The sequence below is a fragment of the Pelophylax lessonae genome (genome assembly GCF_965119305.1).
Source record: "Pelophylax lessonae genome assembly, chromosome: 9".
In the NCBI taxonomy this organism is placed as follows: Eukaryota; Metazoa; Chordata; class Amphibia; order Anura; family Ranidae; genus Pelophylax; species Pelophylax lessonae.
This window is the reverse complement of record NC_138776.1, coordinates 123,924,051-123,990,845: the sequence shown is the minus strand read 5'-3', so window position 1 is coordinate 123,990,845 and position 66,795 is coordinate 123,924,051. Positions and strand designations below refer to the sequence as shown.

The following is a 66,795-nucleotide window of genomic DNA, read 5'->3' as shown; positions in this document are numbered from 1 at the left end:
CCTCCTGAACAAGATGACTACTGAGGAAGTCTGCTTGCAGGTTGTTTTTCCCCCTGATGTGGACTGCTACCAGGGAGACTACCCTTTCCTGGGCCCAGCTTAGGATTGTGGAAGTTAGATCTAGGAGAGGTCTGGATCTGGTTCCTCCTTGTCTGTTCAGATATACTACGGTTGTAGTATTGTCTGAGAGGATGAGGACTTCTCTGTTGAGGATGTTCTCTCTGAAGGCTTTTAAAGGCTTCTCCTACAGCTTTCAACTCCCTGAAATTGGAGGAGGCTTGAGTTGTCGCCAACTCCCAGATCCCCTCTGCCTGAGCTCCTTCCATGTGAGCACCCCAGCCCTTGGTACTGGCGTCTGTGGTAATCTCTACAGGGTTCCATTGTCCCCAGGGCCTGCCCTTCCCCAGGTTGGTCTGATCTTTCCACCATATCAGGGATTCCTGTGGGGTGAGGACGACATGTTCGTCTAAGGACTCTGTTCTTCTGTCCCAAGACGACAGATGGAAAAACAGAAGTTCCCTTGCGTGCAGCTGTGCCCAAACCAAAGCTGGTATACTGGCTAACATAAAACCCAATACTCTCAGAACTTCTCTTCTGGAGCAGGATGGGGAGTCCACTAGCGCCTGGACTGCGGTGACTATTTTTTCCCCTTTTCTCTTGGGGTAGAAATAGTTTGAGCCTTTGAGTCTACTAGGAAACCTAGACAATTCCGCAGCTGGGATGGTACCAAGGCTGACTTCTTCAGATTGATGAGCCATCCTAGACTCTCCAAGAAGATCACCCGATGGGTATCTAGGTTTACCTGGATCTCTGATTTCCTAAAAATCAGTAGGTTGTCCAAGTAGGGGCAATCCCTAACATGTGTAGGTGCGCTACCGCCTCCGCAAGAACTTTCGTAAAGATCCTTGGGCTGGCGGCTAGACCAAAGAGTAGTGCCCTGAGCTGCCAATGAGTCGTTTTCCCATCGTTCTCTATGGCAAACCTTAGGAACTTTTGATGTTCTGGGTGGAGGGGAACATGCAGATAAGCATCTTCGAGATCCAAGGTGGTCATGAAGACGTCCTTTAACAAGTTCTTCCCTACTGAATAGATTGTTTCCATTGAAAATTTTTTGTACGTCAAGAACCTGTTGAGTTTCTTTAAGTTTATTATTAGGCGGAATTTGCCTGATGTTTTTGGGACCACAAACACATGGGAATAAAACCCTTGGAGATGTTGATCCTCTGGGACTGGGATTATTACTAATTGCTCTGCAAATTCTTGAATTCCCTGTAGTAAAGCTTCTTTGACTTGAGGTTTCTTGGGGACCTGGGTTAAGGTAATTGTGGTGGGTGGTATTTTGAAGTAGATTGAAGGCGATAGCCTTCCTGAATGAGGGTGTAGATATAAGGGGAGAAATTTCTTTCCACTGAGTGAGACTCAGTCTGCCTCCCACCTTGACGCTGGCGTCACTTGTTGTCTCTTGAGCCTGCGGTGGAGGGAAAGAGCAAACTGTTCCTTTGTTTTCCCTTCCTGAACCCCCATCTTTTGTTGGGTTCCCTTTTCCATCTATTTTGACTTTGTTCCTAGGGGCCTCGAAAAAATTTCCTGGGAACTTCCTTCCTCTTTACCGGAAATTTCTTCCCCCTTTCCGAGGACCTGGCTAGGACCTCGTCTAATCCAGATCCAAATAATAAGGAACCCTCAAAAGGCAAGGCACAAAGCTTTGTCTTTGAGGTAAGGTCCCCCTCCCATTCTTTCAGCCAAATGGCTCTTCTGGCTGAGTTTAAGAGGGCACCTGTCTTGGCAGAGGCTACAACAGACTCTACAGCTGCATCCGCCAGGTAGGCTACTGCTTTCCCAATTAGGGACAGTGATTCCTGTAAATCTTGGGTCTTTTCCTGTGGTAAGTTCTTGTTCAACCTGTCCAACCAACAGCAGGTATTTCTTGCTACACAGGAGGCAGCCAAGGCTGGAGCCATGGCTTTCCTATTCATGACATCCTTAATACTGCCTGTATCAGCAAAGGAGAGGTCAGATTTCTTGGTCACTTGAGCCAAGGGTGCATCTAGTTTCGGACTTTTAATCAGCTGTTCAATATCCTCCTCTTTAAAGGGGAATCTGCATTTCCATGACACTGGTTTTTTAAACTTAGTCTCTGGACGCTGCCATTGCTGAAGAACCAAACCTTTAAGGGATTGGTGGATGGGAAAAACCCTAGAAGGAGTCTTACCTAGACCCTTATAGAGTCTGTCCTGGGCTGATGTCCCTTTTGGCAAGTCGGGTATTTCTTCAGAGGCATACACTGCTTGAAGGAGCCCTTGCATGTTATCTAGCCCAAACAGATTCCTAGATGGTTCCGTTTCCTCTGCTTCTTCTGAGTCCCTGTCTCCCGAGTTGGATTGGGAGACTGAGCGGTCTATATCCTCTTCCTCCTGTCTATTGTAACCCTGAAGGTAGACTCTGAGGAAAGGACTGGCTAGCTTGTCCTGGTCTAACCGAAAGGCTCTCCTGTGAAGAGGTACCTTCCCCTGCCGGAGAGATTGTGGATCCCGAGTTCCCTAGGGAGGATTTGACAGTCTGGATTGTCGTCAACATTTCTTCTTGGACTGTTTTTAGGAAGTCCTTCATTAGGGCTGATGATTCCCTCCCTGCCAGCTTATAAATGCATTTGTAGCAAAAAGGTTTCGTGTGGGAGCTAGGTAATCTGTCTGCACAATTACCATACTTTTTTGAGGCAACAGATCCTAACCCTACAGGTGAAGCAGTAGAGGTTTCCTGAGCACCGCTCTGGGACTCTGGAAGACAGGATACATCAATTAATATCACTCTTCCAATTTTGAAAAGGTATGAGGCCCATAGAAAGGACACTTAAACAGTCCTACTATGGACAGGGAGAGGGAACATCAAGCATTTCAAGGAAAGAAAAACATCAGCAGACTTTTCTTTGGAAAAATTAGATGCACTGCAGCACTTACCCGGGTCCAACCTGGGTTTGGCTGTCGTTGCTTGGCCCAGTGTTTCTTCCTTTCCGGGTGGGTGAGTAGAAGGCTTCATCTCCCTGGCAGCTGTCCGAGCTCCTGCGGTTTGGGAGTCTGCACTACCGCGTGATAGCGGTTCCGGCGTCTCCTCCACCTTCCTCTTCCGCATTGTGACAGGAACTGACGTCACCGGATGTTGCCGGGCTCCTTCCGCTCCGACCGCGAGGCGCTCGCGTCTGACGTCACTTCCAGCGGGAAACTTGAATCCGAATCCTGTGGAGGAGAGCTGCTGGCGCCGGGACATGGTAAAAACCTAGAGGGTTCATCCGGGTGACCGACGGCTTTACCGATGGAAGAGGCGACCTGTGAGAAACCAGGGAGGGGTGGCAGGTAGAGCTCTACTCTCAATGGCTTTGCTGAACCTGGCTCACAGGGGGACCATAGGACTATCAAAAAGTCTGCAGGTCAGTGAAAAATAAATGTTTCGTAGGAAGAAACACAATCTAAACTGAGGATGGAGGGAAGGGTGGGGCCTTTTAACTATGTTTAATTGATTGTGTTTTCCGGTAGGAGGAGCCTATCATCTCTCATGCTTGGGCCGTCCTGGAAGGCGATTAGAGAAAAGCAACATTTCTAGAAAAAAAAAAAAAAAAAAAAATTTATAATATATATATATATATAAATAAATGTTTTTTTCTCACATTCTGCTATACATTTAAAAAAAAATGGCAATAAGCCTATTTTGATTGGTTTGCACACAAGTTATCGCGTGTACAAACTAGGGGAAAGATTTATGTAATTTTCTTCATTTTAATTTCTTTAAAAGTAATGGCGGCGATTTGCAATTTTTAGCAGGACTGGGACTATTGCGGCAGACAGATCAGACCCTCAACTGACATTTGACACTTTTGGGGGACCTGTGACATTATTGGGGGACCTGTGACATTACTAAAGTAATCAGTGCTAAAAATATGCATATGTTACCGTAATAATGACATTGGCAGGGAAGGGGTTAACCTACATATTTACAGAGAATAGCGCACACATGCAAAAGAAATGACTATCAAATATAAAGGCAATCAAATAAAATTTGGGATTTAGTCCCACCATATGGCCATATCGTGCTCAAGCCCACCACTACGTCAAAAAACCCCATTGTCAGTGGGTCCTACACTATCCAGAAAAAGGATGAATCCAGCCTCTCTAGACCAATGGAGATACTTACTCCTTACTGGGAGAGATGTGCAACTGCACTATAAAAAGGGACTCCTCCTATATCTACTTGCTAGTGGACACTGATAGAGTACAGGTGTGGAAGGGGTTAACCTATGTGTGATCAAAGGGTTAAGTGTGAGCTTAGGGGGAGTGTTTACTAACTGTATGGGGGAGGGGCTTATATAGAATAAGAATAGAATATTATATAGAAGGATCACAGGTGCCCTGTAATAATTCCAGAGCTGACTGTCTTTCTCTCTCAGCAGGGAGCAATCGCGGGTGCCCGGTGGCAATCGCGGCAGCCGGCCCCATGCATCGGCATCCCCGCTGCCTAGTGGGGTTGGGAGTGCGCCGCCAGCACCTGCCAGGCTCACACAGGAGAGGCAACCTACCACAGTAAATCTAGGATGGGCGGTCTTAATGTGGTTAAGTGACTTTGAATGTGGCATGGTTGTTGGTGCCAGACAGCTGGTCTGATTATTTCAAAAACTGCTCATCTACTGGCATTTTCACACACAACCAACTTTATGGTTTACAGAAAATGGGCAGAAAGAGAAATATCCAGTGAGCGGCCGTTGTGTGAACAAAAATGCCTTTTGATGTCAGAGGTCACAGGAGAATGTGTGGATTAGTTTGAGATTATAGAAAAGAGATTATAGAAAAGCACCAGTAACTCAAATAACCTCTCATCACAACCAAGGTATGCAGAATACCATCTCTGAATGCACAACACATCGAACCTTGAAGCAGATGGGCTACAGCAGCAGAAGAGCTCACCGGATACCATCCCTGTCAGCAAAGAACAGGAAACTGAGGCTACAATTCACACAGGTTCACCAAAATTGGACAGCGGAAGATTGGAAAAACGTTACCTGGTCTGATGAGTCTCGATTTCAGCTGTGATATTCAGATGTCATCAACGGTTCAGGCGAGTGGTGGTGGTGTAATGGTATGGGGGATATTTTCTTGGCACGTTTTGAGCCCCTAATACCAGTTGAGTATTGTTTAAACACCATGACCTACCCGAGTATTGTTGCGTACCATGTCCATCCCTTTATGACTACAGTGTACCCATCTTCTGATGGCTCCTTCCAGCAGGATAATGCACCATGTCACAAAGCTCAGATCATCTCACCACTGGTCTCTTGAACAGGACAATGAGGTTGATTTACCAAAGGCAAATATACTGTGCACTGCAAGTACAGTTGCTCTAGATCTGAGGGGAAGCTCTGCTGATTTCTTTTATCCAATCATGTGCAAGCAAAAATGCATTTTTTTTTCCCCTTGCATGTTCCCCTCAGATCTAGAGCAAGTGCACAGACTATTTACCTTTAGTAAATCAACCACCTATTGCATTCACTGTACTTCAATGGCCTCTGCAGTCACCAGATCTCAATCCAATAGAGCACCTTTGGGATGTGGCGAAACAGGAGATTCGCATTATGGATCAGCAGCCGATAAATCTGCACGATATACAATTTGTGCTTGATCAGCTGCAGGGGAGACATTGGGAGTCAAATAAACCCGGGGGGGGGGGGGTAGATTTACTAAAGGCAAATAGACTGTGCACTTGCATTCATTTTCCTTAGTAAATATAAAGGTGGTAAAACTTCACTTTGTAAAAAGGACACCCAATCAGGTGCAAGGAGAGGAGGAAAGAAAAAAAAAAAAAAACACAACAAACAGTGTATTGCTTGCACATGATTGGATGATGGAAATCAGCAGAGCTTTACCACATTAAAAGAAGTATGGGGTTTCCCCCCCCCCCACATTAAAAGAAGTATGGGGTTTCCCCCCCCCCCCACATTAAAAGAAGTATGGGGTTTCCCCCCCCCCCCCCCCCCCCATATATATACACTTCCTAGGTGGATGAAGAATCGGTCCGATGCTGCATCTGTCATCCGGCGCCTCTGCACTGAGAGCCGAGCGTTCGGCAGTGTTCCGACAGCCCCCGAGCAGAGAGCTGCTGACTGCGAGTGTCAGTCACAACTCACTGCTATCTCCTCGCTCATTGGAGCGCTGGGGTGGGGAGGGGCTGGCTCAGGCTTTCAGGGGCTCGCTGAGAGGCTGAGCCGGGTGTCAGTACTGGCACCTGGTGGATCCTGACTCCGTGGTAAGGAGGACGCAGTGCCTGGACCGACATCTGACGTCAGAGAGCAGACTTCAGACCAGACCAATCTGCAGAATGAACTGCACTCCTGTGACCCATCGTTGTACAGCCAAACAAGCTTTGGCTATACAATCTTTTTTAAGCTCTGGGGAAAATTAATGCAACTGCACTTGCAAAGCGCCCAGCCCGTTTGCCTTTCTGATGTATCTCTTACCTGCACATGTCATGCCACCCATTGGGATAGTAATAAGGCTCCATCCACACTTGAACGACTTGTCATGCAATTTTGATGTCCAAAGTTGTATGACAAGTTGCACATGTTTTCCCAATGATAACCATTCATATATGCACGACTTCAGTTGCAGAAACTTCCAATTCGTTCATGCACTACTTTTGAGAACCATAGACTTCAATGTTAATACTCAGAAGCTGCATGGAATTTGCACCTACATGTTATGCAAAGCAACTTGTGTGCAACAGTTGTCCATTTTCACTGGTCAAAGCTAAAATCGTATCCAAGTTGTGCCCATCCAAAAATCGCACTCCAAAGTCAGTACAAGTTTGGAGTCGTACAAGTGTGAATGAAGCCTAAAGTAAAAAAGTTGAAAATAAAAGGGTTTAACAAAATAAATAAAATTTAAAAAGCACCCCAATACACTCCCCAATGTAAACCTGTAGTATAAGGCGCACACACGTAAATTGTGCCAGACATGTGATTGTTAGAGTGAGAGCAATAATTCCATGGCCCACTCTAAACCAAATAACCTGTGCAGGCTTTTAAAGCATTGCCTAGGGAGAATTTTGGCTCCAGTAGTTTGCGATTTCATGGGCAAATGCAATTTTTTTTTGATGCAACCACATCTTTTATACATTACCAAAAAAAAAAAAATGGGTATTTGTACTAAAATTCATTTTAATGTATTTTTTTCCCTGAAAATGTATTTGATAACAGGTGTAAATATTGAGCAAAAATGCAGCTGCCATCATTTTATTCCACAGGGCCTGTGCTTGCAGAAAATATATAATGGATTGTGGATTTAAAGTCATTTGTAATGAAAAGTGCAGATTTATCAGGTGTGCTGAAAATTTAAATTGCTCCAGAAGAAAGTGGTGAAATCTAGGGATCGACCGATTTATCGGTTTGGCTGATAATCGGCAGCTGATATTCACTTTTTAAAAAGTATTGGTATCGGCCACCAACTTGGCCGATATTTCTGCCTCCGGAGGGGAAGAAGGGGGGATGAGGATTAGAGTGTCGCCTGATAACACAAAAAGCAGGGTTCTTCTGCCTGCCCGGCACGGGCGCTGTCATACGAAGTCCCGCCTCCTACCTATGATAGACAGCACACTGGTGACATCATAGGAGCTGGTCCAGGGGGCGGGACTTTGTATGACAGTGCCCGCACTGGGTAAACAGAAGAACTGTAACGTCACAGAGCTGGTCAAAGCTCTGCAAGGTTCCCGATTTTAGGGTTGGGATCCATCCAGATGCCCAGACCAGAAGCTGGCCCAGCCTCTCAACGCCCCGCTGAGAGTCCCAGCCAGCCACTCTTGCTCAATCCACAGCCCAGCACTCTAGTGAGAGCTGGAGGGGTAGAGTAGAGACCAGCGATTGACAGTCACTGCTGAGTGGAGATCTGAGTGATCAGCAGTCATGTGGTCGCTCAGTTTTCACTCAGAGCCGGTGGGAAACAGATGCAGGATCAATGCAGCAGCCATTTAGGAGAGTTTTTTTTTTTTTTTTAAACATCCCACACTTCTTTTAATGCAGGAAATGCATTAAGGTAAAAAGCTGTTTGGGTTTAGAACCTGGCATGTTGTTTCCCGGCAGCATTTTACAGCAGATCAATATAAGCCACCCATTAAAAAGCAAGTCCACCCTAAAACTAAAATCCCTGCATCTATAGACCTCCATGATCTAACACTAACCTATCCAACCCTGTAAAGAATTCATCAGTATACATACCGTTTTTGAAGCCTAACCGACCTCCAGCAACAGAAGTTCTGCAAAGGACAACGGCGGTGAAATGAATGGGAAGTGATGTCACCCACAGGCTTACTATGGGGCTTTGTCTGATGTGTCCTCTGCACCCGCCTCCACAGCGAAGCCTTGGCTGACAGCTTAGCATGGGATCGAGTCGGATCGGCTTTAAAAAAGGTATGTATATGGATTTCTTCTTTACAGGGCTAGAGAGGTAAGGGGTTGATCGCAGATGTAGGGATGTTGGTGTTAGGGTGGACGTCTACTTTTACTTTAAGCCAAAACCACTTGGATTCATGCATACACAAACATACAATTAAAGACTTTATCATTGGAGTACATTTTGTATATAATTTAATGCTGATGCATTTGTTTTACATTCCAGTGTCAGTATACCACAGATTGAAGAACAGGAAACCAGAGAGGTATTTACTGAATGTATACACAGTGGCAATTCATACAGTGGATATGAAGTCTCGGATTCCAAGTCAGACACAAAATTACAAAACCCTTCACCACTGCAGGCTTATACAAGTAAGGCAGACAACAGAGACACAGATGGTGGTCCTTGTATATAATAATCCTCTGCCTTCTTGCTGGGATTCATAATATCACCATTGGTATATAAAGACTAAACTCGCCACTTAGGATTCCCTCTTCTTAATGATTAAAGGGCCCACGTTATCACCAGTCTCCTCATTGTGTTTGGTGTGGGCACCATCACAGTATGGGAACTAGAAGAAAAAAAATAAAATAAAAGATTAGCACAATTCTTAGCCATAAACAAATTCTGCTAGTTAAAAAAAAAAAAAAAAAAAAAAAAAAAAAACACACACTAATTGTCTATGGGCAGCTCTAGTGTGAGCCCTCCAGACCCATAATAAGTCACTGAAAACAAAACACCCAGCAATGGAATCTCCCCCAGTCGCAAATCCATAAAGATTCTGACTGCACATTGAGGCACAACCACTAAAGCCTGCCATACATGGATTGAAATTCGGACGGTTCAGCAAACTCTGCCCGAATTTAAATCCATATATGGGCATGCTGGTTGATCGAATGGTGTGCAAACGGCATGTTGGAAAATTCTCACCCAATCAGCGCTGCTGGCAGTGCATATTAATGTATTCTGACGGTGGGGATAAATGGAGAACTGTATGAGTCTAAAACGCCGTACGCATCTAAATGCGAGCAAGTGCTTTAGGCGCATATTTCATGTAGGATCTTCTGCTAGCTCAGCCATAGCCTGCAGTGCTGATCGAGTTGAAATTCCCAGACAGGGCAGTTGTACAAAAGTCGACATTTGGACAATCACCCGGCCCATACACGGATCCTGATTTGGCCTGTCCCTGCTGAACTGGATACATTTCAATCCATGTACAGACAGCTTAAAATATAACTAAAAAGGCAACATTTTTTTCTTGGAAAGAGTGGAAAGGGATTAGAGCACCTGTCAGTTTTTTTACTGTCTGTACCCCCAATATGGAGATTCGCCCTCTCCATTTGTCCTTATTTACCATTATAATTGAAAGGGAAATTAAGTCTCCAGAAAAGTAATTGGAGGGAACCTTCCAATGGGGACAATAGTTCCGATGGCCTGGAGGCCCCAAGGGATTTCCTTAATTTTCAGGGATTTCCTCTCACTTCCTGTTTGGCTATGAGACAGGAAGTGAAATCTCCACTATGGGGTACAGATGGCAAAAAATAAACCAACAGGGGTTATAACCCTCCCTCGCTCTATCCAAAAAAAAAAAAAAATGGCCGCAGCTGGCCCAAAATGCGCACTGCGCCGCCACCGCTCGGGGAAAGCCTGTACACGTTCAGCTATTCCTGGGCAAGTGAAGACGTATTGGCGCCATTTTTAAATGTAAGGCGTCTCACCAAAAGGTAAGGGAGACTCCTCTGCAGCCCTAGTGCTGCGGGTATGGTACAGAGGATTCTCCTGTACCATGCCCGCAGCCCCTGCCTCTCCTGCACCATGCCCGCAGCCCCTGCACCATGCCCAGAGCTCCTACCATCTCCTGCACCATGCCCACAGCCCCTGCCATCTCCTGCACCATGCCCACACTTTTAACCCGAATTTGTATATAAATATATATATATATATATATATATATATATATATATATATATATATATATATATATATATATATATATATATATATATATATATATATATATATATACACACACACACACACACACACACACACCTACCTATGCGCTTTCAGATCTGTCTTATCTATATATAATACAGTCTTCAAATGTGCTTTAAAATGCATGGATTTCCCCTTTTAGGAACAAGAAAAACTGAATTTTTGTAAAATCTTACCTGTAAAATTCCTTTCTCCGAGTCCTCCGACAGTCGCCGCCTCTTCATATTCGTCACTATGGGGTTATTGACCTTTGCTCTGTAGGAGTAGCTAGGCAACAGAATATGTCAATATCAAAGCTTTTAGCATATCCCACCCCCAGGGGGTGGTCCCCTCAGTCAATACCCTCCTGCTTCCTGTATCCATACCTCAGTTTCAGTAGTATAGCAGAGTACATAAACCCCAAAAGAGGGGCGGGGGCGGCGACTGTCGGAGGACTCAGAGAAAGGAATTTTACAGGTAAGATTTTACAAAAATTCCGTTTTCTCTTACGTCCTCCGACAGTCGCCGCCTCTTCATATTCGTCACTATGGGGACGTCCCAAAGCAGTGTAGACATGAGGGGTGGGAAACGCAGCCGCGCCTAAGGCAACGCAGTACCCACAGCAGGAAAAAAAGGAACCTTACCAAAGGAAGGAAACCAGCTGGGTAGCATGAAAAAAAAAAAACTTGCTCAACAGGAGCAACATCCCAGGAAAAAACAAATAACCTAGGGATAAAAACATCCCAAACAGCCAAGGGCCCAAAAACAAGGGACCCTAAGGCACTGCCGCATTAAGAACCTTGTGGCCAAAGGAAGCATCTGCCGATGCCTGAACATCCACTTTGTAGAACTTTGAGAAGAAGGTGTGAACGGACGACCAAGTCGCCGCCTTACACACCTGGGCCACAGAAGCCCCGATGATGACAGGCCCAAGACGTACTTCAGAGATCTGGTAGAGTGCGCCTTCACAGGCATAGGGGGAACTCTCCCCTTCAGAGCATAGGCCTGTTCAATGGTCTGTCTGATCCATTTGGCGATGGTAGAAGCCGACGCCGCCATGCCCTTCCGAGGCCCCTCTGGAAGAACAAATAGAGAATCCGTCTTGCGAAAGGATTTAGTCGATGACAGGTAAACCCTGATCGCCCGAACAACATCCAAGGAGTGTAAAGCCACCTCCTTTGGATGTTTAGGCTTCGCGCAAAGCGAAGGCAAGACAATGTCCTCATTGATGTGAAATTCCGAGACCCTCTTCGGAAGAAAAGAAGGGTTAGGTCGCAAGACCACCTTATCCAAGTGAATCACCAAATACGGAGAACGGCAGGACAAAGCTGCCAGCTCCGACACTCTGCGAGCCAAAGTGATCGCCACCAAAAAGGCGACCTTCTTGGACAACGAGATCTCCCTGATCTTTTCAAAAAGGAGCATGTTGCAACACGGACAGACCCAGGTTCAAGTCCCATGGAGGCAAAGGCTCCCTCCCAGGAGGGACCAGATGTCGCACCCCTTGAACAAAGGTGCTAACCAAAGAATTTAGACGCCACAGGGCATTGAAAAAGAACGGCCAGCGCAGAAATCTGACCCTTAACCGTGGCCAACGCCAAACGCTGGTCCACACCCGTTTGAAGGAAAGACAACACCCTAGACACCGAGTATGAGCGAGGGGAAAACCCCCTGGACTCACACCAGGCAAAATAGGCCTTCCAAGTACGGTAGTAAACCTTCCCCGAAGAGGTCTTTCTAGCGTTGAGCAAAGTGTGAATGACCTCAGGGGAGAGACCCCTATCCTTCAGGACCTCGGTTTCAACAGCCAGGCCGTCAAAGCCAGCGACTGTAAAGCAGGATGGAATATCGGTCCTTGAGACAGGAGATCTTCTCGAAGAGGCAGACGCCACGGAGCGTCTACCGCCAGATTCACGAGGTCTGCGTACCAAGACCGGCGAGGCCAGTCTGGCGCCACCAGAATCACCGCGTGCGGTTCCGAGGTCAACCTGCGAAGGAACCTGGACAGCAGCTGAATCGGTGGAAATGCATACGTCAATACTGATGCCACGGAGCCACTAACGTGTCTGCCCGAGGATCGCGCGTCCTTGCCACGAACCTTTCCACCTTGTTGTTCAGACGAGACGCGAACAGGTCCACATCCGGAAGACCCCACTTCGCGCACAACATCTGGAAGACATCCGGGTGGAGGGACCATTCCCCCTGGTCCAGGGTCTGGCGACTCAGATAATCCGCCTGCCAATTCTCCACCCCCGGAATGTGAACCGCTGTTATCGCCGGGACGTGCGTCTTGGCCCAGGACAGAATGTCGGCCACCTCCCGAGCCGCTCGGGCACTCCTGGTGCCCCCTTGGTGGTTGATGTAGGCCACCGCTGTGGCATTGTCCGTCTGCACCCGAACCGGACGGCCCTGCAGCCTGTCCGTCCAACGCCGAAGGCAGAGATTTATCGCTCGCAATTCCAGAACGTTGATCGGAAGGGAGGATTCCCCCTCCGACCAAGTACCCTGGGCGGACAGAATGCCCAGAACACCCCCCCCAGCCCGACAGGCTGGCATCCGTGGTGATCACAGTCCACGATAAGGGGCGAAAAGACTTGCCCCCCCGACACCGCCGGGGACTGTAGCCACCACAGAAGATCCCTTCTGGTGCGATGGCTCAATGAAATCTGGAGATCCAGAGATCGCGGTCGCCCGTCCCACCTGGACAGGATATCCGCTTGGAGACCCCGCGTGTGAAACTGGGCGAAGGGAATCGCCTCGAAAGCCGAGACCATCAATCCCAGACACCTCATGCACGTCCGGAGGGACGAACACGGAACGTCCCTGAGGGACCTGACTTCTTCCTGAAGTGTCCTGAGCTTGTCGTCCGGTAGGAAGACTCTCGCCTGAACCGAGTCCAGGATCATTCCCAGGTAGGGAAGACGGACCGACGGGCACAGCGTCGATTTTGGAAAGTTTATCGTCCAACCAAACTCCTGTAGAGTCTGCATCGTGACGGACAGGTCTTTCACCAGGCCCTGACTGGTCGCAGACCGAACCAGAATGTCGTCCAGATACCCCAGGACCGAGATGCCCTGGGCTCTCAATAAAGCCAGAACCGGTGCAAGCACCTTGGTGAACACCCGCGGAGCTGAAGCGAGACCAAAGGGCAACGCCACGAACTGGTAGTGATCCTCCGCAATGGCAAATCGAAGGTACCTCTGGTGACCCTCGAAAATGGGGATGTGAAGATACGCATCCTTCAAATCGATGGAGGCCATGAATTCCCCCGGAACCAGGGCAGCCACCACTGATCGCAGGGACTCCATGCGGAATTTGCGAACCCGCACAAAGCGGTTCAGAGCTTTTAAGTCCAGAATTGGACGTACCTTGCCCTCCTTTCTGGGCACAGTGAACAGATTGGAATAGAACCCCCGAAATCTGTCCCGATGAGGCACCGGAACCACCACCCCCTGCGCCCGCAGGTCCCGCACCGCCAGGTGCAGATCCCGCAAACGCTCCGGAGACAGTTGAAGATTTGGAGGGAAAAAATCTGCTCGCCGGCCGAGAGAGAAACTCGATCTTGTAACCGGACCGAACGATCTCCTGAACCCACCTGTCCCGAACGCGGGCCAGCCAGGGTTGAAGAAAACCGAGCAAACGTCCGCCCACCCCAGAAATGGGTGAGGGCGCCCCTTCAGGCCGCATTGTTATGGGCAGCAGACCCGGACTGGCCGGACTTCTGCTTACCTGTCCACGGCTTCTTCTGGGAGCCTTGGCCTTTGAAGGGCTTGCCCTTATAGTGCGACCGAAAGGCACGAAAGGACCCCTGAGAGGGTCTAAACGAAGCATGCTTCTTACCATGAGCAACCTTAGCCTTGTGAGACTGGGGCAAGAGCGTGCGCTTACCCCCAGTGATCCCCTTTATCAGCGTATCCAAGGATTCGCCAAAAAGGCGAGATCCCGTATAGGGTAGATTAGCTAAAGTTTTGCGAGAAGATTGGTCCACAGACCAACATTTCAGCCAGATCAGGCGGCGTGTCAACACCTCCACGCTGTGCACACGTGCAGCCAAAGGGACTATATCTAAGTCCGCATCACACAAATACATGACACCCTGATGAATTTGATCCACCATAGCCAGTGTTGTCGGCGGGGCAGAGTCAGCCACCAGGATGCGCCTGAGCACCTGCGTCCAATCCGCGACAGCCTGAGCTGCCATAAGGGAAGCAAAAATAGCTTTCAGCATGGAACCGGTAACCGTGTAAGTATGGCGGGCAAGAGACTCCAGCCTCCTGTCGGTGGGATCCCGGAACACCGGGGTATCCTCCGCCGGAATCGCAGTAGACTTATTCAAAACTGCCACCGCGTGATCCACCGGAGGCGGTACACACCAACGATCATCAGTAGCGGGCGTGAAGGGATAACGCAGCTTGAACCTACTTGGCACAGCAAAAGGCTTCTTTAAATTGCGCCATTGTTCACCAACAGCGCGCTGAAAATCCGCAGTGCAAGGAAAAACCTGCGATGATTTGCGTCTTCGCTGCGTCCCATAAGAGGCCAGGAAGGCAGGAGGACATGATTCATCCTGCAAATGCAGTGTTTGTTTGAAAGAAGCAACCAACTCATCCATGATTGCAAGCTCTTCAGACGAGCCAGGGGGGGAATTATCAACCCCTTCAACCTCAGCCTCCCCTTCAGACCCTACAAGGTCCAGGGACGAACGGGACCCCGATAAGGGGACCCCAGCCATAGCAGCCCCATCACCATCTGAATCAGAGGAAATTGAAACTCTGGGCCGTTTTGTGGATTGAGCAGCCACAAGCATCTGCACCTGAGCAGCTAGGTTAGCCACAATGGTAGCTAAATCACCCCCCTCGGGGGAAGCAGCAGCCCCTGGCCCCCCACCTCACCGCAGCATCCCTGCAGCGAATAGGGATGGGTCGTTCACACATGCCAGGAAAAAACCTGACTGAACGCTCGATGGCAGGCTGGGAAGCCACTGGCCCTGAGCCCCGGAAAACCAGGGAGGCCAGCCCGAGACCCAGCTCCGCACGATCATCTTCATCAGAAGAATCTAACTAGTGCTGAAAAAATAAACAGCTAAATAAAAGGAAGAGAAAAAACTTCAAATAAAATCAAAAGAGAAAAGAAGCTGAGACTGAAGAGCCCCAGCACAGAATCAGCCAGCCTACTCCTGAGCTAGACAATTGAAACTGAGGTATGGATACAGGAAGCAGGAGGGTATTGACTGAGGGGACCACCCCCTGGGGGTGGGATATGCTAAAAGCTTTGATATTGACATATTCTGTTGCCTAGCTACTCCTACGGAGCAAAGGTCAATAACCCCATAGTGACGAATATGAAGAGGCGGCGACTGTCGGAGGAACGTAAGAGAAATAATGGCGTTATGCTGTTGGGCCGGTATAATAATTCTTTGGGGCTGGTATGAAATTTCCAGGGCTGAATTTTATTCCCAGTCCGGCCCTGATGGCATTTACTATAATGGTTACTTTCAGCTCTCACTGGTAGTCCTTGTTGAAAATAACTTAATGGAAAACCATTGTATAGCATAGTAAATTGAGCAAGATATGTACTAACTGAAAATATAGTACTCTGAAAAGCGATCCACAAAGCCAGACAATACTGCCTGCCTTTAATTCCTTTCAAATGGAATTAGCCCACGTTGTGTGTGCTCATTTGAATGGGTCACATTCAGTGGCGGTATTGCCATCAAAACACGACAGGGGAAAAGTGGGGGGAATCATTTTTTGGAACGTAGTGTAGGGGGGGGGGGGGGGGGGAGAGGGAGGTTAAAACACTGTATAGCCACCAATTTTTACTGCTCCCCTCACCTGCAAGTGTAAACAAAGCCTTTAATTGGCAGAGAATACAAGTTACTAGCATCTACCCTAAAAACAATAAATACGTTTGGATGGTTTAAACCTTTATATATACACACACTGTTAATACAGATTTGTTTTTTCCTGGAAATACAGCATTTACATTTAGAGAGAATATTTGTTCGATTATATTTTCCCACTAACCTTCTTTGATCTCCAGCATCGGCAATAAACTGCCTTGTCTCCCAGGTCTTCCATGTCGAAAGCATGAACTACTTTGGGATTGTCCTTCTGTATGGATTGGTTTACCATAGCTTTGCAGCACTTGTCTTTACAACAGAAGGATCTATACGCTAGATAGCCTACAGCAGCTGCACCAACAGCCACTGCAGCAGCGCCCACCCAATCTGTCAAAAAAATAAATAAAATCAGCACATATAAAAACATGCAAGTCAAATTTTCATCAAGCAGCCATTCTGAACCAGGGTTCCTCCAGAGGTGCTAGGGGTTCCCTGAGCATGAAGCATTTCTGCCTCTCAGATAAGTAACCACTGACACCAGTGATCTTTTTAGCCACCTGTAAAAGGAAGATTCCACCCAAAGACCACAAATGTAAGGTGCACCCCCCCAGTGACCATCACAGGAATGGAACGCAAGCTTTAGACACAGCAATTAGTAGGGGTTCATTGAGACTGGAAAGTTATTTCAAGGGATCCTCCATGTTAAAAAGGTTTAGAAAGGCTGGATTAAAGGGTTCCAAATCCAATACCATTTACTTGTATTTTTAACATTTAAATGAGAACAAAATCAATCCAGGGAGCACAACTGGAAATTTGTCTTTTCTGTTGTGGTCACGTGACGTTGTTTACTTGCTCTGCACTGCAAAATAGGTGGGCGGAGCAAGCAGCAAACTCCTGCCACAGACTCACCGCATTAACTTATTCATTTTTTCTGTGGCTGCTCAGCACCGATTGATGCTGTTGCATTCAAATTTTAATAAAACCCAATAAATAATATTAAAACATTTTATTATCAACAGCAGGGGTATGCAACCTTTGAGAGGTAGAGATTTACCTGCACAACATGAAGGATCAAAGATCACAAGGGTTTGGCTTGATTATTCATTTTTTTAAATTTTTTAATTAACTAGCAAAGCATAACTAAATGGTAAGGGAAATTTAGATTAATAAAAAAACAAAGCGTAACTGTAAAAATATAAAACCTAGTCTACCTTTAAAAGTGGACAGTGCCAGTCAATAGGGCAGTGGACAGTGACAGTTTAAAATGTTTATAATTTAATTTTTTTACAATTTTTTTTTTTTAGGAGCCCTGTGGGGGCTGCTAATCAGCCCCCTAGTGTGTCACTTTTGAGCTACAGAAAGGGACTAAGGACAGAGATTCCCCAGACCCTTTCTATGCAGCCTCAGCTGCACTGGACAGTGAATGAGTGAAAAGTGCTCCATGCAGAGTGACTCTTCTTTCACAAATAAGCATAGGTAACAGAAGAAAGAGGAACCTGGACGGGCGAGAGGGGCATTTAGTGCAACCAATCGGCTGTATTTTCCTCCCTGCAGCAGCAGAATGCCAGAGGGAGGGAGAGGATGAGAAAGGGGCATTCAGCTGCTGCAGGGTGGAAAATACAGCCAATGCCCCTTTCTCCTCCTCTTCCTCTCTCTGGCATTCTGCTGCTAATCAAGGGATGGGATTTACCGGTCTTCCGCTTACCATCGATGGATTTGCCGACCCCGATCTGCAGTAAAAGATCTATTCAGATGCAAATAAATGTTCATGCTATCATACTTGGGGCAGAGTTTTGTGCAGACTGGCAGCCCTTTTTGGGACAAAACTAGCAGTGGGGCTCCTTGTAGGAGCTGCTGCCAATCACAATCCGGTAGCCATATTACCAGCCTCTGCATTGTGGGGTGACTAATCATCCCTCCACTTCCACCCTGCAATCAGTGTCGGACACATTGGGGGGGGGGGGGGGGGGAGGGTGTCATACAAAGGGTTAAGAGTCGCCTCGCAAGATAACTAACAAAAAAAACTAGGGTGGCTTGTGGAGAAAAAATAAATAAAAAAGGAAGGGACAGCTTCCCAAAAAAGCAGATGGCGGAACATGCAAACTGAGTGGCAACGCAACAGCCAGAGGATTGGCTGCTATTGCATTGCCACTGAAGTGAGAAAAGGTCCATGGAAAAAGGCGGCATCAACCAGGTTTCTTTAACAAATGAAAATATGAACTCGTGAAAGGACACTACTTTTTTTAAAATAAAAAAGGTTTAATCTCACTTTAAAGTAATTTAAAGGCCAATTCCACATTTTACAGCAAGTATCATGTTACACCTATAGGAAGGGTGCAACATGGTGCCAATCCCATCCCCCGCCCCCCTTATCTGAACTGCAGACTTTATCTCCCTGCAAGCTTCTGTTTAAATTTGTTAATGGCGTGGCTCCGCTCACACACGCATGGCAGAGGGGCTCAACAGTCTCAATGGACAACCTCACCATACTCAACGAAAGGTCAATAAAACTCAGCACTTTGATTCTTTTATTCAATAAGAGAAACCAAGCGCCTGTTTTAACCCGATATTATACATTTAAAAACTCTTCCATAAAGGAATACTCATTCCAACAGAACCAGATCTTGTGCATTCTTTGCATTACCACTTTATCCCCCAGGCCAATGATGACCTTTCTGTCATAATAGTAAATAAATCAGAAATTTTTTTTTGCTAGAAAACTACTTAGAGCCCCCAAAAGTTTATTTTTTTTGAAAGCAGAGACCCCCAAGTCCCGGTTCACACTACCGTGACTTGTCAGGCGACTAGTCAGCCTGACAAGTCGCGGTCCTTTCAGTGCTATGGGAACCGTTCTAATAGGAGCGACTCAAGTCGCTCAGACTTAGAAAATAGTTCCTGTACTACTTCGGGGCGACATCGGAGCGACTTGCATTGACTTCCATTATGTGAAGTCCGTGCAAGCCGCACCGAAGTCACGGTGCACCCAACTTCACAGGTTGTCCCCGAAGTCAGATCGCCATAGTGTGAACCGACACTGAAAGGATGCTGCAGTTTTTTTAGGTCACAATATTTGCAAAACCATTATTAAAATTCAATTTTTTATTTTTTTTTTTTTACAGGGAAAAATACGCTTCAATGAATTTTAGTGCACACAAACAATAGAATACCCAATTATGAGGTTACACTGAGTAAATGGATATCAAACATGTGACTGTTTAACCACTTCAATACCAGGCACTTTCACTCCCTTCCTGCCCAGGCCGATTTTCAGCTTTCAGCACTGTCACACTTTGAATGTGAATTGTGCGGTCATGAAACGCTGTACCGAAATTACATTTTTATAAATTCTTTCCAGACAGATAGAGCTTTCTTTTGGTAAAAATGTAATCACCACAAATGGGAGGACCAAAAATTAAAAAAAAAAAAAAAAAGAAGGTTTCTTCATTTGTTCGAACATTTTGTAAAAGTAGTAATTTTCTTCTTCACTAATATGCGCTGATGAGGAGGCACGAATATGCAGCACTGATAATCAGGGCACCGAATACCTGTAAAATAAAAAATCTGCACTTGAGTGGTTGTCATGCGACTTAGTTTCCTGGAGATACGACTAAGCTGTTGTCGTTCCAGCTGTGCTGCCACTCTCAACAGGTCGGGGTAACTCAAATGAGACTCTAAAAAGAAAAACGTACAGAGGGCCCACCAGCCTAGCGCAATACCTTTGAAACAATTTATTTAAATAAAACCGTATACACATCATACCCACAAAGTGGATGTAAAACACATGCAAGGTATACAATGATGGGTCTACTGGAAATGTCCACTGAGCCTCATCCACAGAAGAAAAAAAAAAAAAAAAAAATCACAGACAGGAAGCAAAAAGGGGGAAAAAAATCACAGACAGGAAGCAAAAAGGGGAAAAAAAAAATCACAGACAGGAAGCAAAAAGGGGAAATATCACAGACAGGAAGCAAAAAGGGGAAATATCACAGACAGGAAGCAAAAAGGGGAAATATCACAGACAGGAAGCAAAAAGGGGAAATATCACAGACAGGAAGCAAAAAGGGGAAATATCACAGACAGGAAGCAAAAGGGGAAATATCACAGACATCAGACAGGAAGTATGCAGGCCCATCTATTAACTTCTTCCGGTCCGCGCTATAGCCGAAGTACGGCTACAGCGCGAACTCGAATTTCCGGGAGGCCGTCTTTATACGGCCTCCCAGAGACAGGCTCCTCGCACGCTCCCGCGAGCGCACATCGGGGAAAATCTGTGTCGGCCGTGTCCCTTGGACACAGCCAATCACAGATTGTGGTAAATGGCCAATCACAGCGGCCATTTACCACGTGATCGGCCCATGCAATGAGAGATGATCTCATATGTAAACATATGAGATCATCTCTCATCGCCAGCTCTCCTTCCTCACACAGACTGCGTGTGAGGAAGGAGCAGAGGCGATCAGCCGTTCGGGGACACAGAGGAATGTAATCAGGGCACTGATCACCAGTGCCCTGATTACACAAGGTAAATAAAATACACTACACTCAGTGCCCACAATCAGTGCCTGCTCATCTAGGCACTAATGAGCACTGACTGGCAGCACTATGGGCACTGATGGTGCTGCCCATCAGTGTCCAGCAGTGCCACCTCAGTGTCCAGCAGTGCCACATATTAGTACCTCCTCATCAGTGCAGCCTATCAGTGCCGCCTCATCAGCGCACATCAGTGAAGGAGAAAAAAATGTATTTATTTTCTAAATTTACTCGCAGAAAATAGGAAAAAAACTTTTTTTCTCAAAATTTTCTGTCTTTTTTTTTGTAAGAAATAAAAAACCCAGAGATGATTAACCACCACCAAAATAAAGCTCTATTTGTTTGAAAAAAAAAATGATAAAAATTTCATATGGGTACAGTGTAGCATGACCGCGCAATTGTCATTCAAAGCGTGACAGCGCTGAAAGCTGAAAATTGGCCTGGGCAGGAAGGGGGTGAAAGTGCCCGGTTGAAGATCATGAAGATCATGAAGATCATGGTTCGTATTAGGAATGCCAATCAATGAAAAAAAACTTTAGCGGACAAATAAGACCCAAGAGGAAATACATGGCCCTCATGGCCACTTTTACAAGTGACAGAACAGAACAGACCAGATGTAGAAAGAATGTGACTTTACACCCAGTTCTGTGAACAATGGCTTTCTATACAGGAGGGATGACACACCAGGCACAGCTCTACCCAGTGCTTCTATTTAACTTTGGAGGATTTCAGCTATTGTGAACCATGTAAATTGCAGATCCTTCAGCCAAACAGATGTATCGTTGTGAGATTTTCAGGGCGCATTCACACTTAAAAGGTAGTTGTAAAGGATCAATGTTTTTTTTACCAGAAAGGTGTATAAAAAGGGGATGAGAGTGTCAGCTCACCGAGGACTCTCCCTCCACATTGGCTGAGAGAGAAGTGGGAACCAATAAAATGTGTTTTGTTAAGGCAGCCCATTCATTATGAACAGACTGCCAATGCACCACAATGGATGGGGAAAAAAGGCCCACAGGACCCTTGGTTAACATTGCAGTTAGATCTACTGTACTGCGTTGCATTGACAATCTTCCGCACAGGGTGACTATACCCTCAGTCTATGTCAGCCAAAGTGTTTTCTTAGTAGGAGAAATGTTAGAACCCCTGTAAGGATTTACAGATTTCTGAAGCCCCATAGAGAGATTAATTCATAGAGCTCAGTGCTGCTGGGCCGGGCCGAGGTGGGTGGGGCCGAGGGAGAGCGCACAGGCCTGGACGAGGTGGGTGGGGCCGAGGGAGAGCGCACAGGCCTATCTGTGGACAAGAGATTGCCCATTTCCGCCATCATTGGGGTGCGCTTAACAGACTGTTCTACAGCAAGCACACAAGGATGGAGCCACTCCGCTTCCACAAGTCCAGAATATGTTTCACTCCATCAGGAGCTCCGTCATAGCTGATCTAGCTTCTCCTAAATCCACATCAGGTCATTTTTACTACAATGCTCAACATCAGCAATCCTATTTTCTATTGTGGCCAGTCACATCCCTGCACTTCACTTAACACTGAAAAAGGTACATGATTGGTCACATGTTTAGGAATGTCCCTGCCCTGGCTGAAGGAGCACAGGGGGACAGCAGCATTTTCAGCCTAGGGGAGGGGAGTGTTAGGGTATTCTAATTTCTTAGTACATTTAAGGCTCCATTCACACCTGGGCGTTTTTGAGTGTTTTTCAGCTCCAAAAACGCTAAAAAAAAAAAAAAACGTTCCAAAACGCCCAACAAGTAAAACCCCCATTCATTTAAATGGCCCCTGTTCACATCTGAGCGTTTTGCAAAACGCCTGTAGCTGAAAAATGTACATGAGCTTCTTTTTGGGCTGATTACCAGCGTTTTTGATAGATGTCAATGCCTGCCTCCCTCCAAAAACGCCTGAAAAAAAAAAAAACACCTGAAAATCGCGGTAAAAATCGCGGTAAAACGCTACGCTCAAGTGTGAATGCAGCCTTACAAACTGAAGCCAAACTACAGCTCACAGTTTATAAGCAGTTGCAGCAAACAGTTTTTTCCCTTTTGGAATAGAAAGTTTACATAAATAAAGCTGATCATTGCAAGCACCCCTGTCAATGGTAAATGGTTTGTCCCAAACCGAACTGCTACATCTTCAGGACAGCTTGTTCTGTTGTGAGAAAAAAAGAAAAAAAAGGGAAGAACACACACACTTATGTGGCCTGATCACCAGGTGAAAATAAAGGAAAGAAAGCCTAAAAAAGAAAAATGAATACAGACATCACATAATAAAATTGGTAAGCTGTAATATAATAAAATGTTTGCTACACTTTATAGTGGTAATAAATATATTACAGATAACTGATTCTTAGATGGGATCACTGCATTAGTTTCCTTTGTTACTTTTTTTATTTCTTCCATTTTCATTTGGTCTGTCTGATTCAAGTCTATTTATCAAAAAAGCAAGCTCTCCAACAGAATGCATCAGTTAACAGGGTTGAGACAAACCATTTACCACCAACAGGGGTGCTTACAACGATCAGCTTTTACATAGAACCTTTATCAAAAAAAAAAAAAAAAAAAAAAAAAAAACACACACACACACACACACACACACACATTTGCTGTAACTGCTTATAAAGTATTAACTGAAGTTCGGCTTCAATTTAATAGTGTATCTAAATCTGCTAGTACATTTAACACTCTCCCACCCCCGACTGACAATGCTGCTGTGCCCTTTCATCCAGAGTGGGGGGTACTCTAATACAGGAGGTGGGCTACTAGTCAGATCACTAGGCAAAACTGAGGAGAAAAAGCTTACTACGAAAAAAACAAAACAAAACGATTGCAGCCGCCACATCTAATGATTGTTAAGCTGCAATAGATTACATTTTTGTAAAAACGTAAAATCCGCACTCAGTTTAAATAGAGAAAAATAGCAGCCACTTAGCAAATTATAAAGGGGGGGGGGGGGGGAGCAGTGCTCCAAATACTGCAACAATATAGAACATTCAGTTGTACATAAAAAGTGTCCATGTGCAAAATAGAACTCTGATCTTAATAATGCAACACAAAAAGTGAAAAAACAGTCCATAAGTGCAAAACAATCCAATGAAGGAAAGATCCATGCAGAGTGAAAGCTAAGGGATCCGTAGCCGGCAGCACCCGCACACTCCAGCTTCTTACCAGATGTCCAGGACCATAAATAATAGTCAAACAGGCAGCGGCAAGTTTATCCAGGAGGGGTAACCCTCATATGGATCACAGATCATATAGGAGAGACTCACAAGGATTTAAAAAAAAAAAGGAAAACTCCCATAGTGAAGTCCATCATAATATATATATATAAATATATATAAAAAAGGGGGGGGGGATTTAATTTTAAAAGAGGACTACAATTACCTTCATTCACATACTGGCACCTCGGATTGCAGGCAGGATCGCTGCGATTCCAAAGCATTGCAAACTGCCGGGATGCCCATGCGACTTGTAATGGCACCCCAAAGAAATCGCAGTAAAACCCCTCAAACAGAATCGCAGGACAGCTGTCGCCCAAAAAAAGTACAAGAGCTTCTTCTGGGTGACAGGCGTCCCACGATTTGCTATGATTTGGGATCTCGGCAGACGATCCGAGAAGCAAATATAAAAAATATAAAAATAATTTGTTTTGTGTAACAGAAGAGCAGCAGGCTGCCGGCTTCAAACACTACCGCTGTTAAGCGATCGGGCGTGCGAGATGTCATCACTGGTAGGCCACATCTAAATGAATGTATTTCATCATTAACAAGACGTCTTCAGAGGATGGGCTGAGTTTCTTTCCCCCTTTATATTATATTTTTGGTTTATCATCATTTTAACATGTTACTAATCCCACAAAACAGTAAAATCAGTCTGTGTATGCAGTAAAGCATGCTTGTTATACTCACTGTGGAGCCTAAGGGGTTAATCATCTGCATTGTGTAAAAAGGCTGTTTGATCCTGTCTTCTCTGATCCTCCCCTTCTTCCAGTGTCCCATGTTCATCTCCTGATAGAACAGAGGCCAGGGGACAAAGCTGCACATGCTCAGTTTGGTGTGTATTGCTAAAGTTTTTTTTCTTTCTAGGGAGAGTGCATGTGATCAGCACAGGGCCAATCAGCACAGTCCAGACAAGAAGGTCAGGGGTCCTGCAGCCTCATAGGACAGTCAGAGACTGAAAACTCCTCCTACAAGCTTTAACCAGTCACCGATAGTCATAAGACTGTTACTGTATATACTGCCGATGAGAAAAAGGTATGTCGCAGTTTATATTCTAATTGCATGTCCATGCTCTGTGTAATGTGGGAGAGCAGATATAGTGAATGCAGGCTCCTGGGTTTAGGAACACAAATCGTGGGGCCTATCAAACACTCCATGATCAGATTTCCCAATCAGAAGTAAATCACCAATATAAATCACATATAAAAATCGTTCCATGTATGGCCACCATAAGATGACCTACAACCAGATGGCAATGTGAGTGACATGCTGAAGCCTCAGTGATCTGCGGACACAACCACCCCTCTCCCTGCGCGTCTAATGGGATCTCCCAGGTGGCTCACCTCGTACTCCATGGCTGGAACTCATGTCTTCCCTCTGCTCTGTACTGGAGGATCGTCAAGGACACGGCCGCTCAAGTCACCGGGCAGCAAAGCTCTCATTAATCACTACTACGCCGGGCACCAGAAGAAAACACTATCTTCTATACTATGTCTCTATTTCCAGCACCCTTTTGGTCTTCGCTTCAGTTTAAAGTCTAACGCAATAAACCACGTCAAAATGGCGACAGTCATGGAGTCATTCTCTATGGGACTGTTGCTCCTCTAGCGATGCTACTGTTCTAGTCATCTTGGCTTATAGGAAATAGCTTTCAGCGCGCCCTCTTGTGTCTGGAAGAAGAATAGCAAGTTTTACTGACTAAATCCATTCTAGACAGAGACACAATTATTACAGAATTACCTGAGGTGTCACGTTGACAGTACAAAAAACTTTTTTTACTTTATTTTTTATTTTTTTAAATGAAAACCTTCATAACAGTGTAAAATTCTTTTTTTTTTTATCCAAAAAAAATATGAATAAGAGATACACAGCAAATGCAGTGTACAAATAATAAAAAAAATCAGAGTATTCTTCTAGAAACAAAACATAACATAACAGAAGCTGAGCAGATGCACAGGCAAATGTGAGCATTTACTGTTCTGCTGGGGTGAAGAACATTATACATGAATTATAGCATAAAGTGTATTCGAGTTGAGAAGATGCCATATACATCTAGGTGTTAGTAAAATGAATTCTAAAGCTTGAACTCAATTTTGTAAGCTTGACGTGTATTAATCACTTCAGCTCCAGGAGGTTCACCCCCCCACCCCCCTTTCCTGACCAGTCAATTTTTTGCGATATGGCACTGCAGTACTTTAACTGGCAATTGCGTGGTTGTGTGACGCTGTACCCAAATAAAATGTTTGTCCTTTTTTTCCCCACAAATAGAGTTTTCCTTTGGTGGCATTTGATCACCTCTGCAGTTTTTTTTTTGCTCTATAAATAAAAAAGACCAACAATTTTGAAAAAAAAACAATATTTTTTACATTTTGCTATAAAGCACATCCAATAAAAAAAATGTAAAAAATCGCATTTCTTCATCAATTTACACCAATATTTATTCTGTTACATATTTTTGATTAAAAAAATCCAATAAGCATATATTGAATGGTTTGCACACAAGTTATAGCGTCTACAAACTTTGGGATATTTTTATGGAATTATTATTTATTTATTTGTTTTTACTTGTAATGGCGGCGATCAGCAACTTATAGTGGGACTGCAATGATGCAAAACGGACAAAACGGACACTGGGTGACACTTTTTTGGGGAACTAGTGACACCAATACAATATTCAGTGCTAACAATATGAATTGTTACTGTACTAATGACATTGGCTGGGAAGATATTAACCCCAGGAGCTATCAAAGGGTTAAATGTGTTCCTAGGGAGTGTTTACTATCTGTGGAGGAGGTGCTTGTACTGTGAGAAGGCAGAGATCCGTATTCCTGCTTAGCAGAAACACAGGATCTCTACCTTCCCTTCTCTCAGAATGGTAATCTGTCTTATTTACATAGGCTGACCGCAGTTCTGCTTCTCTTGGAAAACTATCATTGGGTCCACCGGACCTACTGATTGGCTCCTGCTATGTCCCATTACCGTTCTTTTTCAGGACAAATTGGGTTTTCTTTTGGGGGTAAATTTAATGAATATTTCCTATTTTTTTTTCTATTATCAAAGGAAATAAAATGGTAAGCAAAATATTTTAAAAGTGTGTATATTTCTTGCTATTTCTTTGACCTACCATCAAAGAACAACCTAAAATAAATTCTCCTAAATCTGACCCTGACAATGACCTAGATCAAAACCTGATATAACGTTTTCCCCTAATTTATTTATTTATTTTACACAAGGAGAAAAAGATACAACCCTTTATATAATGTATCCTGTATGTTATACAATGTATTATATAAAGTATTTTGTATGTTATACAATGTATCTTTTTCTCCATTCAAAAGGAGAAAACAACACGGAGTGGGCTAAACAGTGGTTGATCACCAGTCAGAGGGCATCACAGTAATCAGGAATCTGGTCTCGCGGTTCCCAATCATTCGTAGGACCCGGGGCTTTCAATGACAACTCGGTCTCTATGCTGGGAATGCGCTGTGCAGCACTCTCTCAGCACAAACACATGTATGCAGCCCCACAGATAAAAACCCACTTCCATGAGACCAAATGCTTTATATGCCCACGGTCATCGGGAAGGAGCTACAATCCTATTTTTTTTCTAGTTTTAGTAAATTGGGGAACAGATAGAATCTATGTCAGGTTTTTTTTTTGCTGTCTGTAGGCCCGGACTGGCCACAGGGCACCTAGGCTTTTACCCAGGGGGACAGGGCCGCATGTCCTATCATAATCCAATCCACTGTTGGTCAACCTTATTCTTCTTTCTTCTTCCATTGTCTTTCAACTCCAGAGGGGCAAGCCCAGCTGAGCGAGCCCCAATCAGTGGTGCCTGCGGTTGCTCAGTGACAGCTGAAAGGCTAATCATTTGGGCACTTGAGCCTGAGGACCGGGGCAAGTAGGAGGACCCATGAGAAACTCCTGGGAGGACAGGGCTGGAAGGATTCAGCGTTATGAATTGAGTAAGCAGGCTCCGGGTCTGGTCCTGAGAGGAGAGAGAGGGCCCGAGAGAGCCCAGGGAGGAGGAGGACACTTCCTGCAATGGTAAAAGAACTCTGGCTGTAACGGTGGAAGGAGAGGAGGGAGAGGTATCAGAGAGCAACTGAGAACCAGATTGTGAAAGCCTGCCTTTTACCTAGACCCAGGAGAGATCACACTGAGAGGAGACCTGTGTGTGAGTATGTGTGGGGTGTGTCTCTGTATTTACCTTATTTAGTAGGGGGGGGGGCGAGGCCCTGTGGGTGTTATGCAGGGGTGGGGCAATGTACCATAAAGGGGGACCCTCCATGTGCCCTAAGGAGGAGTGTGTGCCCATTATAATGGGGGGGGGGGGAGGGGGCACCTGTGTGTGTGCGTTGGGAAAATTCACTGTGCTTCATGTAATGGTGGAATGGGCCATAACTGTAAATAGCAGACAGAATGATCATCCCACCCTCTTTCTCTCATTCCCCTTCTCTCCCCGCTCTGCCTCACACCCTCTTCCTCTCTCTCTCCCTCTTACTTCCCCTCTTCCTCTCACTCCCCTTTTCTCTCCCCCTCTATTCCCCCCTCCCATCTCTTCTTCCTCTCCCCAATCTCTCTCACCCCCTCTCTCTCTCTCATCCGCTCCCTCTCTCACCCCCCTCTCTCTCTCTCACCCACCTCTTCCTGTCCCCTCCTCTCTCTCTCTCTCTCTCTCTCTCTCTCTCTCTCTCTCTCTCTCTCTCTCTCTCTCAACCCCCCTCTTTCATTCACTCCCTCTCTCTCTTTCACTCCCTCTCTCTCTCACCCTATCCTCTCACCCCCTCTCTCTCACCCCCTCTCTCTCTCACTCCCCTTTCTCTCACCCCCCCTCTCTCTCTCACCTCCCTCTCTCTCACCCCCTCTCTGTCCCTCTCTCTCACCCCCTCCTCTTTCCCTCCTCTTTCCCTCCTCTTTCTCTTCCCTTCCTTCATCTCTCTCTCCCTCCTATTCATATCTCTCCTTCACCTCCTCCCCCCTTCTGCCTCTATTCCTCTATCCCCTCTTATCCCCTCTTAGTTTCTAATAGGAATTTCTGGAATATTTCAGGTTCTCAGTAAAAAATGCATTCGGTCAGAACATTTTCCACCTGTTCTCAGTGTAAAAAAAAAGCTGTGGGGGAGGTTGGCAACCCTGTTAGGAAGAAGCTGAGTTCAGAATGAACGGCCGCACAAGGCAACCCCTCAATAATCAGGCACCTTTACTGTACTATGTAACCAGCAGGCTCTACCTACAGTCCCCAAAAAATACTCCCAAAATTAGCTTTGACTAGCTTTACAGTCCAACTTATGATATTGCGCACAGGCCCACAGCTTTCATAAAACTACCCTGGTTGCGTCATAAAAATGGCTGCCACGCAGCAGCCATCTTAAAACTTGGATGTGCCAAGCAGCTTCTACAGAGCCGGAAACTTCCAGCAGGCTATGCTGCAGTTGATATTTAAATTATTATTATTAATAAGGATTTCTATAGCGCCAGCAATTTACGCAGTGCTTTACAATATTAGAGGGAGACAGTACATATACAATACAATAAAATACAAGAGGATTTAGAGGGCCCTGCTCAGAAGAGCTTACAATCTAATGGGGTGGGGCAGGTGTTACAAGAGGTAAGAGTAGGGAATGAGCTGAAGGCAGATTAGTTGGCGGTGTGATAGGCTTCCCTGAAGAAATTAGTTTTCAGGGATCGCCTGAAAGCAGCAAGAGTAGGAGATAGCCGTACAGGTTGAGGTAGAGTGTTCCAGATGGGAGAGGCCCTGGAGAAATCCTGGAGACGAGCATGAGTGGAGGAGACAAGGGAGCTAGAGAGTAGGAGGTCTTGAGAGGAGCGGAGAGGACGATGTGGGTGATATTTGGAGACAAGATTGGTGATGTAGCTCAGGGCAGAGTTGTGAATAGCTTTGTATGTTGTGGTTAGTATTTTGAATTTAATTCGCTGGGCAATCGGGAGCCAGTGTAGGGATTGGCGGAGAGAGGAGGCAGACGCTGAGCGGTTGGTAAGGTGGATAAGCCTGGATGCAGCATTCATGATAGACTGAAGAGGGGATAGCCTATGAAGTGGTAGGCCTATGAGAAGGGAGTTGCAATAGTCGAGGCGAGAAATAACTAGGGAGTGAATGAGTAGCTTGGTGGTTTCAGTTGTTAAAAAGGGGCGAATTTTAGAGATGTTGCGGAGGTGAAGTCTACAAGCTTTTGACAATGATTGGATTTGGGGCTGAAAGGACAGGTCAGAGTCCAGGATTACACCTAGTACCCTGGCATGAGGGGAGGGATTGATGGTTGCATAACTAGTTTTGATAGAAAAGTCATGGAGGGGGGCACGGGCGGGAGGGAATATTACCAGCTCAGTTTTAGAGAGATTTAGTTTGAGGAAGTGGTGCGACATCCATGTTGATATGTCAGTAAGTAGGTTAGCAATGCGAGAGGAGACTGAAGGAGTGAGGTGAGGAGTAGACAGATAGATTATGCTAGAAATGCCCCCTCGATGCAGCTTAGCTGCAATATGTAGGTGGGGCTTTGTGTGGGTGTGGCCACAGGGTGCCCCATGATCCCCTACTGCCAAGGGTCTCCCTGAGTTGTAAATCTGTCCTTGGTATGGTTTCTCAGTCTAAAATGCCTGGCCAATTTTTTGTCCTAGTCTGGGCCTGGCTGCCTGTGTCTGTTTTTTGGGGACATTTCCTTTTGCTTCTTGTCCTAAGACACTACAGTAAGTGAGAGAAGACTTCCTCTCGCCCCCTGTTCTGGTCACAAACTGTAATTTTTGTTATTCCAATCGCTTTTTATTTCAGAGACAATGATGGCCTGGACAGAGAGGTGGCATCTTCCCAGGGGGGATGCAGAAAAACATGAAAGAGGTTCTAATCCTTTCTCACTCCAGGTAACACCCCCCACCCCCCCCCATAAAATGTGTCTTTTTTTCAAAGCATGGCATAGTTTTACTCTACAATAGTGTTGAGCGAACACGGACTGTATTATTCGTGTTCGTACCGAATAATTGGATTTTTTGTACCCGAACACGGACACGGACACTTTACTGTATGTTCGGGTAAAAATCCGTGTTCGGTCGTTTTATTTCCGGGTTTTGCATGCTTTGGCGCTCTTTTCATGGCGGGCTTTCAACAGCCAATCAACAATCGTTTAACTGGTGTGCCTTAAGCCATCCCAGCCATGCCTGCAAATGTCTCAGTAGCTGTGATTGGCCGTCTGAAGCATGTGACCAAGTCTTTATAAGTTCGAGGCAGCCGCAGCGGCGTCATTATGCTGCTTAGATTCAGGGACAGAGCACACATCAACGTGCTGGCTGCTGATTAGGGAAAGATAGGCAGGAAAAAACCATTTGTGTCCGGATAGAATTGAGGGACAGGTCGGAGTGTTTAGGCAGGGCGAGTTGTAGGCATTTTAGGGATAGAGTCTGCTGAATTATATAGGGTCAGTGTCTTCTACAAACTACAATCGATATTGCTGTGTGGGGGGTGGGGTCTGCACTCAATCCTGATCTACGATCTCTTCTCAATCCTGTTAGGGACAGAGTCTGCTGAATTTTAGGGAAACTGTGTTCTACAAACTACAATCGATATTGCTGTGTGGTGTGGGATTGGAGATAGGCAGGTGTCAGTGATCCACATCCATTTTTCTGTGTGTGAGCTGCAGTGAACACAATCTTTTTGGGCTGCAGTGAACACAATCTTTTTGGGCTGCAGTGAACACAATCTTTTTGGGCTGCAGTGAACACAATCTTTTTGGGCTGCAGTGAACACAATCTTTTTGGGCTGCAGTGAACACAATCTTTTTGGGGTGCAGTGAACAAAATCTTTTTGGGGTGCAGTGAACACAATCCTTTTTGGTGTGCAGTGAACACAATCTTTGTGGGGTGCAGTGAACAAAATCCTTTGTGGGGTGCAGTGAACACAATCTTTTTGGGGTGCAGTGAACAAAATCCTTTTTGGGGTGCAGTGAACAACATCCTTTTTGGGGTGCAGTGAACACAATCTTTTTGGGGTGCAGTGAACAAAATCCTTTGTGGGGTGCAGTGAACACAATCTTTTTGGGGTGCAGTGAACACAATCTTTTTGGGGTGGAGTGAACAACATCCTTTTTGGGGTGCAGTGAACAAAATCCTTTTTGGGGTGCAGTGAACAAAACCATTTTTGGGGTGCAGTGAACACAATCTTTTTGGGGTGCAGTGAACACAATCTTTGTGGGGTGCAGTGAACACAATCTTTTTGGGGTGGAGTGAACAACATCCTTTTTGGGGTGCAGTGAACAACATCCTTTTTGGGGTGCAGTGAACACAATCTTTTTGGGGTGCAGTGAACACAATCTTTGTGGGGTACAGTGAACAGAATCTTTGTGGGGTGCAGTGAACACAATCTTTGGGGGGTACAGTGAACACAATCTTTGTGAGGTGCAGTGAACACAATCTTTGTGGGGTGCAGTGAACACAATCATTGTGGGGTGCAGTGAACTCAATCTTTGTGGGGTACAGTGAACACAATCTCATACTGAAGGTTTGAGGGTGCTGCCTGTTCCATACTCCCCCTACTCCTCATCTAGCCTTTTAGGGGTACAAACAATAGTAATTGGGGCCTAGTGTGGTTGTGTACGTGTGATATACATACACTTTTTTGGGATCATATTTTCTATTCCGCTATTTAATCAAAAACCTTTGGGGATCAGTTAAATTGGGGGATAGTCTGTGTTGGTACGTGTGAGAGAGATCCACCTTTCCAAGTTGTTGGGGTTCATCTCATACTTCTGAAGGTTTGAGGGTGCTGCCTGTTCCATACTCCCCCTACTCCTAGCCTTTTAGGGGTACAAACAATAGTAATTGGGGCCTAGTGTGGTTGTGTACGTGTGATATACATACACTTTTTTGGGATCATATTTTCTATTCCGCTATTTAATCAAAAACCTTTGGGGATCAGTTAAATTGGGGGATAGTCTGTGTTGGTACGTGTGAGAGAGATCCACCTTTCCAAGTTGTTGGGGTTCATCTCATACTTCTGAAGGTTTGAGGGTGCTGCCTGTTCCATACCCCCCCTACTCCTAGCCTTTTAGGGGTACAAACAATAGTAATTGGGGCCTAGTGTGGTTGTGTACGTGTGATATACATACACTTTTTTGGGATCATATTTTCTATTCCGCTATTTAATCAAAAACCTTTGGGGATCAGTTAAATTGGGGGATAGTCTGTGTTGGTACGTGTGAGAGAGATCCACCTTTCCAAGTTGTTGGGGTTCATCTCATACTTCTGAAGGTTTGAGGGTGCTGCCTGTTCCATACTCCCCCTACTCCTAGCCTTTTAGGGGTACAAACAATAGTAATTGGGGCCTAGTGTGGTTGTGTACGTGTGATATACATACACTTTTTTGGGATCATATTTTCTATTCCGCTATTTAATCAAAAACCTTTGGGGATCAGTTAAATTGGGGGATAGTCTGTGTTGGTACGTGTGAGAGAGATCCACCTTTCCAAGTTGTTGGGGTTCATCTCATACTTCTGAAGGTTTGAGGGTGCTGCCTGTTCCATACTCCCCCTACTCCTAGCCTTTTAGGGGTACAAACAATAGTAATTGGGGCCTAGTGTGGTTGTGTACGTGTGATATACATACACTTTTTTGGGATCATATTTTCTATTCCGCTATTTAATCAAAAACCTTTGGGGATCAGTTAAATTGGGGGATAGTCTGTGTTGGTACGTGTGAGAGAGATCCACCTTTCCAAGTTGTTGGGGTTCATCTCATACTTCTGAAGGTTTGAGGGTGCTGCCTGTTCCATACTCCCCCTACTCCTAGCCTTTTAGGGGTACAAACAATAGTAATTGGGGCCTAGTGTGGTTGTGTACGTGTGATATACATACACTTTTTTGGGATCATATTTTCTATTCCGCTATTTAATCAAAAACCTTTGGGGATCAGTTAAATTGGGGGATAGTCTGTGTTGGTACGTGTGAGAGAGATCCACCTTTCCAAGTTGTTGGGGTTCATCTCATACTTCTGAAGGTTTGAGGGTGCTGCCTGTTCCATACTCCCCCTACTCCTAGCCTTTTAGGGGTACAAACAATAGTAATTGGGGCCTAGTGTGGTTGTGTACGTGTGATATACATACACTTTTTTGGGATCATAATTTCTATTCCGCTATTTAATCAAAAACCTTTGGGGATCAGTTAAATTGGGGGATAGTCTGTGTTGGTACGTGTGAGAGAGATCCACCTTTCCAAGTTGTTGGGGTTCATCTCATACTTCTGAAGGTTTGAGGGTGCTGCCTGTTCCATACCCCCCCTACTCCTAGCCTTTTAGGGGTACAAACAATAGTAATTGGGGCCTAGTGTGGTTGTGTACGTGTGATATACATACACTTTTTTGGGATCATATTTTCTATTCCACTATTTAATCAAAAACCTTTGGGGATCAGTTAAATTGGGGGATAGTCTGTGTTGGTACGTGTGAGAGAGATCCACCTTTCCAAGTTGTTGGGGTTCATCTCATACTTCTGAAGGTTTGAGGGTGCTGCCTGTTCCATACCCCCCCTACTCCTAGCCTTTTAGGGGTACAAACAATAGTAATTGGGGCCTAGTGTGGTTGTGTACGTGTGATATACATACACTTTTTTGGGATCATATTTTCTATTCCGCTATTTAATCAAAAACCTTTGGGGATCAGTTAAATTGGGGGATAGTCTGTGTTGGTACGTGTGAGAGAGATCCACCTTTCCAAGTTGTTGGGGTTCATCTCATACTTCTGAAGGTTTGAGGGTGCTGCCTGTTCCATACCCCCCCTACTCCTCATCTAGCCTTTTAGGGGTACAAACAATAGTAATTGGGGCCTAGTGTGGTTGTGTACGTGCGAGATACATACACTTTTTTTGATCATATTTCCTATTCCGCTATTCAATAAAAACCTTTGAGGATCAATTGAATTGCGGGATAGTCTGTGTCGGTACGTGTGAGAGAGATCCACCTTTCCAAGTTGTTGGGGTTCATCTCATACTTCTGAAGGTTTGAGGGTGCTGCCTGTTCCATACTCCCCCTACTCCTAGCCTTTTAGGGGTACAAACAATAGTAATTGGGGCCTAGTGTGGTTGTGTACGTGTGATATACATACACTTTTTTTGGATCATATTTTCTATTCCGCTATTCAATAAAAACCTTTCTAGGGCAAGATCTTAAATTACAGAAATATGAGGAGACCGTCAAATAAGGGCCGTGGCCTGGGTCGTGGTGCTGCTGGTAGAGCTCCTGTTGCAAGGAGAGGACATGGTCGATCTGTGCCAGCTACACGCACAAGTGAAACACCTTCCTCAAGTGTGAGTAGGCGACAGAACCTGCATCAGTATTTGGTAGGGCATCAAACGCCCCTAGAAGTGATGAGGCCAGAACAAGTTGAGGCGATAGTAGATTGGTTTGCTGCTGACAGTGCCTCCAGTTCCTTCACATTGTCTCCCACCCAGTCTACTGCAGAAAGGTCAGAGTTGGCACCTGCAGCCAATGTCCAACCGTCTTTCACCTCACCCCCTTGCAAATCAGGCCAGCAGTCTGAGCCCCAAGCCATACAGCAGTCTCTTATTCTTTTTGAGGACTCTGTCAGCAGGGTTTCCCAGGGCCATACACCTAGCCCTGCCCCAGAAGTGGAAGAGATTGAGTGCAGCGATGCCCAACCACTTATTTCTCAAGATGAGTACATGCAAGGATCATCGCAGCACGTCTCCGATGATGACGAAACGCAGGTGCCAACTGCTGCGGCGTTCAGCATTGTGGAGACCGACAAGGAGGGCAGGGGTGAAGACTGGGTGGAAGATGATGTGGAGGACGATGAGGTCCTCGACCCCACATGGAATGAACGTCATGCAGGTGAACTGAGTAGTTTGGAGGAAGAGGCGGTGGTCGCACAGAGCCACCAGCACAGCAGAAGAGGGAGCAGGGTGCAGAAGCGGAGCGGCCGTGCCCTAGACACTACGCCCGCTACTGCCCAACGCAGCAAGGGAACGAGCGCACCAAAGTCAGCTCAAAGGAGTTCTCTAGCGTGGAAGTTCTTTAGAAAATGTGCTGATGACAGGACACGAGTGGTTTGCACCCTGTGCAATCAGAGCTTGAAGCGAGGCATGAACCTTCTCAACCTGAGCACAACCTGCATGATCAGGCATCTAAGTGCAAAGCACGAGCTGCAGTGGAGTACACACCTTCAAAACCAAGAAACGTCTCTGGCTCATCCTGCTTCCTCTTCTGCTGCAGTCTCGGCCGCTCCAGCCACATCTGTAGTGATACCGGCACCTGCCACCCCGCAAACAGACGATCTGTCAGCAACACCACCACCTGGGTCACCAACAACCATCTCCACAATGTCCCGTGGAAGCGTTCAGCTTTCCATCTCCCAAACACTTGAGAGGAAGAGGAAGTACCCCCCTACCCACCCGCGATCCCTGGCCCTGAATGCCAGCATTTCAAAATTATTGGCCTTTGAAATGCTGTCATTCCGTCTGGTGGAGACGCACAGTTTTAAAAACCTTATGTCGGTGGCTGTCCCACAGTACGTCGTGCCCAGCCGCCACTACTTTTCCAGGCAAGCCATCCCTTCCCTGCACAACCAAGTGGGGGAAAAAATCAGGTGTGCACTGCGCAACGCCATCTGTGCCAAGGTCCACCTAACTACGGATACGTGGACCAGTAAGCACGGTCAGGGGCGTTATATCTCCCTAACGGCACACTGGGTAAATGCAGTGGCGGATGGGCCTGAGGCGGATAGCAATTTGGCGCATGTCCTTCCACCACCGAGGATTGCAGGGCGCTTCAGTTTGCCTCCTGTTCCTAACTCCTCCTACTCCGCTTCCTCATCCTCTACCGCCTCCTCATCCGGACAGCGTAACACCTTCACCACCAACTTCAGCACGGCCAGGGGTAAACGACAGCAGGCAGTTTTACAACTTGCCTGTTTGGGGGACAAACCACACACCGCGCAGGAGTTGTGGAGGAGCATGGAACAGCAGACAAATGAGTGGTTGCTGCCAGCGAGCCTCAAGCCCGGCCTGGTGGTGTGCGATAACGGGCGAAATCTCATAGCAGCTCTGGGCCTAGCCGGTTTGACGCACATCCCTTGCCTGGCGCATGTGCTGAATTTGGTGGTGCAGAGGTTCCTTAAAAACTACCCCGATATGTCAGAGCTGCTGCAGAAAGTGCGGGCCGTTTGTGCGCACTTTCGGCGTTCTCACCCTGCTGCTGCTCGCCTGGCAGCGCTGCAGCGTAACTTCGGCCTTCCCGCTCACCGCCTCATATGTGACGTGCCCACAAGGTGGAACTCCACCTTGCACATGCTGGAAAGACTGTGCGAGCAGCAGCAGGCCATAGTGGAGTTTCAGCTGCAGCACGCACGCGTGAGTCGCTCTGCGGAACAGCACCACTTCACCACCAATAACTGGGCCTCCATGCGAGACCTGTGTGCCTTGTTGCGCTGTTTTGAGTACTCCACCAACATGGCCAGTGGCAATGACGCCGTTCTCAGCTTAACTATCCCACTTCTATGCCTCCTTGAAAAAACAATTCGGGCGATGATGGAAGAGGATGTGGCACAGGATGAGGAGGAGGAGGAGGATGAAGAGGTAACATTTCCAAGGCTTTCAGGGCAGTCATTCGCAAGGGGCTCCGAGGGTGGGTTCCTGCACACGCAAACGCCAGGGACGCAATTGTCCAGCAGGGGCACAGTTCTGGAGGATGAGGAGGATGAGGAGGAGGAGGAGCTGGAGGAGGAGATGGAACCATGTTCACAGCAGGGTGGCACCCAGGCCAGCTCATGGCCATCACTGGTGCGTGGCTGGGGGGATACAGAGGACACGGACCATACACCTCCCACAGAGGACAGCCTTTCGTTGCCTCTGGGCAGCCTGGCACACATGAGCGATTACATGCTGCAGTGTCTCCACAACGACCGCCGAGTTGCCCACATTCTAACTTGTGCTGATTACTGGGTGGCCACGCTGCTGGATCCCCGTTACAAGGACAACGTACCGTCCTTAATTCACTCACTGGAGCGCGATCGCAAGATGCGCGAGTACAAGCGCACGCTGGTAGACGCCATGCTGCTGGCATTCCCATCTGACAGCGGGGCCACAGTGGAAGCACAAGGCAGAGGAGGAGGAGGAGGAGGTCGCCAACGCAACCAGGGCACCGCCAGCACCTCAGAAGGCAGGGTTAGCATGGCCGAAATGTGGAAAAGCTTTGTCAGCACGCCACAACAAACAGCAGCACCAGCAGCTCAGATGGAACGTCTTAGCAGGAGGCAGCATTTTACCAACATGGTGGAGCAGTATGTGTGCACACGCCTACATGTAGTGAATGACGGGTCTGCCCCCTTCAACTTCTGGGTCTCCAAATTGGGCACATGGCCTGAGCTTGCCCTTTACGCCTTGGAGGTGCTGGCGTGCCCTGCAGCCAGTGTATTATCTGAACGGGTATTTAGCACGGCTGGGGGCGTTATAACAGACAAGCGCAGCCGCCTGTCCAGAGACAATGTGGACAAGCTCACGTTCATTAAAATGAACCAGGCATGGATCCCACGGGACTTTTCCGTACCTTGTGCAGAATAGCAATGGATACCGACCTTACCCACCCATTGTTCCATTTTTGCTCTTTCTCACTCTTTTGGGGTGTACCCTCATTTAAAATTTGTGAAAAGAAGCAGTGTTGGCTACCTCGTCCTCCTCCTCAGGGCCAGATTAATGTAGGGGCTATTGGAGCTGCAGCTCCAGGCCCCTACCTTTTATATAGGCCCCCGGGTTGGCCATATTCACTGTTACCGCTCTTCTGTCACTTGTAAACACAGAAGTCTAGCTTCTATGCTCACTTCCCCAGGCAGCACCCTCAGAACCTCCCCACACAGCGCGAAGGCCGGACAAGGAGGGACAGTTGGCGATGCATGGATGTGTTTATGGGCTTCAGAGACAGCATCCCATGTTGAATTAGGCATGCATGGCTGCACCCTTCCTCCTCTGAGTGCATGGCAAGGCACGGCCCTAAGGCCCTTCAAAATCCTCAGCACCAAGCCCATGATGCTGTTAATCCGGCCCTGGTCCTCCTCCACCGCCGCTTCCACCTACACCGCCCATAGGTGTGCGCAGCCTATTGCATTAAGGTGTGCACCCCAAAGTTGAAATACACATGCATGTGTTTGCCAGCAGGGAGAGTAATGTATCGGGGCCATGTACCTGTAGGCAAGGAGAAATAGAGCAGAGCAGGTCCCAGGGAGATCTTTCCCATCTCCTCACTGGCAATGCTATGTGCCCTAGGTGATTAGGGTGTGCCCAGGCACACCCAGCACACCCTGTGCGCACGCCTATGTCACCGCCACATCCACCACCACCTCAACCTCCCTCCTACTCCATATGGGCCTCGTCCTTCAGAGATGAAGAAGAACATTGTTTTATTTTTCTGTTTTTTTTTGTTGTTTTAAGTTATTTCCCTATCCACATTTGTTTGCAGAGCACTTGCCATGCTCTTAATTACGTTTTGCTGCCATTTGCAGCACTCTAGCCCTTTCCTTTGGTGTTTTAGAGCCATTTTAGTGCCTTAAAGTTCGGGTCCCCATTGACTTCAATGGGGTTCGGTGTCCGGGAAAAGTTCGGTAAAAGTCCGGGACACGGACCCGGACTTTTTTTTAAAGTTCGGCCGAACCCGTCGAACACGGACATCTAGGTGTCCGCTCAACCCTACTCTACAACTGAGAGAACTGGCCTAAAGCCCAACTCCAGGAATTGGATAAAATCCCCTACAGTGCCCCCCCTTACACTGCGCATCTAGTGTGCGGGAATATGTGATACTTACAGTCCCCCTCACTCTAGCAGGGTCCCTCCAGCGGTGTGACCATTCCAATAAAGCCTCCTCTATAGAGCACTTCTACCTCCTCCACACACAAATCAGTTAACAGCCTTGCATTGTACATGATGACACCAGGGGCAACCCAGAGTGCAGAAGGCAGAGGAAGAGAGTGTTGGAGAGAACCAGAGTAGGGTAAGGTAAGTAATAATGCCACTTCTGATACCCCCTAGAACATCTAAGTTGATTGTGGCTGGTCAAAGTCAGACTGCACCCTGGCTCTGCAAACAGTCTTAGATAGCTGTGGTCACCACCTGCCTGTCATTGCACTGTGTGGCTGAGCAGGCAAAGCTCTTTCTCACACCCCTGTCATTCCAGAGGTAGGAATTTTCAGATTCTTGCCTATTAAATTTTCAGGATCTGCTAATCACCCAAGTGAATGGGCCCTAAAGGACAACTTAATTCTTGTTGAAGATGTCCTTAAATAAAGCCCTCCGCCCTGAATGCAGGAAGCCAGGACTTACCTTTAGCTCTGATCTGGTAATAATACCACCAACATTGACCCGGTCTGGCTGCTCTTCATTCTGAAAATGCATGCTATGGGGATTTTGTATGGGGAAAGCCATAATACAAGTTACATAGTTACATAGTTACATAATTAACTGATCGCGGACAGCCTCGAATCTCCCTGTGAGTCTCTACACTTTTTTATCATGTTGTTTGGATATGATACCTAGGGGTCTCCTTTCTTCTTTCTGAGGAATCACGCAGACCCACCAGGAAGTCAGAGGGGACAGCGGAACCCAGATATACGGTACCCTCCTGCAACTGATATCAGGTCATATAGCAGGGTGCGACACCTAGCGGTCAGCAGGTTGTTGCAACCCGAATTCATCACATTAATTCATTTATCCTATTCATCTTACACCTATTAACTTCAGTATACATTTTTTTCGTTTGCTCACAGCAGCTTTTACTTCTTTTCTCTTCACCAAACAACATCACCTTTGGTTCATAGTGAGGATAGATATATGTTTCACCTGGTCTTTTTTTAAATAAAATTCACTAATTTATTTCAGCCTTGTGTCTCTCCTTTCTTTGCACTAGCACTTATGCACTTTATCACCAATAATTTAAGATACAAGGCATTTATATAATCTATTTTTATTGATTTTTACACAATATTTTTATACAGCATTTTATAAGATTGCACTTTAAAATTTATTTATCTATTTATTCACGGCACACATTAAGTGGTATCACCATTCACGCTAAGCAAATATAATATTGCTATTTCTTGAAAAACGGTAGCGCCGTTCACAACCCCACTTGCACTATTTTACATAGTTACATAGTTACATAGTTAGTGAGGTTGAAAAAAGACATCAGTCCATCCAGTTCAACCTATGATGTGTGTGTGTGTATTTGCTTTTAACCGTACATCGTATACCCCTGTATGTTGTTGTCTCTAAGGTGCCCATCTACTAGTTTTTGAAACTATCAATGCTTCCTGCTGATACGACTTCCACATCCTTACCGCTCTTACAGTGAAGAACCCCTTACGCACTTTAAGGTTAAACCGCCTTTCCTCTAGTTTTAGTGAGTGGCCACGTGTCTTATTGTATCTCCTTTCTCTGAATAGTTTGTTCCTTATGCTAGGGTCGCCAGTACAGTATTTGTACATTGATATCATATCCCCCCTCAATCGTCTCTTCTCCAGAGAGAATAGGTTCAGTGCTTGTAGCCTATCCTCATAGCTGATGTCCTCCATTCCCCTAATCATTTTTGTTGCCCTTCTCTGGACTTTCTCCAGTTCCAGCACATCCTTCCTGAGGACCGGTGCCCAGAACTGGACAGCATACTCCAGATGTGGCCGGACCAGAGTCTTGTAGAGCGGGAGAATAATCTCTTTATTTCTGGAGTGAATCCCCTTTTTTATACATCCCAGTATTCTGTTGGCTTTGCTTGCAGCGGCTTGGCATTGCATGCCACTGCCAAGCCTGTTGTCTACCAGTACCCCCAAGTCCTTTTCCATCTTAGACTCACCCAGAGGTTCCCCCCCTAGTGAGTAGCTTGCTTTCTGGTTTCTGGCCCCCAGGTGCATTACTTTACATTTTTCCACATTAAACCTCATCTGCCATGTAGTTGCCCACCCCGTTATTTTGTTCAGGTCCGCTTGCAAGGTTTCCACATCCTGCATAGAAGATATTGGCATGCCTAGTTTAGTATCATCTGCAAATACTGAGATTGTACTAGATATCCCCTCCTCTAGATCATTTATGAATAAATTAAACAGGATTGGTCCCAGGACAGAACCCTGGGGGACCCCACTTTCCACACCCGCCCAATCCGAGTACTCCCCATTAATCACCACCCTCTGGACTCTCCCCTGGAGCCAGTTCTCTATCCAGGTACTCACCTTATGGTCCATACCTACCTTCCTTAGTTTGTACAGTAAGCGTTTGTGGGGAACGGTGTCAAAGGCCTTTGCAAAGTCCAGATACACCACATCCACAGGCTTTCCCTTATCTAGGTGGCAGCTCACTTCATCGTAGAAGGTTAATAGATTGGTTTGGCAAGAACGATTTTTCATGAATCCATGCTGATTACTACTTATAATACCATTTTCATTGCTAAAGTCTTGTATGTGGTCCCTTAACATCCCCTCCAAAATTTTGCAGACTACTGATGTTAGGCTGACCGGCCTATAGTTACCCGGGATACATCTCGGCCCCTTTTTAAATATTGGTACCACGTTGGCTTTTTTCCAATCAGCTGGCACCATACCCGTCTGTAAACTATCCTTAAAGATCAAGAATAATGGTCTGGCAATCACCTGGCTGAGCTCATTAAGAACCCTCGGGTGCAAGCCATCCGGTCCCGGGGATTTATTTATGTTAAGTTTCTCTAGCTTAGCTCTAAGTCTATCTTCTGTTAGCCATGGCGGCACTTCCTGAGGTGTATTATTTAGTTCGGCCTTACAAGCAAGGTTCGTATAGCCCCCCGATTCTTCTGTGAAGACTGAAGAGAAGAAATTATTTAACACTTCCGCCTTTTCTCTGTCCTCAGTGGCCATATTTCCTTTGTCATCTTTTATGGGGCCAATGTGTTCTGGCCTCGCTTTCTTACTGTTTATATACTTAAAGAACTTCTTGGTTTTCTTTTTACTCTCCTCCGCTATATGTCTCTCGTGTTCTATTTTAGCTGCCCTGATTTCGTCTTTACATTTCTTATTACACTCTTTGTAATGCTTAAATGCTGCCAATGACCCCTCAGTCTTGTATTTTTGAAGGCCTTTTCTTTAGCACTAATATACATTTTTATGTTGGAGTTTAGCCACCCAGGGTTTAGTTTTGCTCTTTTAAATTTATTTCCCTTTGGAATGCACTGGCCAATCCCCTTGTTAAGTATGCTCTTGAAGCACTCCCATTTTTCCTCTGTGTTCTTTGTTCCCAGAGTTCTATCCCATTTGATATTTTCTAGCAGCAAGCGCAGTGACAAGTGACCACTGGAGGCTGGCATGAGTATGGCTACTTATAGAAATGGGGATGGTATGTCCACAGTAAGAGTGCTTGATCGGGGGCTGAAGGTAAGTATAAGCCCAGGCTGCTATTTAACATTCCCAATATAAAAAAATAAATAAAAAAAAATAAATTTTTTTCATCATTTTAGGCCAATTTGTATTCTGCTACATATTTTTGGTAAAAATGTATATTGATTGGCTTGCGCAAAAGCTATCGCGTCTACAAACTAGGGGAAAGATTTATGTCATTTTGATTTATTTATTTTTTACTGGTAATGGCAGCGATCAGCGATTTTTAGCGGGACTGCGACATTGCAGCAGACAGATCGGACACCAAACTGAAATTTTTTACACTTTTGGGAGGACCAGTGACATTACTACAGTATTCAGTGCTAAAAATATACACTGTTACTGTACTAATGACACTGGCAGGGAAGGGGTTAACACCAGGGGTGATCAAAGGGATAAATGTGTCCCTAAGGGGTGCTTTCTAACTTTATGGGGGATGTATTTGTTATGTAACGGTATCAGCCAAATGATCAGACCAGTGGGGAATGTGAAATTTCTACTTTACTTAACAATGTGGAACGTAGATTACACAGGAGATCATGTGAACAGGGATTTGTAGTACAAAACAGCAATATGAGGAAGGGAGAAACATTCATAAAACATGTGAAAACAATTCTATTGCAGTTCTAGTAATGGCCACTAGATGGCAGCAGAGTGTTCTGAGTTCAGTTTACTGATAGGATAAAGAACTGAAGATTCTCATGTGTTCCAAGAGATTGATCGTTCATTCAGCAGACTGTGAGCTGAGGGGATTTCCTGCTGGCACAGACTTCACACAGGCGCTGCTGATGCTGACTTTGGTCAGGAGGCTCTGGGGGCCGTAGATAGGACCAACCCACTGCTTGGACAGCTTCTCCACATGGACTGTAACAGAGTCCTCTCCAGTGACTGGGGCTTGGATAGATGCTGCGTGCTCTTGTGCTCACTGCTGGTGGCCTGCACACCAGACTTGGCAGATATCGACCCAGCACCTGGGGACAGCTCACTTGCCCAGTCACTGCTGTCCCATCAGGCAGGATCTCTCTGAGCACAGGAAGCTGGGTGGAGCTGGCATTTATACTCCCTGGGCGTGTCCTGGAACTCAGGGGATGCTGGGAGCCCAGAGGATTGTGGGGAATCGAGTTAAAGGGACTTGCACCTGCATCTGGATAAAGGGGCACACCACTACATATTTACTGAATGAACACAGGGACCTGTGTTCCTAAATAAGAGGAACACAGGATCCCTGTGTTCATTACTGACAGAACAGCAATCTGCCGTGTTTATTATGGCTGCTGAGCTATGAAAGCGTGGTCTGAATACGTGCCTCTGTCATTGCAGCTCCACTCTGTGCGTCTCTCCATCTCCCCCCTCCTCTCCCTCCCTCTCCCTCCCCCTCCCTCTCCCTGTCAGTTCGTAGTCAGCTTGGGGAATGTGATGGGAGTCACTTTGTTTGGGGGGCCCGTGGAACACAGCTTACCCTGGAGAGGTTGGGAAATCCCTGTGTCAGCTCCCTAGGCCCCTCTTATGTGTAAGTCACCCTGTGTCTATTAGGGGCACAGGGTGATCAAGAAAATGATAGACAGCTACTTAATGGATACTGAGAATATGGTTTGGATCACTTCAAATTGGATAGTAATATTTATCCACAATATCACTCAAGAAATTCATAAAGGTTTAATCCTACTTTACACTGTGAGACCTATAGCCTGTTGTAGACCGTTGCCACAAAGTCTGTAATTCCTAAATAATCAAAGCATTGTTTAGATGTGGATTCCATGTACTCCACCTATGGTTTAGGTGCTAAATTAATTAGCATGTTAATGATATCATTGTCAGCTAAAGTAGTTGCTACAGGGGGATTAGCCATGAGTCTGCCTTACCTCGTTATCTTAACCTTTGTGAGATGTTTTGGGTAAATATTTGGGTGGTCACTGACATACTTCTCAAGTCTGTAAAAAGTCTGTATTCTTGTTCAATAAATGAGTTTCAGATTTTGCAGCTAATATGAGTGCTGTCTAGTTCTTGGTTGCAATAAGTGGCTATAATATCTGATACCTATGTTCAAAACTGAAGGAAGCAGTATACTGACGAAAGAACACAAGCACAGCGTGCGTCAGTCCCGTCACTTTGGTGGCAAGCGGTGGGATGCTTCCTGCAGTCGGGGACATCCAAACCTCCACCGGGATCCAAGGTCCGGATAGCAGGAGAGGAGAGGTACAGATACCAGCTGCCATGGAAGAGGAATTCGGAAGGAGGTTGCAAGAGATGCGGATACAGCACAGGGGACCAGTGTCAGAGCAGGTCCTGCTAGGATGGTATGATTAAATCCGCTGGGAACTCTGGAAAGAAGCGCTAGCCTGTGAGCAGCGACACCAGGGAGAAATTCTCCCCTCCTTCCAGGAAAGTTACTGGTCGCAGTAGAAAGTGCGAATGGTGTTTTTGGGGAGACAACCGCACAAGGAATGGAAAGCTGAGTTAAGCAGGCTGGTCCAGGCAGAGATGCGGTTGGACAAGAGCTACATAGCCCTCCGCTGGTATGTAACCCAAGTGTGCCCATGGACAGCGGATAACAGCCCAACAGAAGGCTTTTGCTACAGTGGCCCGGGGCTATTATTAGAGAGGCTGTCCACAGTCCGAGGACCCGACTTTGGGAGCGATTTGGAGTGGCGTTTGGAGGAAATCTTGGAATACAGAGAACAGATGCTGATTGTCTTGGAATTGCACTGGACACTGGAAGATTTGGAGTTTCTAGCCAATCAGGAATGGGAGCTAGAGATCGCCTACAGACGGCTGCTAGACTCTGCTCAGCAGCAGTTCTTGGCTCCCTTTGCCTGGGACTATCAGGAAATACCAGCTGACAGCTCTGAAATCCTGGCTGAAGTGTCGACAATGGGGAAGAGTAACAGTGTGCTGTTCCCATCTTTGCCCGCAGCTTTAGAAACTGAGGTCTTATGGTGGATGCAGCAAGTATTGACTGACCTTGACGATCCTGTTTCTGCACGGGACGATCTTGTTTGTAAAAATGCATCTGTCCAGCAGCTGGATAAAGGTACGGGAGATGTAGCAGCTAGCTCATCTTCCCAGCTGCAGTTCAAGGGCTCAGGAGAAGAGGAAACCGTCCTCATTCCCAAGCCATGGATCACAGATTTAATTTACTTTTCATCAGAGGATGATATGGATGATAGCTCACCTGCCAAAGTGTCGGCGCTGGGCCCAAGGGCCACCTGCACGTGTCCTGGACTTTCAGCAATTCCAGAAACTGGGGGTTTAATAGACTCTTCTGCTGAGGAAGAACAACCTGGTGAGCCTCCAGCAGAAGAGCTGGCATCAGGGCCAAACATCACTGAGCTCTGCCCAACACGAACAGCAGCTTCAGCTTCCCTGTGAGAAGAGGCAACTGGCCTTTCTCCTACCTACACCACTGACAGGGACATGGGATGTCCTGCCAGCAGCATCTGTGGAGTTACAAGAAACTTCTCCAGCTGAATCACTGACAACTGGACAGAGGGTCTAAGACCTCAGGGCCATCTTTCCGAATGGGCACGCTGGGCAGTTGCCCGGGGGCCCCACTTACCCGGGGGCCCCACGCAGGGTAGCAATTTCCCCTGATCTGCCCCCCCCAGATACCTGGTGTCCTAGCCCCGTGGCCAGTTTGTTCCTCCGTAGCTGGCCGCTTTACTCTGTGGTAGACTGGTTGCTAGGATGGCCAGCCAACTGACATCTAGCAACCAGCGACGTGCCGAGGAGAGGACCCAGCATGTACAGCGGAGGAGGATCTTCCTCGTCCTCCTCTGCGCCTACAACAGAATGTGTGGCTCCACCCACCTCCTCCCTTCATCTGCACTGTGCGGCTGCTGCGCTCTCTCTTGTCACACTATTTCCTGGAAGGGGGGTACCTGGCATGGGCACATTCTTATAAGGTGGTGATGCCAGATGGGGGGGGTGCCAGACAAAATCCTGAAACATCCCCCGCAGCAGCCAGTGGGAGAGGAGAGGAGGGAAGCTGTCAGCACTAAAGGGGGAGACAGGGGGCTCCACAAAGGGGAAGGGGGAAATGGGCCAGCACGGGGTGATTAGGGTGTGCCCAGGCACATATGGCACAACCTGTGTGCACACCTATGGACTAGAGTTGCATCTCCTTACACTGATCCACTATGTGGATCAATAGAAATACATAGCCTAGGATGGCAAGGCACTCTCCTGCTCCTCCCTTATCTTCCACATTTTTTTCTACAAGCTAAAGGACTGGAACTGTTCACTGTTTCCTGTGAACACTGGAAGTTCAGAGAAGCAGTCCTGAGAGGGCAGGAGCCAGCAGCAATGAAAATTGTAAACTGCAAGTGCAGGGGAAGGAATAATTAAAAAAAAATAGTTTACTGGGGCTCGCTCCCGCTGTATTTAGACACAGCGGGAGTCGGGCCAGGGGAGGAGAGGCGGTGATCACCGCCGCTCTTCCCCGATCATCGGGGATCGAGTAAGGAGATCCGCCCCCTTGTGTAAACAAAGCGGGCGGATCTCCCATGTGACAGGCAGGGACAGATTACAGGATTCAGCATAGCTGAACCTGCGATCTGTGCCTGTGTCACACAGTCCCCTCCCCCCACACACGTCAGTAAGCACCAGGCATACATTAACCCCTTGATCACCAATAAAGTTAGCCCCTTCCCTGCCAGTGTCATTATTACAGTAACAGTGCATATTTATAGCACTGATTACTGTAGTAATGTCACTGGTACCCCCAAAAGTGTCAAAAATGTCAGTTAGGGGTCCGAGGCAATGTCGCAGTTCCGCAAAAAAAAATCGCAGATCGCCGCCATTACTAGTTTAAAAAAATACAATAAAAATGACATAAATTTCCCGTAGTTAGTAGCTGCGATAACTTTTGCGCAAACCAATTAAAATACGCTTATTGCGATTTTTTTTTACCAAACATATGTAGCAGAAAACAAATTAGCCTAAAATGTTAAGAAATTTTGATTTTTACATTTTTTTGGGGGGAATTTCATATAAAAAAAATTTGAAAAATATTGTTTTTTTTTCAAAATTGTCGCTCTTTTTTCGTTTATAGCGCAAAAAGTAAAAATCGCACAGGTGATCAAATACCACCAAAAGAAAGCTCTATTTGTGGGGAAAAAAAGGACATACATTTAATTTGGGTTCAGCGTCGCACAATCGCAAAATATGGCCTGGTCAGGAATGGGGTAAAATCTTCCGGTCTTAAAGTGGTTAAAAATACGCTCATTGAGAATTTTTTTGTCAAAGACATTTAGCTAAATACATTTTGTCCTAAATATATGACAAAACTTGAATATATTGGATATTTTTTAACTGTCAAAGTAGAAAAATATTGTTATTTTTTCAAAATTGTCGCTATTTTTTTATTAATATCGCAAAAAATTCAAAGCGCAGAGGTGATCAAATACCATCAATAGAAAGCTCTGTTTGTGGGGAAAAAAGGACGTAAATTTCATTTGGGCACGGCATTGCATGACCGCGCAATTGTCAGTTAAAGTTGCACAGTGCCAAGTTGCAAAAAGTGGGCTTGACGTAAAGCAGGAAAATCCTCCGATCCTAAAGTGGTTAATGAAGGAACAACTTCTACAAAAGTGCAATACAAAAGCAGCTTCACTAGGTGGCAGTAACAAATCATAATACTGTAGTGGATACCTTATTTGTTCTATGATCTACAGTTTTTCGGCTTCCATCTGTTAGCTGTGCGGAAAATTAGGTTAGGATTTAGGGGTTGAAAAGCAAAGGTAAGGGCACTTCTTTCTCCTTTGCATTCTCAAATACGGGACAGCATCCTTCCCTGCAGACTTCAATCGATTATCCTCATCCGTGTAAGGCCTAAGTTACAGTGAACTTACAAATGTAACATTTGTTAGCAGTAGACTGGTTCATAAAACATCGATTTGAATATGCATCAGATAAGACACTCATTAACTAGGCATTATCATTAAAGTGTTACTAAACCCAGGACCCTGCATTCACTATATCTGGTATCCCACGGTACACAAAACATGAAAATGCAATTATTTTAATAAATATAAACTGCTAAGTACCTTTTCTCATCAGCAGTATATAGTCTTGTGACTTCTATCAGTTCCTAGTTAAGCTTGTAGGAGGAGTTTTACTTTTCCCCTGATTCTCTGTTTTGACATGTCTGGACAGTGCTGATTGGCCCTGTACTGATCACATGCACACACATGCAAAAAAAAAACTCTCTAGCAATAGACACCAAACTGAGCATGTGCAGCCTGTCCCTTTTGGCTCTGTAAATATAAGTTAATTTCTTGGAGATAGTGAAAGAAGAGGAGGATCAGAGAAGACAGGATCAAGCAGCCTTTATAAACAATGCAAATGATTAACCCCTTAGGTTCCACAGTGAGTGTAACAAGCATGCTTTACTGTATATACAGACTGATTTTACTGTTGTGGGTTTAGTAACACTTTAAAGCTGCACTTCAGGTATGGATTTTATTATATAGTTACATTAGTGCAGCTTAGATCAATGTAGTGTGCACATACCATGCCTGCGAAACTGCTGTGGAAGCAGAGAAATATTGTAGTAGTCACCACCATTACAGTGATCCCTGCTGTCTACAGGGAGTCACTTGCTTGGCACAGATGCCATTCACAGAATGCCTTGCACAGTTCTCTGATTGGACAAGGTGAGGAGTGTGACACCAACACCCTGCCTTTCCACCTTGTCAAATCAGAAAACAGTCTCCATTCATTAAGAACAATGCAAGTCACTCTGTGAATGGCCTCCATGCCAAATAGGTGACTACCTGTTGTTACCATGCAGCAGGACAGCTGCTTGGCACAGGACCCAGAAGACATCAGCTATCACTACCTTGATTCTCCATTTCAACAGTGGTCCACAGGTATGGCATATGCATACATGCAATGGTCCAAGCTAGACCAATTTATCTATTCCAAAAAAAATCCATACCTGGCGTTTACCTCAGCAATGAGTAAATTACTCAGCATTCAAAAACTTTGTGTTCTTTACAAATGCCAGTAATGCCCTGTTTGGCATGGCTGCTTAGGTCCTGTGCATTACTATGAACATTAAGTATACAAAAAATAGGGCCCAATAAACCCGCGGTTGCCACTTAAGAGTGGATGAATATGTTAGCATTGAATAGCTCCAAACTTAGTAATACCCCAGGAAACACAATTGCCAGCACTCCAGTTCTCCTCTGATATGCTTTATTTAAGATTATTCCACACAGTAAAACAATGGCTGCTTTTCTGCCCATAAGGCCTTAGTCATAGCTCATGCCATGAATAAGGCTGTATAGGAACGTATTTGCTTGCTCTTGGATTTGGTCCTGAGAGGAGGGATTTACTGTAAAGAGTGTGGGTCGAAAAGGGAGGCTTATGCCTTGTTTCCACTGAGCGGAACGGTTCAGGTCGGTACAGTTTGGAAGGGTTAGAATGGTCCGGTCTATTCAGGTGAGCATTTCCACTGCAAGTCGGGCCACCATGGACCTTGCAGGGTTTATACCAAATGAGGTGTTTGTTTTGCTCTTTCATTTGACGTGAGCATTGAAGTTTTCCTGTCCGCCAATCAGTGGAATCTATCGTGTGACGCCAGTAGCTCCACCCTAACCGTACCGTACCATTTCCTATGGCCCTACATCTGAAGCAGGACCAGGAATGGTGCGGTTTGGTTCGGTTGTATGGGCCACTTTCATAATGGAAACACTCAAATTAGCATACCGTACCAAACTGACCCGAACCGATCCGCTCAGTGGAAACGAGGCATTAGTGAACTTTGCTATTATGTAGTAAGAGATCACATATGAAAATCCCTTGTGTGTGGTCATAAAGCAGTTGCCATGGAAGGATTTGGACAGTGACATTTTCAAACATTCTGTGGGCACATCCACCAAAGAGTAGACAAAGTCATACCCCTTTTGGTAAAACGTTCCCAATTTCCAGACCCTGAAAAATGGAGGTATAGGTATGACCATCTACAGTATAGGCAGATTGGATAGAGATGAATGCATGGTGTTAAGGGTCCAGAGGTGGTGATTGATGAGTTGAGTTCTCCCTAGGCTTCTTATGTGTCTTGGATACTGGAAGAGTTAGATCACCTTGACATAAATCTCAACACTGCTTCTGTCCACCTGGAGTTTACCATGGTCTCTGGGTGTTTTGGCATATACTATTGCATTCTGGCATATACTATTGCATTCTCTATAATATTACACAATTAAACAAAGCAAGTCAGACCCCCTTTTATTGGCTACAGAAGATGTGCAGACCTAGGAACTCAAGTGCAGGTACGGTATCCCCAAGCAGAGAAGAACATTTGTTAGGTGGTTCAATTCTCCAACACTTGCTAAAAACTTGAAATCCAAGTCTTGGATGGACTGACCCTTTAAAATGTGTGCAGCTCGTCTGTCGGTACTACCCTGGTACCTGACACTCACAAGTTTTGTATAACTGAGGTTGTTTACTTATCCCCCAATCCATCAGCCCTTGTTTCATTTGATATGTCAGTTACTATGCACGTCCGGGAGGGGTTTGACCCCACCTTTGTGGTCCAGTTGACCATGTTCATCCTCCAACTAATGTAACCTTTTTGACAAAACTATGTTTATGATGTCGTTGTCAGACTGCACTCATTTTTTCCTGATGTGCCTTAACTCTGTTTATACTGCAACCTCTTCTTAAATAAAGAAATTTATAAAATGTGAGCAGTTATGAAAACCACCAAGTGAATATTTCACTCATGGCATAGAAAATAGCCCTCCAAACTGTGGCCTGTGCCAGTGCCTTACACTGATACAAGGCACTATTCTTCCCACTGACTTCAACGATTGGACACAATTCCTTCCACTGACACCATTGATGGGGCACTATTCCTTCCACTGACATTATTGATAGGGCACTATTCCCCCCCACTGACACCATCAATGGGGCACTATCTCTTTCACTGACACCAACGATGAGGCATATTCCTCCCACAGAAAACAACAACTGATCACTATCTCTCCTACAGACATCAACAATGGGGTACTATTTCTCCTATAGACAACAATGATGGGGCACTATTTCTCCCACAGACAACAACAACATGGCACTATTGGTCCCACTGACACCAACGATCGGGCACTATTGCTTCCACTGACACGAACAATAGTGCCATCTTCGTCCTATAGATAACAACAAGGTGGTACTATTCCTCCCACTGACACCAACAATGGGGTACTATTCCTTCCACTGACACCAATGATTGGGTCCTATTCCTCCCACAGACGACAACCATTGGGGACTATTTCTCCCACTAACTCCAATGATGGGGTACTATACCTCCCACTGACATCATCCATGGGGCACTATTCCTTCCACTGACACTAATAATAGAGTAGTATTCCTCCCAGTGACACCAGTGATGGGGCACTATACCTTCCACTGACAGAGCCAATGGGGCCCTATTCTCCCATGGATGACAACGATGGGGCACCATTCCTCCCACAAACACCAATAATTGGGTACTATTCCTCCTACTAACACCAATGATGGGGTACTATTCCTCCCACTGACACCAATGATGGGGCACTATTTCTTCCACTGTGATGCCACCAGTGATTGGGGCACTAGTACTACTACCTCACTGACAGAACCAATGGGACCCTATTTCTCCCACAGATGACAACAATGGGGCACTAGTCTTCCCACAGACACCAACAATTGGGTACTATTTCTCCCACAGGCAACAAATATGGGGTAATATTTCTCTCACAGACACCAACAATAGGGCACCTTTTCTCCCCCCAGGTAGCCCAGAATAAAACATGTGAATGCATTGAAGGATGATGTGTCCAGATTTCTTCTGGCTAATAAGACAGTGCAGACAGACTACAGATACAGACACATGAAACGTCTGATTCTAATTCCAGGTTAAAGAATCTTTTTTTATATTTCCTAGTTATACATAAAAAAAGTAGGAAAGTAAGTCTATAAAATGTTAAAAAGGCAACATAGCCTTTTGAATAAAATTTCAAATTTTGTGTTATCCCCAGAAAAGTAATAGAGGTGAAATTCTCCAAAAATTCCCTTAATTTGCATGGATTCGCTCACTTCCTGTTTGGCTATGGGACAGGAAGTGAAGGGAAATCTCCCCAAAGGGACACAAATGGTGAAAAAAAACCTGACAAGGGTTAATAATCTTTCTTTACTCTATCCAAAATGAAAAAAAAAAAAAGTTTTGCCCATAGTTCTACTTGAAATAAAGTGCTAATTTCAAATGGAAAATAGGGTGGAAATCCAGCACTTTTCCTGCAGGGATTTGCCTCTTTTCTGTCTAGGGCACAGCAAAGTGTGTGTACAGGGCAATGTTTGCTGTGCCCCTGAATTTTACTAAGATTTCTAGGAAATTGTGTGGACACTTTCCTGCCATAGGGAACGGCAGCGCCCCTGCCATCACATGTCTTGTGCTGCTATCAGCCTGGTATGATCTCCTGCAGGGCATATAAGATAGTTTTCAAAATGGGCAGACTGTCCAGTAGAAAGTGGGACACTCGGCCTCCTGTGGGATCCACCACTATGCACCCTATCTGCTAGCTGCTAAAGCATTGTTTCTCTATGGGAATATATGCGGAGAAACCTAACTAGAGAACTCAGGATTTTAACGGTACAAAAAGCAAATAGAGTAAAATTTCAGATTTATATTTTTACTAATAATAAAACAATGTAATAGTATTAGGAATCTACAATAGTACAAAACATGATCACATGTACATAGTATATATCATACTGTTTATTGCTTTCCTCATCATCCGTGCCATATTTAGGTGATGGTTTGTTGCTGTGACTTCAACGCGTTATGGGTCAATAGCCTGTTCATCAGAAAGATAATTAGTCAAGCTCTAGAACAGCCTTTCTCAACCTTTTCAACACAGAGGAACCCTTGAAATAAATTTCTGGTCTTGGGGAACCCCTGCTAAAAATGTAAAATCTACAACTCATGACACATTAGTGTGACAGTCAGTGAGAAGAATGCTCCGTACTCTTGTCATCATTGGGAAGAATTACCCCTTACAGATAACTAAAAGGAACAATGGTGTCTTTGGGAACCTATCTAAGAGGCAAAATTGCCCGTTTCTCAAGGAACCCCTAGCAACCTCAGGAGGAACCCTAAGGTTCCATGGAACCCTGGTTGAGAAACCCTGCTCTAGAATGATACAAAATATATTTACAGTATATCAAACAAATCCTTAGGTTTCAATTTAGTGTAAACACATCTTTCATTACAAAGTCAGAGATGCGTTGCATACCTGTTGTGCCGTAGATATATAGATTGTTCAAATACAACATGATATAGACAATACGACTAACAATTGCACTTCCTAGAAGGAATGGATCTGCCCTTGGAGTTGACCGTTGGTTCAACATGGGTTTTTTACGTGTTAAACGCGTTTTACGTTAGGCTTAAGGTTTTTACGTGTTAGAATATGCTAGAAATTAAAAAAAAGGGAAAGATATACAAGCGGGTGATTAAAAAGCCTTATATACATTATTTCACAAAAGTTAGAACACTACCACATTTTTGTAAATATTTTCATGTGACAGCACTGAAGAAATTACACTTTGCTACAATGTAAAGTAGTGAGTGTACAGGTCGTATAACAGTGTCAATTTGCTGTCCCCACAAAATAACTCAACACACAGCCATTAATGTCTAAACTGCTGGAAACAAAAGTGAGTACACCCCTAAGTGAAAATGTCCAAATTGGGCCCAATTAGCAATCCCCCCGGTGTCATGTTACTCATCACTGTGATACAAGGCCTCATGTGTAAATGGTCACTGGAAGTTCAACATGGCACCACATGGCAAAGAACTCTCAGAGGATCTGAAAAAAGGAATTGTTGCTTTACATAAAGATTGCCTAGGCGATAAGAAGATGGCCAAGACCCTGAAACTGAGCTGCAGCATGGTGGTAAAGACCATACAGCGGTTTAACAGCACAGGTTCCACTCAGAACAGGCCTCGCCATGGTCGACCAAAGAAGTTGATGGTGGTGGGAGTGTCTCTCCTTCAGAACAAAGTCCCTCTGTCCCTCTTTCCTCCTCATTTGTCCCTCATTTTGGTCTGATCTATTTAGCTGTATATAAAATGCACTCTTTATCTATCAAAATGTGTTTCCCAGTGCTAAACCTTTCATCCAATTTCTACTGCTGCATTTGTAAATTCCAAAAGCCAGTATAAATGAATAGTAGTGGTAAAAAAAGAACTTGTAGGTTTTATCAATTGTTATTTTTTGTATAATTCTCCTTTTAAGGGGGCGTGGCAGGGGGTGTGTCCTATGCCTACATTCTGTGTGCATGTGCTATGAATAGACCAGCTCTCTTCTAATCTATTTATAGCACCCACCCCAACACAAATTTCAGACTGGTTTTATCTTGGTTGTTGGGGGAACTTGTCAGAAGTTATCACGCTGATAACAGAAGAACGGAGGAAGAAGAGGGTGCACACCGCTCAAAGGCTGCCTGTAATAAATTATTCCAATAAGCACTGCAGTGTTCTTACAGCTGGGTGCTCGCTAGGGTCCGTAGCCCGAGAAGTCCATAGATCAAAGAAGAGAAAAAGTGGCACCTCCAGCAATAAAAGAAACAATGTTTTATTGAAAAATCACAGGTCCAAAAATCGGCATAACACAAGAGCACACCGCTCAGCAGACGCGTTTCACACAAAGTGCTTAATCATTGCTGATCATAGAAAGGTGTGTGTGTTCTTTTATAGATCAGGGTGCATGAATAAACCCAATGAAAGTGTGTTTTAAATCACCTAATAGATCAATCAAGAGAAAGAGCACACACACCTGTATAAATCCCCAACATATACATAGGGGGGGGGGGGTACCGCGCTTCAGGGATGGTTAATAAATATATATATCAGTAGATGTTTAAACGGTGTATAAATCAAATGTATAAACTTGTGTAAAAATTAAATCTGTGTCTTATATATCAAAATCATATAAAAATATTCTGATAATATTTCATAAATAAATATATTGATCAATAATGAAGTGCTTAAAGTGATGGTATATTATTCAAAACATTTTCAAGTGATATAAATATTATGATCAATAATAATAATAAGTGATATTCGTGATATATAAATGTGCTCTGTGCCAATTATTAAAGTGTCCCAATATTTTCTCCAATATTAAATCAATCAAATTAATAAATAAAAAAATAGATAATCATAAAATCCGTATATTGTGTTCCAGTGTCCAAACAAAAATATATAATCTTCCTCTTCTGTGAGTGAAAAGGAACTTTCTTCCACCTATACACCTTGTGAGACTAGTGGCACTTTTCCACTGCAAGTACCTGCTCTGCTCTACTCGGCCCTGCTTGGCCCGATTTGCTTTTCCACTGCTGGTACCACATGGTACAGTGTTGGAACGGTTCGGTATGGTTTGGTATGGTTTGCTTTTCCACTAAAGTAGTACTAAAGTTAAGTGGGTGGGATAACAACGATTCTCTGACCAATCAGTGGGTAGTAGTGACTGCATGCAAAGGATTGTGGGATATGGTACTGGTATGGTACCTCTTGGAACCACAATCGAGGTGGTACTGTTTTATGGCACTTATCCACTGCAAGTACCGGCTCGGCTCTACTCGGCCCTGCTTGGCCCGGTTTGCTTTTCCACAGCTGGTACCGCATGGTACGGTGTTGGAACGGTTCGAGACGGTGCGGTATGGTTTGCTTTTCCACTAAAGTAGCTCCATGCAGTGGAAAAGCGCTGCCGTACGGCACCGAACCGTTCCTACACCGTACCATGCGGTACCAGCAGTGGAAAAGCACAAAAGCGAGCCGAACCGTTTCGTTCCATGCAGTGGAAAAGCGCCATTAGAGAGCCGTACTGTTCGGTTCCATGCAGTGGAAAAGCGCCGCCGTACTGCACCGAACCGTTCCTACACCGTACCATGCGGTACCAGCAGTGGAAAAGCACAAAAGCGAGCCGAACTGTTTCGTTCCATGCAGTGGAAAAGCGCCATTAGAGAGCCGTACTGTTCGGTTCCATGCAGTGGAAAAGCACCGCCGTACTGCACCGAACCGTTCCTACACCGTACCATGCGGTACCAGCAGTGGAAAAGCACAAAAGCAAGCCGAACCGTTCCATGCAGTGGAAAAGCGCCATTAGACAGCCGTACCGTTCGGTTCCATGCAGTGGAAAAGCGCCGCCGTACTGCACCGAACTGTTCCTACACCGTACCATGCGGTACCAGCAGTGGAAAAGCACAAAAGCGAGCCGAACCGTTCGGTTCCATGCAGTGGAAAAGCGCCAAAAGTGATCTTCAGCGCTCAACACATCTAGGTGTGCTAGCCGCTCACCTTAATGCTATTAGCATTGCGCCTTTAGATCTAATATTAGATCCGATCTTTTATCCTCTCTTCTCCTCAGCTTCTTGGATCAAGTGTGGGGAGATGTGCTGGTGTATTCCTCCTTTCCAGGATCTGACTCAGGCTAATGACCCGGTGCCTCCTCGTATTTCAAAGTAACAGGGCCGACATTGTGTAGTATTTTCACAAATTTTAATGATTACAAGTAGCAACAGTTTAAAATGCTGTTATCGGCTTGTAAGCCATGGGACTTCTCCTCCGTGTCCTGTAACGTCACTTCCGGTGCTCGGTCTGCCCTACACATTACGTCACACTATCACCTGACTTCTTCAGGGTTTCATTTACTATTTAACTGTATGGTCATCAGTAACGGTACAAGCAGCATTAAGGGCACATACCTTAACCACTTCCCGCCCGCCCTATTACAAATTGACGGCGGGAATGTGGTTGAGTTATCCTGACCGGACGTCATATGACGGCGGCCAGGATAACAAGCTGCTGCGCGCTCCTGAGAGCGCGCACCGCAGCGATCGGGCATGTAATGTGTCCCTCGGACACAGCGCATACCCGATCAGGGTAAACAGCCAATAAAATTGGCTGTTTACCACGTGATCGGCTGTGTCCAATCACAGCCGGTCACAATAACATTGCAGGAGCCGGCGGTTAGGATGACAGGCTGCTGCGCGCTCCCGAGAGCGCGCACCGCAGCGATCGGGCATGCAATGTGTCCCTCGGACACAGCGCATACCCGATCAGGGTAAACAGCCAATAAAATTGGCTGTTTACCACGTGATCGGCTGTGTCCAATCACAGCCGGTCACAACAATAACAATGGAAAGCTGATAGTACTGATCTAAGCTGTTCTCCTCACACACACCGATCGTGTGAGGAGAATAGCAGAGATCAGTGATCAGTGAGTACATTTACTGTCTAATTGTGTAAAAAGTGCACTACACAGCCCCCCCCCCAATAAAGAGGACCTGTCACCAGTGTCACTCACAGCCCATCTGGATCTGTCAGAACATCTGGATCTGTGGATCTGTCATCACATCTGGAACATCTAACAACCCGCCAGTACCCATAAGTACCACCAGTACCCGCCAGTACCCACCAGTACCCACCAGTACCCACCAGTACCCGCCAGTACCCGCCAGTACCGCCAATACCGCCAGTACCCACCAGTACCGCCAATACCGCCAATACCCACCAGTACCGCCAATACCCACCAGTACCGCCAATACCCACCAGTACTGTCAGTACCGCCAGGACCCATCAGTACCAATCAGTACCGCCAGTACCAATCAGTACCGCCAGTATGGCCAAAAGGTTTTTCACAGCACAGGAGGCATTTGAAATGATAGCCGAGTCAGGTGATGAGAGCGCCGGGGAGCTCGCATCATCCGATACTGGTTCGGAATATGAGCCAGTGGAGGATAGTGGATCGGACCTTGAATCCGAGGAGGAAACAGTCCGTCCTCCTAAAAGGATAAGGAGAGTAAGCCCAGAACACTTTCCGTCATCTAGCAGCACCAACACCGCCGCAGCTAGACCCCAAGAAGAGGAGCCCAGTACCAGCACTGGAATAACTAGTGCAACCCGAAGAAGCCGGGCCCAAACCCACCTTCCCGATGCCCTGGCAAACCCCGTATGGTTGCCTGCCAGCTCAGGAACAGCGATAATCCCCCCTTTCACCGCACAGCCAGGTGTGCAGCCCAACACTTCAAATTTTTCGCTATTGGATTATTTTTATTTGTTTTTTCCCCAAGACTTGCTGGAGTACATTGTGGACCAAACCAACATTTACGCAGGTCAATTTATTGCCTCCAACCCCGATTCTTCCTATGCCCGCCCGTTCAATTGGCGCCATCTTACAGTGGACGAGTTCAAAATATTTTTGGGACTTACACTCAACATGGGGCTTTCTAAGAAAAATGAAGTCCATGCCTACTGGTCCAGCCACCCCATCCACCACATGCCTCTTTTTTCCGCTGTCATGTCCAGATCAAGGTATGACATGATCATGCGCTTCCTCCATTTTAGTGACAATTCACAGTGCCCTCCCCGAGATCATCCCAACCACGACAAATTATATAAATTGCGCCCCCTAATAAATTATTTTTTACAAAAATTTGCTGAAGTGTATGTCCCAGACAAAAACATCTGTGTGGATGAATCCCTGATCCATTATACTGGCCGGCTGCACTTCAAGCAATATATCCCAAATAAGAGAGCCAGGTATGGGGTGAAGATGAACAAATTATGCGAGAGAGCCACTGGGTATGTCTACGCCTTTCGTGTCTATGAAGGCAAAGACTCCCAGCTCCAGCCCCCAGAATGCCCAACATACATCGGAACCAGTGGGAAAATTGTCTGGGACCTGGCATACCCCCTGTTCAAAAAAGGGTACCATCTTTATGTGGATAATTATTACACCAGTCTTCCCCTTTTTCGCCACCTATACCTGGAAAAAACCCTGGCCTGTGGTACCAGCAGAAAAAATCGGAAGGGATTCCCACAACCTTTGGTCCAAAAAAACCTTCAACCGGGGGAAACCGCATTTATGAGGAATGAGGAAGTGTTGGCCATGAAGTGGAGGGACAAGAAAGATGTCTACATCTTGTCCACCATCCACCATCCACAATGACACCGTGGTGGAGATTCCCCGAAGACGTGGCCCCATTACAAAGCCTGAATGCGTCCACGAATTTGTTCATGGGGGGGGGTGGATTTAAATGACCAGATGCTGCAGCCCTATTTATCAACCAGAAGGTCCCATTACTGGTACAAAAAAGTTGCATTTTACCTATTTCATTTGGCCATGTACAATTCCTTTGTCTGCCATCAAAAAACACCCGGAAACCCACACCTCCACTACCTCAAGTACATTGAAGAAATCATCACTGCCCTAATATACCAACAAGGACCGGCCCCAGCAAGCATTCGCTCGGATAGTGTGAGTAGACTTCACGAGCAACATTTTCCCTATAGTGTTCCCCCCACAGAATCAGGAAGAAGGCGCCAAAAGAGATGTCGCGTGTGCAGCAGTAATGGAATTCGAAGAGACACAAGTTATCATTGTCCCGATTGTCCCTCCCAACCTGGCCTATGCATTGGAGATTGCTTCAAAATCTACCATACAGCCATAAGATTTTAGATCCCCTTAATTTTAAGACTGCCATTTCCCTTTTTGAAATACCCGTCCAGATCACCATGCTACCATGTTTCTACGTTACCAGACCCTGGCCTGTTTACCGACGATGCATTTGCCTGCCGCTTTGAAAACCAAGTTTCTGAAATCCATGTGTACCGACCTCAGCCTGTTTACCGACGATGCCTTTGCCTGCCGATTTAAACCAAGTTTCTGACTTCCAAGTGTACCGACCCGGCCTGCTAATCAACCACGCTTTTTGCCTGCCACTTGGACTGATCTTTTGCCCTTCTACTTCAGTAGACAGGGGTCTCACATATATGTGAGGGGCTTCAGAAGAGAGTTAGGAGTATGGAAAAACCGTTTTTGGTTTTCTGTGTTCCCATAACAGGGTCTGGAGTCCGGAGGCTTCAAAGCGATTTGGGTGGGAGAAGCCTCTACCCCTGTCCCCATTCTTTCCTGACAGAGGCCTAAGCGTGATGTTCCTTCCTGCTGCCTGGATCAATATTTTGTGGGGTTGAACATATCGCTGCATATAATGACCCAGGACTTTATAGACCACATCTCTGCCTGCTACCTGGACCAATGCTTGGCTGTGCTGACACTATCCCTGCTTGCTGCCTGTAATGACTATGGACAGTATCCCTGCTTGCTGCCTATAATGACTATGCACAGTACTCCTGCCTGCTGCCTGTAATGACTATGGACAGTATTTCTGCCTGCTGCCTGTCCGATTGCTTTTGCTGTCACGGACCACATCCCTGCCTTCTACCTGGATGCTCTCCTCTGTGGACCACTACTAAAAACCACAGGTAATCTTTTATTTACCCTTTGCTCAGCAGAATATATTTTGGGGTGTAATTGGTATGTACATGCTATGTGTTAGAAATATGAAGGGCCTTCAAAAATGTAATAGGTTGTCAGGAAATTAGATGTAAAATGCATGCTCCTAGAACGTCTGAAGGTGTCTACTTGGATGTTGGGTCTCGGTTTATGGACAGGCGGTGTAAAAGTCCCACACATATGGTATCGCCATACTCAGGAAGAGTGGCAGAATGTATTTTGGGGTGTCATTTTTGCTATGTACATGCTATGTGTTAGAAATATCCTATAAATTGACAACTTTGTGTAAAAAAAATAGGTTTTCATTTTTTTCCCACATTTTCCAAAAACTTGTGGAAAAAAATGACATGTTCAAAAGACTCACAATGCCTCATAGAATATACGTTGGAGTGTTTTCTTTCCAAAATGGGGTCATTTTGTGGGCAATTTCATTGTCTTGGTGCTCCAGGGCCTTCAAAAGTGTGATAGGTAGTCAGAACATTATGTGTGTAATTTATGCTCCTAGAATGCCTGGCGGTGCTACTTGGATGTTGAGTTTCGTTATGTGGCCAGGCTGTGTAAAAGTCTCACATATGTGGTATCGCCATACTCAGGAGGAGTGGCAGAATGTATTTTGAGGTGTCATTTTTGCTATGTACATGCTATGTGTTGGAAATATCTTATAAATGGACAACTTTGTGAAAAAAAAAATGCGTTTTCATTTTTTTCCACATTTTCCGAAAGATTCTGGAAAAAAATGACATGTTCAAAAGACTCATTATGCCTCATAGATTATACGTTGGGGTGTTTGCTTTCCAAAATGGGGTCATTTAGTGGGCTTTTTCAATGTGCTGGTGCTCCAGGGCCTTCAAAATTGTAATAGGTGGTTGAGAAATGAAAAGTGTATTTTATGCTCCGAGAACGCCTGGAGGTGCTACTTCAATGTTGGACTTCTGTATGTGGCCTGGCTGTAAAAAAGTCTCACACATGTGGTATCGCCATACTCAGGAGGAGTGGCAGAATGTATTTTGAGGTGTCATTTTTGCTATGTACATGCTATGTGTTGGAAATATCTTATAAATGGACAACTTTGTGTAAAAAAAAATGCGTTTTCATTTTTTTTCCACATTTTCCAAAAGATTCTGGAAAAAAATGACATGTTCAAAAGACTCATTATGCCTCATAGATTATACGTTGGGGTGTTTGCTTTCCAAAATGGGGTCATTTAGTGGGCTTTTTCAATGTGCTGGTGCTCCAGGGCCTTCAAAAGTGTAATAGGTGGTTGAGAAATGAAAAGTGTATTTTATGCTCCGAGAACGCCTGGAGGTGCTACTTCAATGTTGGACCTCTGTATGTGGCCTGGCTGTAAAAAAGTCTCACACATGTGGTATCGCCATACTCAGGAGGAGTGGCACAATGTATTTTGAGGTGTCATTTTTGCTATGTACATGCTATGTGTTAAAAATATCCTATAAATTGACAACTTTGTGTAAAAAAAATAGGTTTTCATTTTTTTCCCACATTTTCCAAAAACTGGTGGAAAAAAATGACATGTTCAAAAGACTCACAATGCCTCATAGAATATACGTCGGAGTGTTTTCTTTCCAAAATGGGGTCATTTTGTGGGCAATTCCATTGTCCTGGCCAGTCAGGGCCTTCAAAAGTGTGATATGTAGTCAGAAAGTTATAAGTGTATTTATGCTCCTAGAACGCTTGAAGGAGCTCCCTGGACGTTGGGTCTCTGTATGTGGCCAGGCTGTGTAAAAGTCTCACACATGTGGTATTGCCATACTCAGGAGGAGTGGCAGAATGTATTTTGGGGTGTCATTTTTGCTGTGTACATGCTAGGTATTAGAAATAGTTTATAAATTGACAACTTTGTGGGAAAAAAAAGAAAAAACAATTTTTTTCTTCATTTTCCCAAGAATTGTGGGAAAAATTAAAACTTAAAAAAACTCACCATGCCTCTTACTAAATACGTTGGACTGTCTACTTTCCAAAAAGGGGTCATTTGGGGGGTATTTGTACTGTTCTGACATTTTAGGGCCTCAAGAAAGGAGATAGGCCGTTAGTACATCAGGTGTGATCAATTTTCAGGAATTGGTACCATAGCTTCTAGACTCAATAACTTTCACACAGACTAAATAATATACACTAATATGGGTTATTTTTACTAGAGATAAGTAGCAGTATACATTTTGGCCAAAATGTATGAAGAAAAATTAATTTTTTGCAAAATTGTTTAATAAAAACTAAAAAATAAGTGTTTTTTTCTTTTTAATTTTTGCTCTTTTTCTGCTTATATCACAAAAATTAAAAAACCCAGTTGTGATCAAATACCACTAAAAGAAAGCTCTATTTGTGTGAAAAAAATGATAAAAATTTTGTTTGGTTACAGTGTAGCATGACTGAGCAATTGTCATTCAAAGTGTGAGAGCGCTGAAAGCTGAAAATTGGTCTGGGCGGGAAGGTGTTTAACTGCCCTGTATTAAAGTGGTTAAATATCTACCAGGACAGCGCAAAAATCATATCCATATAAACCTAACATATACATGTTACAAAAGTTCCAAATTGTCAGCCTGAATTGATTGAATAAACCAATGCAATACAATTTAAGCTATTACCTTGTAAAAGAAAAGAAACAAGTATAGAAAAATGTATTTTTGGTATCCATGACAATTGAACATAATGACAAATATACACTACAATTGTAAACGAGGATGAATGAAAAAGAAAAGGAGAAAAAACATGTAAATATATAAAAAAAAACATAGGCATAAACCAGCAAAAACCCTTGTTGTGACCGTAAAGGGAGAACAACCCTTGCAAAAACATATATATAATGTATATGCACATGTTAAATCCCCATCAAATCCAAGTTATCTCTTGTATGATATTAAATTACTTTTGCATATAGAATGGTGCTCTTAAAGGAGACACGAAAGAAAAAAAATATAAAAATCACACATATGTACATACATATGAAATATGTTGTTAATCAGATCAAAAACAAAAAGCACCAATCTAAATGCAAAAAGAAACACAACAAAGTATTAGCACCATTACACTCATCTAACCTCTAAGAGAATGGAAAAAGTGTATTACTATGTAAAATGAAAAAAAATGAAGAAGATGAGTTATTGGGTAAAAGAGAGGAGCCCTATCTGTGTCCAAAAGACCAAATGGAGGGATATAAACTGAAAACAGTCAAAGCCGCTCACAAAAACACATATATGTTAGAGTCTTTTACTCAAAATAGTGGGACGCATCCCATTCATAATTAATGCCATGGTGAATGCAAGTACCCAGATGAAATATCCAGTATACTTCCCGTCTACACAGGAGTCTGAATAAATCACCCCCTCTGGCTGAGAGACGTACTTTCTCTATCACTTGGGCTTGTATCAAGGTCATATCCCCGTCATGATAATTATTAAAGTGTCTTGCTACATTAGTTGATTTCTTTGTTCTAATGTCACTCAAGTGTTCACGAAAGCGTTCACGTAATTTACGAGTGGTGCATCCCACATATTGCATGCCACATGATTTACAGGTAATAAAATAGACAAGGTTCTTGGTATTGCAATTGAAAACAGAAGAACGGAGCAGCAGAAAGTCACAAGACTTAGGGCTTTGGAGAGAGATAAGAAAACACTACAGATATATGTGCTGAGGTAAAATTACATGAATCAGGTTTACATCCACTTTAAACTGGAAAATAGGCAAGGATTGAAAAAAGCTGAATACTAAGTAAATCATTAAGTCAGCTGCTATATGTATGTAAAAATCTGAGGCTTAAGAAAAAGTTATCAGTCTGCTGCAGGCAGGAGGAAGTATTCCCTCAGTTTCCTTACTTGCAGTGTGGTGGGTTCTCCATAGGAATCCATGGGTGAATTATTATTAAAAACACTCTATAAACAGCAGTTTTCAAAACTAGATTGTTCCAGCTGTAGCATTTACTTTGTTATAATAATGTAATAGTGTTTCTGAGACCTGGAATCCCACCACAGATGGGAAAAACAGATGTGCAGCAAATGTACTTTACAAGCACAGTGAATAACCAAATGGGTATTAAAAGGCAAACGAGCAGTAAGTCAGACATTTTCAGTTTAAATGTAAATATAATAGGGCTAAGTTCAACATTAAAAAAAAATTATAAATGCACATTTTTCGCAGGTAAAAAATATGCATTGATTTTTTTTTTTTTTATAGAGCCTGTATAGCATTGCACCCACAATCAGCAGATTGTGGGTGCAATGTCAGAATCCTGCAGACTGTCAGTATAGCTGTCTGCCTGTACCTCCATTATGGGCAGGCATTACTGAAGTCCAGGAATACCAATAAACGACAGGAGCGCTCACCAGTGCCCTCACAGTTCATTGAAAGCTACTGTACAAGCGGTCACAGCAATAGCTGATGATAGTTGTAGTTCATTCATTCGCAAAATCCTGTAAAAGAATGATGCAGCGGTGTGGGCAGAGAATGTTGTTCCGCTGAGCCTCTAGCGTGTGCCTCATGTGTGCTATCAAATAACTCTTTCCTTCCCAACCTCGTGACCAGGCCATAGGTCTCTGTATTGCAGGTTTGGATCTGGTTGCTATTGGATACCGACTACAAGGGAGGGAGACAGAAAATCGACCCTCTCACTATCGGAAGACCTGTGACCTTTACCAGATACCATGCTTAATGACTGGCTGCTTTTATATTGTTCCTTCCCTTGGTTACCCATAGTACCTACGATCCTCTTCTTGTATTGCCGTATTAGCCATTTTGTAGTAGTGTTACTTCATACACCATAGTGCTTTACAGACCCAAGTTCTTTGGAATACGCCAGAACCAACTTTCACCCCTTTGAGTAACTTCAGACCAGGCTTACAACAGTTAATATAACTTTACTTAACATGATTCAGCATACAGTTTAATATGAACAATGTCCTGTCCCTAATCCTAACTAGAACAATGTAGTGGCCAAGGCATACCTCTATGAGGTGAGACTCGTGAGAGTGCATTATGGCAATGTCCATGGCTTGGATGTCCTCTGCAATTCCCAGTTCCTTCGGCAGCGACACAAAGAGCCTGCAACAC

The 66,795-nt window shown here is 45.2% G+C and overlaps 1 protein-coding gene across 1 annotated transcript; it reads right to left on the bottom strand.

The window, feature by feature from the left end:
- Positions 1–8,735: 8,735 nt before the first annotated feature.
- Positions 8,736–25,403, bottom strand: CISD1 (CDGSH iron sulfur domain 1). The gene is made up of 3 exons (XM_082266787.1): positions 25,339–25,403; positions 16,430–16,632; positions 8,736–9,000 (listed from the first exon to the last, which is right to left on the bottom strand). Exons 1-3 carry the CDS (start codon positions 25,361–25,363, stop codon positions 8,911–8,913), a joined length of 318 nt encoding a protein of 105 aa, XP_082122913.1. The 5' UTR covers positions 25,364–25,403; the 3' UTR covers positions 8,736–8,910.
- Positions 25,404–66,795: the final 41,392 nt, after the last annotated feature.

What these genes read in the sequence shown, in the direction of transcription:
- CISD1 (XM_082266787.1), bottom strand. Translation starts at nt 25,363, where the DNA reads ATGAGTTCCAGCCATGGAGTACGAG. An exon ending in TTCCAGCCATGGAGTACGAG is followed by an intron (nt 16,633 to 25,338) that starts GTGAGCCACCTG and finishes TTTTTTTGACAG; the next exon opens with ATTGGGTGGGCGCTGCTGCA. An exon ending in GATGCTGGAGATCAAAGAAG is followed by an intron (nt 9,001 to 16,429) that starts GTTAGTGGGAAA and finishes TTTTTCTTCTAG; the next exon opens with TTCCCATACTGTGATGGTGC.